The sequence below is a fragment of the Sander lucioperca genome, chromosome 11, assembly GCF_008315115.2.
Source record: "Sander lucioperca isolate FBNREF2018 chromosome 11, SLUC_FBN_1.2, whole genome shotgun sequence".
NCBI lineage: Eukaryota > Metazoa > Chordata > Actinopteri > Perciformes > Percidae > Sander > Sander lucioperca.
Window position 1 is genome coordinate 11,992,662 of NC_050183.1, and position 71,409 is coordinate 12,064,070.

The 71,409-nt window shown below is 39.0% G+C and overlaps 5 protein-coding genes across 11 annotated transcripts in view; 1 reads left to right on the plus strand and 4 right to left on the minus strand.

Moving 5' to 3' along the window:
• Positions 1-9,633, plus strand: part of acsbg2 (acyl-CoA synthetase bubblegum family member 2) — a 27,256-nt gene extending 17,623 nt beyond the window's left edge. For all 3 annotated transcript variants that reach the window (XM_031308460.2, XM_031308459.2, XM_036007648.1), the window contains 9 exons: positions 493-573; positions 662-811; positions 2,335-2,511; positions 3,443-3,624; positions 4,127-4,369; positions 4,481-4,698; positions 4,924-5,063; positions 6,233-6,479; positions 8,015-9,633. In XM_031308460.2, the coding sequence (XP_031164320.1) occupies positions 493-573; positions 662-811; positions 2,335-2,511; positions 3,443-3,624; positions 4,127-4,369; positions 4,481-4,698; positions 4,924-5,063; positions 6,233-6,479; positions 8,015-8,133 (1,557 nt within the window). In that variant the 3' untranslated portion in view covers positions 8,134-9,633. The remainder of the gene's footprint in view (positions 1-492; positions 574-661; positions 812-2,334; positions 2,512-3,442; positions 3,625-4,126; positions 4,370-4,480; positions 4,699-4,923; positions 5,064-6,232; positions 6,480-8,014) is intronic.
• A 2,437-nt stretch (positions 9,634-12,070) lies between these two features.
• Positions 12,071-43,876, minus strand: LOC116056269 (protein ENL-like). 3 transcript variants are annotated; one of them, XR_004898781.1, is made up of 13 exons: positions 43,707-43,875; positions 38,261-38,441; positions 35,730-35,812; positions 33,340-33,483; positions 31,618-31,743; positions 29,123-29,770; positions 28,374-28,464; positions 28,136-28,247; positions 23,021-23,120; positions 22,305-22,382; positions 19,535-19,606; positions 18,048-18,726; positions 12,071-17,581 (listed from the first exon to the last, which is right to left on the minus strand). XR_004898781.1 is itself a non-coding variant. In XM_031308440.2 (12 exons), exons 1-12 carry the CDS (start codon positions 43,716-43,718, stop codon positions 18,598-18,600), a joined length of 1,767 nt encoding a protein of 588 aa, XP_031164300.1. In that variant the 5' UTR covers positions 43,719-43,876; the 3' UTR covers positions 12,071-18,597. The 3 variants fall into 3 exon arrangements, 2 of the variants coding, with proteins under 2 accessions (XP_031164300.1, XP_031164299.1); XM_031308440.2 differs by having other exon boundaries at positions 12,071-18,726; positions 22,314-22,382; positions 43,707-43,876; XM_031308439.2 differs by having other exon boundaries at positions 12,071-18,726.
• A 1,340-nt stretch (positions 43,877-45,216) lies between these two features.
• Positions 45,217-55,773, minus strand: LOC116056270 (protein ENL-like). 2 transcript variants are annotated; one of them, XR_004106535.2, is made up of 7 exons: positions 55,665-55,773; positions 51,921-51,974; positions 50,954-51,080; positions 47,183-47,307; positions 46,860-46,958; positions 46,205-46,309; positions 45,217-45,971 (listed from the first exon to the last, which is right to left on the minus strand). XR_004106535.2 is itself a non-coding variant. In XM_031308442.2 (6 exons), exons 3-6 carry the CDS (start codon positions 51,048-51,050, stop codon positions 46,292-46,294), a joined length of 339 nt encoding a protein of 112 aa, XP_031164302.1. In that variant the 5' UTR covers positions 51,051-51,080; positions 51,921-51,974; positions 55,665-55,772; the 3' UTR covers positions 45,217-46,291. The 2 variants fall into 2 exon arrangements, 1 of the variants encoding a protein (XP_031164302.1); XM_031308442.2 differs by having other exon boundaries at positions 45,217-46,309; positions 55,665-55,772.
• Positions 55,774-64,570: 8,797 nt separating this feature from the next.
• Positions 64,571-69,897, minus strand: acer1 (alkaline ceramidase 1). 2 transcript variants are annotated; one of them, XM_031308480.2, is made up of 7 exons: positions 69,531-69,897; positions 67,757-67,869; positions 67,470-67,584; positions 66,462-66,600; positions 65,356-65,493; positions 65,130-65,267; positions 64,571-64,899 (listed from the first exon to the last, which is right to left on the minus strand). In XM_031308480.2, the coding sequence occupies exons 1-7, from the start codon at positions 69,763-69,765 to the stop codon at positions 64,722-64,724; spliced, it is 1,056 nt and encodes a 351-aa protein (XP_031164340.2). In that variant the 5' UTR covers positions 69,766-69,897; the 3' UTR covers positions 64,571-64,721. The 2 variants fall into 2 exon arrangements, with proteins under 2 accessions (XP_031164340.2, XP_031164341.1); XM_031308481.2 differs by lacking the exon at positions 69,531-69,897 and adding an exon at positions 69,113-69,137.
• A 691-nt stretch (positions 69,898-70,588) lies between these two features.
• Positions 70,589-71,409, minus strand: part of myo1f (myosin IF) — a 23,047-nt gene continuing 22,226 nt past the window's right edge. Inside the window, exon 28 of the mRNA XM_031308467.2 lies at positions 70,589-71,409. This exon is cut by the window's right edge and continues 24 nt beyond it. Coding sequence (XP_031164327.1) covers positions 71,357-71,409 — 53 coding nt within the window. The 3' untranslated portion in view covers positions 70,589-71,356.

Below are 71,409 nucleotides of genomic sequence, written 5' to 3' on the forward strand. Positions count from 1 at the left end.
CACAACTGTTAGAGGCAGGTGTACATACCACGTCTGTGGTATCTGTCTTCTGTGACATAAAGAGACAGCTAGATGTTTTTCCAAACATGCAGTAGTTATTTATTTTTATTTTTTTTAAGTTTTCCTAGCAATTCTTTTCCAGCTGTGAGCAACTCCTCCATTTCCTCTGTGCATTCCTTTGTGTGCTTCTATAGCACAATCAAAAAAATGTAGTCTGCATACTGAGTTTTATTTTGTTTTCAGTGTCAACACTCTACATACAAAAAACCTGCTTAGAATTGGTATGCAGGATTGGATTAGAAACAACAAGCCACTTTTGTATCCTTATTTAACGTTTTAGACTGATGTAGCAATCGCTTGATCAATACAGTATTTGTCCTGTGTTTTGTCATAAAATTACAAATATGTATAGCCAGTAGTGTAGAACTTAACCACATGTTGACAATCGCCTGCAGTTATGTACTCATTTAATTGTATTCTATTTGTTTACAGGTTGAAGACAAGTTGCCACACTTGAAAGCCATTATCCAGTACAAAGATGCACTAAAAGAGAAGAGACCAAATCTGTACACAGTAAGCACACAATATGTTCATGGCAAACATAAAAAGATGTATTTAGTTAAAGAAGCATCATCTAAGTGATTTTGTTTGTGGCCTGCAGTGGGCAGAGTTCATGGAGCTCGGACGCGATGAGCCTGATGCACCCCTCGATGCCATCATCTCCAGCCAGAAGCCCACCCAGTGCTGCACGCTCATTTACACCTCAGGGACCACAGGCCAGCCCAAAGGAGTCATGCTCAGCCATGATAATGTAAGTTACATGAGCCAAGTGTGTTTTTACTTGTTGAGAATAGTAAGGTGTCACATGTTTGGCTCCTGACACTGACAGCAGAAACACACTTAAGCTTAATTTATCGTTAAAATGACGTCACCACGGCTGTCGTTTCCAGCGCAAAGGCTCCGCAATCTGTCGCGGCGCGTGGTCGCACACCTCTGAGTTTTTGTAACTATACGCGCTCTTGCACTTTGAATACAACGCGGTCGGCTGGGAAGAGCAGATTCCTCTGTACAAACATCTGTATGATTCTTCACGTACAGACCACAGGGAGTCAAACAACCTTAAATATGTGTAAGCGAGAGACAGCACACTGGGAAAAGAGTGTGGAAAAACACGAGAGATCGTTTTGTCAAAGCTAAAAAAAAAAAACAGCTTAATGGAAAGAGTGTTCTTAACAGTGTTACAGGCAGACAGTCATTTTGATTTGGAGATAAACAACAGTCATGTTAATGATTAGAGTAGATAAATGTAATGTTTCGCAGCACGTCAGTATTTAACATGGATGTGTTTACTACTGTTGCCAGGCAGCCTGCTTCCCTTTACTTCCGGTCTCCTCTTCTCTACTACTTCTTGCTTATTTACAGATTGTTTTGTCTGTATGCCCTCTGGTGTTTCAGACAATACTGCAACGAACAATGCGTTGAGCATAAACAACTCTGTGCATGTAATACCATGCGCACCATCTACAGCGGCCCGCGCACGGTGTCACGCTCTAGTATACCCAGCGCTTTACACTGCTTGTTAGGCAGGTTTCTATTCAGACATGGATCAGCAAAATACCTCACGGAATTAAAATGACTTCATCTTTTAGTACTGTGTATTCAAGCCAATCCACGTGGACAGATGATGTGCTGTAGTCAGTGGTGGAATATAACCAAGAACATTTACTCATAAGTACTGTACTTGACTACAATTTTGAGGCACTTATTAAGTATTTCCATTTTATGCCAGTTTATACTTACTACTCCACTACTTCTCAGAGGGAAATATTGCACTTTTTATACCACTACATGTATTTGATAACTTCAGTTACTTTACAGATTCCGGTTATTAATACAAAATATAAATCAAATAAATGATGGTATATTGTTATGGATTAAACTACCCAGCAGTATATACAGTAGTTAAAATCAGCCCCACCTTTACCAGCTGCAACACACGCACATTATTTTGAAATGAAAATCTCTCTTCGGACAGGGACAGAGCTACTGCCGCTTTTACTTAAGTAAAAGATTGGAGTGCTTCTTCCCCCACTGGCTGTAGTCCTGTTAAACCATAGACTCATTAACTTGGCACCTGGCTCTCTCAAACAATTAAAACTTGTTTTCATTCATGCGTTTTATTCTTGTCAAAGTTCACTTATAGAGGTATAAAACACTGGTCATAAACATTCACTGTTTTTGTTTATCTTGTACAAAAATACATGTCTCTATGTGGCCTCCCATACATAAAACAATTAAGATACCTCAACTGTATTCTTCTCTCCTTCTGCTCAGATAACGTGGACCGCGCTCTCCACCAGCCGTCATGTGCGTCTGACAGACGCCACTCGCGCTCAGGAAGTGGTGGTCAGCTACCTGCCGCTCAGCCACATCGCTGCGCAGATGGTCGACATCTGGGTCACCATGAAGGTCGGGGGGGCCACCTACTTCGCTCAGCCAGATGCACTGAAGGTGAGAGACATCAGTTGTGTTTATATGTGGTGAAAGGTACACACAAACAAATGAACACCTAAAATTGTAAAATAAACCTACTATGCTACTTGCACACTGGTCACTTCATATTTAATATCTAATATTATAATTTTTTTTATTTTGTGACATATGTATGTAAGTTGTAAATTGTATTCTACACTTGTATATACATGTACATTCTTGTTCATTCATCCAAGTATATTTTTCAGTAGTTCTGGCATTTTTTATCTTTGCTATCTTATTATTTTTTATCTTATTTCTAGTATATTTCTTGTGTTTTTGGTTTGTGTGTGAATGAGTATGTGTGTATGTCCTTTCCCAATTTGAGATTAATAAATTCTATCTATCTATCTTAAATATATGGCCGATTATTAACTGCAGAGATTTACACATTATTCAGAATATTGAACATATGAACATTGAACATTTTCATATAAGGAAAAACAGGCCATTTGAATTCAGCAGCTGACACAACATTCATTAATGCAGTATATCTTTGATATATTTAGATAATCAATATATCTTTGATATACAGTATTGTTTTTGTTTAATAGAAGTAGAGGACAAACTGCAAATAACATTTTCACAACAACCCTTAAACATTAACAATAACAGTTTACAGGAATAACTAAATAGAAAAAGTTCTAAGAAATGATTATTCCAAATAAAATGCAGAGTAAAGGGATAGGTCTTAAATTTTATTAAAAATACTAATCTAGTTCACCGCTCTAACATTCAATTTATTCATTTTGCAATTACTGTACACCTGTCTAACCCAGATTTATGATTGCTACACATCCAATAATATAAATATCCCGAGGGATATTCCAAGAACGTTGTTGCGGAAGGTTTAATTTCCTAAAACAACATGTGATATTTGTGTTGAAACTTTGCTTTCTTTTTTCATCAGGGCTCTCTGGTAAACACCTTGAAGGAAGTGCGTCCCACAGCCTTCATGGGCGTTCCACGTGTCTGGGAGAAGATGCAGGAGAAGATGAAGTCTGTCGGAGCAAAGTCTTCGACTGTGCGCAGGAAACTGGCTGCCTGGGCCAAAGATGTTGGCCTGCAGACTAATCTGACCAAGATGAATCAGTACGTACACGTTATGAAATTACAGCTTTATTCAGAAAAAGCTATTTAGAAATCACTCCTGGTTCCTGTTTCCATGCTTTGGTTTTGTCTTTTTACTGAAATGTTATTTTGAAATGTTAGTACTTCCCTCTTACTGTATGAGACCACTGTGATTATGGGAATATTGGGAAAGCATGTATGTCTTTTGACATTTGTTAATTAGCACTAAAGACAAAGTACAGCTGAGGCTGATGGGAATTATGTCAGTTTTGCAGGAATTCGGTCACACACAAAGTATTGAATAATTGGATTTTCGACCTGATGGTGGCCCTAGATGGAAAGTGAAAGAATCAAATTTATTACAATTCATCCTGAGGTGAACATGTATGTCTACCAAATTGTATGGCAATCCATCTAATAGTTCCAAAATTCCAACAGACTGGCTGCCATCCCTAGAGCCAATGCTGCTAGCATGGCTCAAAACACTCACACTTGCTGTTTTTTTTTTTTTGTCTTTCCTCAGAAATGGAGCAGCTGGCCGCACACCGCTCAGCTATCAGTTAGCCAAAAAGATTGTGTTCAAAAAGGTGCGTAAGGCTCTGGGCCTGGACCGCTGCAACAAGTGCTACACCGGCGCCGCTCCCATCACCAAAGACACCCTGGAGTTCTTCCTCAGTCTGGATATTCCTCTGTACGAGCTGTACGGCATGAGTGAGAGCACTGGTCCTCACACCATCTCCGCCTCTGATGCCTTCAGGCTCACCAGGTACATTTTTCTTTTTGCTTTAATTTGATTTGATTCTTTTGCATTGACAAATCAGAGCCAACTCAACACATGTGCTTGCTGGTGAATTTTAAAAGATGTTTTGTCCTGCAGTTGTGGTAAAGAAATCCCAGGGTGCAAGACAAAGCTGCACAACCCAGACGAGGAGGGAAACGGTGAGATCTGCTTCTGGGGCCGTCACGTCTTCATGGGTTACCTCAACATGGTCGACAAGACGGAGGAGGCTCTCGATGCAGAGGGTTGGCTGCACTCAGGTGACCTGGGCAAACACGACCAGAATGGGTTCCTCTTCATCACCGGAAGAATTAAAGGTACTTATTCTATATTCCTTGTAGAGCTTGACAACACTCAAACAGATTAATCTGTACTAGATCTAGAGAGAGAGATAGACTTAGTCTCCTTTACAGCCTCCAAAAAATATGGATTCCGTGTAAAAGTCCGTCTGTAAATTAATTTTTTTTTTTATATATATATATCCGTGACCAATTAAACCAGTCGTTACGTAACCTGTGTGTGTTTTTGTGTTTGATTTTTAGAGCTGATCATCACAGCAGGAGGAGAGAACATCCCTCCTGTTCCTATCGAGGATGCGGTGAAGGAGGCCGTGCCGCTGATTAGCAACGCCATGCTGATCGGAGACAAGAGGAAGTTTCTGTCTATGCTGCTCACCATTAAGGTAAACTGAGACCTGACGCAATATGCATAAAACTCTTTGTACGCGCAAATACCGCGATATGCATTGTTTTCGTCAGATTTATGAAGACGCACATACGCCTGGTTCAGTTTTATGAATCTCAATCATTTGTGGAACTAGGTGCACATGCACAAGCCTCATTTCCACTCCCACAGTTAGCCATTAATAGATGTAGATGTATCACTCATTTACATCGATGACTTACTGACAGCTCTAGAGATCTGTCAATAAGGACTGCAGTGTCACAGACTGTGCTGCATCAGCGAGGTTCTGTCACCCGTACTACTAATCTATGACATGTACCTGTAAACTATCATTGCTGTGATATCTCAATCTTCATTATTTAACGTTAGGATGATCAATGATTAATACAAGAGCTCATATTAAAACAGACTTTACAAAGTGCTTAACAATTAAGGATACAATTAAAAGATCATTGACAGGGAAATGACAGCTCAAATGTAAATAAAAATGATCAATGTTTCACTCATAAATCATTTAAAAATAAGTTTATAAATGCATCTTTGCCCAGAGCGCTGTGTGTACTGCTATTTTCACTGATTATTCTTTCATGTCCACCTTATTTCAATCTCAACTGTCTTTAGAAAATTGTGTACACCTGGTCTAAAGCAGGTTTGAGGTGCACACATACCTCTTAATAATACCAGTTTGTGTGGAAATGGTATATGCAGGTTACATCTGGCCCCTGGTGTAGACTTTACAGCATGCATGGTTCTGTTTGTGCACTTTAATCACAGTTGAAGTAGAGGACAGCACGGCACTGTAATGAGAAAGGGAAACTGCACTTGTGTAGATAACACAGGATGTAACAGGCTGTTGAACAGAGTGAAGGCTATCAGATGGAGACCGCAGCTGTAACTTGTCAGCAACACTCTATCTGAGCCTAGTAAACATCCAATCTGTATACAATATCTCAGAAAGAGTAATAGCCTCTTAACTGATGAAAAAGAAGCAACAGTAACAGTGAAGCTCCGGCTTCTTAGACACTTATTGTCAGATGCTGCCATCTAGTGGGCTTTAGGGAAAACCGACCCCAATTCCAAATTTGAAGTGCATTAATGCTTAAAGTTGCATTCACAAATGTAAAGATATGCTTATTTAGGCAGTAACATTTAAAATGTTTGCTCCAGTGCCAGGTAAATGCAGAGTCAGGAGATCCAGAGGACGAGCTAACACCGGAAGCTGTCGAGCTGTGCAGGAAGCTGGGCAGCAACGCCACACGAGTCTCTGAGATCACAGGCAGCCGAGACCGGGCGATCCACGCCGCCATTCAGGAGGGAATCAACCGAGTCAACGAGAAGGCAGTCTCCAACGCTCAGCGCATTCAGAAGTGGATCATTCTGGATCGGGATTTCTCCCTTACAGGAGGAGAGCTGGGTGAGTGGGATGGGGGGGACCGGGTGTGCTGATTAGGGGGTCTTTAGTCTGGGGAGCTTTATTTTGCAGGATGAAGAGTGCAATATATCTCATGCATGTGTGGAATTCACAATGGAGAGTCTAATGCTTGAAATATCCTTCCTGAGTCACTTATGTGATGGAAGGGTATCGTCTAACTCAGTGGTTCCCAACCTCTTTTAGATTAATACGTCTCTATGGGTTGTTGGATCAAAGAGCAATTTTTCCTTCTCAGCTGTTTCCTTTTGAAAAATGTATCGAGACCTAGAGTAGTAAAACATAGAAACGATTAGTTGATTAACAATCAATTATTAAATTCAATAGTTGACTAATAGTTCGTCATTTCTCAAGCCAAAACGCCTTTCTAACTTTCTCTAATTCCAGCCTCTCCGATGTGAAGACTTGTTGCTTTTCTTTGTCATATGTGATGATATACTGAAATCTTTGGTTTAGGACAAAACAAGCTTTTCTTACCCCAATAATCACCAGGCTGGCAATATACTGGGGGAAAGCCTGACCTCTTGTGGAGTTTAGGGGACCTCCACAGGACAAAGCAACTAAATCTCAGGTGCAGTTTAAACCAGGGGTCTTCAACGTTTTTTAAGCCAAGGAGGGACCCCCTGCTACATATATTGTATAGAATAAATTGGCATATTAAACTGGGCCTACAACAACTTGTAGAATGGCCTAAAACCTTTATACATACCTTCTTTTTTTTAGTGCATAGAATACTAAGCCAATAAAATAGCCTAATAATTGTTTACATTATTTTATAAATCAGGTTTTAATGTTAAACATACATGTAGCATAGTGAATCCTTAGGATTAACTGTATCTGTGGGTGGCTACCATAGTGATTACCTTACATATAGGCCAGTAAGCAGCGGGGATTTATATTTGCTAATATTATGTTGGATTCATGTTAAAGGACAATTCCGGCGCAAAATGAACCTAGGGGTTAATAACATAGTTGAATGTTTGCTGGGATCTGTTTTCATGCTAATCGAATGAGTCTCTAGCTTTAAACAAGCTACCGCAAACCGGTGGTTAGCTGCTAACGCTAGCTTTTGGGGCAGAGGGTAAATCGCTATTTCTACACCACTAACAAGGCTCAAAATAGCACCACACTTCCACGATAGCATAATGAGGGTCCCTACATGTAAACCAAAGCATTGAGAACTTTGTAAGTGTACAGACAGTTTATTACAAAGACAGATTATAAAAGACAGTAGCCTTCATGTTTACATGCAGGCACCATCTTGGAAAACAGTCATGAGTATAAAATAGCGATTTACCCTCTCCGGAATTGTCCTTTTTTAAGACTTTTTAATTTTGGAAAAAACTTTAAAAAATTAACAATAATTTGGAGATCCCCCCTGCATTGACTCTGAGGACCCCCTAGGGGCCCCGGACCCCATGTTGAAGATCACTGGTTTAAACTACGACTTCTGGAGGTCAAAGCAATGGAGTTTAAGAGTGCCCATGTTTAACAATATGAATTCCTTACTTGTTCAACAGGCCCGACCATGAAGCTGAAGCGGCCGGTGGTGATGAAGATGTACAGGGAGCAGATAGAGAACTTTTATAAGGAGCTGGCGACTCCAACGACCCCCGACAACCCGCTGCCTGCCAAATAGAGCTGCTCCTCCACCTTCGGGTAGATCCAGACTGTCTGAGTTAGCATGCAGACACACCCCACCTCATTTATCAAACCATTCTTCTCTTGTAAAAAAATGTTTTGATTGCCTTAAGTTTTACTCGTTTTGTCTTGTGGGCGCTGTACAAAAAGGAAAGCAGGAATAAGACGCCATTGTAAAATAGCTTTATGATTTTTGAAGACATTCTCAATAACCTGAAATAAACTATTTATTTGGATTACTGGGATGAACTGTAATATCATATAGGTGAAGTAGCAGCAGCAGCTGTAAGTAAGAAAAGTTTATTGCACTGCATTACTTGCCAGAGACAGAATCCAAAACAAATTCATAGGATGTTTTTAAAGAAGTACGGTAGTGTTTTTTTTTTCTTAATTTATTTTCGGTTTGCCAAAGATTACACGGCCCAAAGGAGCTTCAAATGAAGGAAAGATTGCTAGAAAAGACTCCATTTGTAATTTAGCGATCATATCCAAATGTTTACTGGCCTTTTACGTGTATTTGGTGGTTTTCTTTTGTCTTTGTCAGTTTTGTCAGGGTGTCGAACCAATAATTTATTTTGTACGTTTTCAAAATGCCAAACATTCGCTGCAAAGCTAGTTGCAGTTTTCAAAGGTGTATTGAAATTTATCTCATAACTAAGCATCCAAATTTTGTTTTTCATACTGTAAAACACGTCATTGAAGCCATATCTATTGCCTTTTGTAATTGTAAAGTCAGACTCTGTTCTGTATGCTGACTTGATGCAGACCATTACACACCTGCCTGGTCCTGTTGAACTGTTTTCAACAGTCCTTCTGTGTGTCCACCTGCTGTGATTTCTGTGGAATATTGTAAATATGTTTTGCCTACATCATTTGTTTTTACTTTACAGTACCCTTGATTTTTTTCAGCAGCCCAGAAATATTGTGCATATTTCTTTTGCACTAAAAACATGGGGAGTGTACATAAATTAGATTTATGGCAAATACATCAACTGGCCCATTGCAATCCCTTATGCATCATACATAAATGTTCAAATGCTCGAGGTTTTGATCCGGAGAATACACGTTTTTAGCTTCCTTGAAGACATTGCATACATCTTCAAAGAAAAGGAAGATTTAAAAAGGAAGCAAAAGAGCTTGTTGCACTCCAAATGGCTGATCTAGTATATGAAGTAATTGTATATAATAAGCATATCGTAGGTATTTGTAGTACTTGATAGTTCAAAGTGAAGGTGGGTTTGGCAGTTATGGTTTGCTCAAAGTAACTGAAGTTCAGGGTAACAAAACAGTTGAGGCGTGTATAAAATTAAATAAGGAAATGACGGTGATTCAGTGTGTCTGGATTTACCTGACCTGAAAGAGCTGATGCTGTTAATATCAGGGTTGAAAGATGGAAATATGCATGAAGCTGCAGGAGGAAAAGGAAGCAGGCCTGTTTCCATCTACAGACGTGAATGTTTGTTTGATCAGTTATGGAATAAAAGTTGATAAAGCTGAAGTGCTGAACTTGTTCTTCTGTCTGTCTGTCTTTGGAGTGTATGTGGCCAATTTAATTATTTTACTTAAGTAAAAATAGCAATACCACAAATTAGAAATACTGTTGCGTGTAAAAAGTCCTGCATTTAAAATTTTACTTTAGTAAAATATTAGTGTCAAATTTACTTAAAGTACCAAAAGTAAAAAGACATGCAGAATGAGTTCCATTTAGAATGTGTATATTATTGATGCATTAATGTGTGCATCACTTAAATGATTTGAATTGAATTGATTGAATTACTTTTACCGCCGTGTAGCTTTTGTGTCTTCATTTTGTATCTTATCTTACCCAATAATATATAATACATTTGTTGATTATATTTTGTATTATTAATCTAATTCTGCAAAATAACTAGTAACAAACATACAGTGGAGTAAAAATTACAATATCTCAAATTTACTGGAGTAGAAGTACAAAAGGGGCATGAAATGGGAGTAGTAAAGTACAAGTACATAAGTGGGTATCATTAGTTGCTATCATCACTGCATCTGTACACTGTAAAGGAAATTAATAGCCTACTGTCTGACTTCAACTGTTTGTGTGTTGCCTTGATTCTCAAGCCTCAGAATGGTAGAATTATTACAGGACTGTTGTAGCATATTTGATTACGTAGAAATGAGGGCTTACGTGCAGTTTAGTGTCACAAATTATTTTCCAAAAACGATGAGGGTCTTATTTGAGACAGGTTAAGGTTAGGGGTAGGGTTAGGGTAGCACAGGTGGTTTAGCAGGTTCATAATTAATTAAGGACATTGAATGGGGAATTTGGGACACTAAACTGCATGTATACCAAAATAAGAAAATAAAAGTGGTTATTAGTCCAATACAACACTACCACTAGCCTGAAATCATATCAAAGAATTGAGTCAACATACAAACAACTTGAATAGTTTCAACAAGCCTTTTTCGATTAGTAGTAATAGAGTCATAGACGGATTACAGCATGGGCAAAGTGGGCACGTGCCCAGGGCCCTGACGCTCCAGGGGGGGCCCCTAATGATCTGATGAATTGAAATTTGACTATCATTGTGCGACGCCAAGAATTAATTCATGGTAGAGTAATAAGTTACTTACTTCCCATCACGGCTGCTGACGCTGAGGAGCTTTGACTTTTTCACCAACAAGCTAAAAGTATCAACAGATTTACAGATCTTTTTCACAGAAGACATTTTGGCTGTACTTCATGGACTGGAGTCATCATTAATGGAATTAGTAACACCTGTGCTTCTCCTGCTACAAGTCAAATGTCTGCTGTTAATGCTTCATTAGAGGCAGGTGTGTTCGGCCTGTTGAGCCTACAGTAACTAAGTAAGTATATATTGTCTGCTGCAGTCACTAGGTAATTAACAACAAAGTGAGAATTCAGAAACATTTCTCAGTTGATTTGTACCCATTTGTTATTTGTTCTAATTTCAGGGTAATCACTCAAGATTTCACCAAAATGGTTAAAAAAAAAAAAAAAGATGTCAGAAATGTAAGGATATGCTGCCATGAAACTAGAAGTGGGTCAAATGGATAACATCCTTTATCACTGTGAATGTAAAGCTGTATTGCAATTAAAGAATTATTTTCATGATCAATTCATCTGGTGATTCATTTTAATCAATTGATTATATTGCCTATAAAATGTCAGAAAATTGAGACAAGCTACTTTAGGATTACTTTGGGTTGTGGAAAAATATGAGCATTTTCCCACAACCCAAAGAAAAACTTAAATTGCTTGTTTTGTCTGAACAGCAATCCAAACCAAAGTAAAACCAGCAAATATTCACATTTGAGGAGCTGTAACCAGTGCATTTATGGCATTTTTTCTTTTCTTTGAAACAATAACTTTATCAAAATTGTAGTGGATTATGTTCCGATCATTAATTGATTAGTCAATCAAGTAAATGTTTTAGCTTCAACTGCAATATCGTACATCTTCTGGAAAGTCAATTGAGAAACTGTTTATAGAAAAAATAACAAGGCAGGAATGTGCGTTTGGTTTATCCTGCAATTTAAATACCTAAGAAAACTTCATTACGACATAAAAGAAAGATCATATAAATACCCAGTACTGCCATACATAAGTCTTGATAATTAATTTGTGACACTGCCCACAAGGGTCCATTCCACCCAGAGACAGATAACTCAGTAAAAATTTGCACTAGTTTTTCTCAATGCAGAGCTGTGTCACAGAGTACAATTTATTGATCAGCCTTTGCCAATAAACGTCCCCCCCTATAATGGTATTTCCTCGATAGATGGTCAATGCATCATGAGCATTATTGCCCAGCCCGCTGCGTGTCCTTTTAACCCCGCACACTGCATTGACCATCGCATGAACTTTACATGAACCCTGCACACACAGACATGACCGGGTCACCCAGCGGTCAATGATGATTGGACACACGAAGGGACAACAGTATTTATTGACTTTATTAATAATATGATTTCAAAATAAAAAATAACATTAAAATAACATGTTTTGTCCTTGTTAACAACTTGCATCATATGGCCACATGGTGGCATTGTAATGCCAAGTTTTTATTTTCAAAAAAATACCAAATTGTTCAGCACATCCAGTTCATTTGTTCTGCTTGGACCACATATATGGAACATGTTTCGGACTCCACCCTTCCCCCCACTTTTACCCCCGTAAAAAAAAAAAAAAAAATCAAACCTTTATAAATACAGGCAACCCTGTCCCCTTGTCACAGACACAATATAACGACCACTGACACAGGAAACATCCCGTCTGCACATGCCCACTCCCACCCCCCCTCCACATATTTGCAACCATTTGCTTTATATTTTTGCCTTTTCCTCATCCTCTAAAGATCCACACAGTAGATAGTCTACCTTTGCTGTATTATACAAGTAATATATATAATATAGTCTCAGCTGAAATGCTCCACTCCCACAGACCTGCAGAGTTGTAAAGCGAGAGGGACCGGAAGTGTTTCTCTCCATTCTTTTATTCCCAAATTTACTTTTTTCTTTCATTAATATTCACAGACTCTTCTGGATAATGTAACGATTTTACTTTCTGTTTACTTTCAGATCACAAATTGCAATTATTTCAACGTATTTGTCGTTTTGGCTTGGCGTGCGGCTCTCAATACTACAATACCCATGAGACTCAGCGGTCGTTGCCATGAAGAAATAGCCAGTTACCGGCACATATCAGTGAATTTTAAACGGTGTATCGGTGCAGTTGTTAACAAAATTCGGTGCCGTATTGGCAGAATTCATCCAAAAGTGGCACAACATTTTTAAAAGGGGAACCGATTTAAGGTGCAGATTGTAAAATCAGTTTAGCATCCATAAAATGTAAGCTCTGTGATTGAATGTTTTTTGCAGCAAAGCTCCTTGGGAGTCGTAAACTAACCACAGTTATTCAATCATTTGGACTTAATGATTGAACCAGGAGTTTCATGTTGATCAAAGCCGCAGAAGTGCTCCAACTGGGAGTAACACAGCACTGTCTGTTGGGGAAAAAAAGAATGGCACTTTTACTTCCGGTACCAAGGGCGCTCAAAACAGCTCCAACCCACTTCACAACTCGATTGTTTCCTATGATGCGTTTCTTCAGGCTCAAGTTATCATAACATAATGAAATTAGGTGAGCGTTTTTGTTTTAAGTAAAGACTTCTATGAATGAGTAGAAATAAACACTCAAATCACAACTGGACATGACACAGAAAATAAACATTCATAGCTCAACAGTTTAGTTCCCTGAACCAAAGTGTTGGACTACCCTTGTCCTCCTTCTGGTCCAGTTATTCCTACTGGAAGCAGAGGGCGATAAAGTTTAGCTCATTCAGCAAACATTTTCCAACACCTGCTTCTTGGTGTTCAGCTGTCATCAGAATCATAACACACAAAAACATCCAGGGAACATCCCCCATAACTGTTTACGCCTAAAATAGATTCAACAGGCATTTTGTATGTGAATAATAGTGACAAATCATGCCAAAATAGAGACAATTAAATAAGAAACAAACAAAAAGAAAATGGCTGGCAAAGAAAAAAAAAAAATCAATTCATATCGTATTGCATGTAAATATTGTATAAAATCCTTAAAAATACAGTTCAGGTAACTACTTAAGTACTGAAGTCATCACAGCCAAAAGTGCAGAGGTCCATAAATAAAACATTGACTGTGGGTAGACAGTGGGGCTTCTCTCGAGTCCCTATGTAACCTCCCCTTCTCAACCACTACAAGGGACTGAATGAGTGCCTGGTCAAAGGTCAGAGTTCATGAACTAGGACTTAAAAGTTCCCACATCGATGCACAGAGAACAGGAAGGTTGGTTTTTAAAATCTCTCCTATCGCTGACAAACACACTCGCAGATGCACAAACGTCACTCACACAAGTTGCAAAGTTCATTCTCAGTAATCACGGCCTGAAGTTCTGTTGACAGAGGCACACCTAGAGAAAATGCGTGTGGGACGGGGGAAGAAGTGAGGGCAGGAGGGGGGGTTACTGCAGGGCACATAAGGCGGCAGGAATCCAGGGTTTTTTCTCTTTTTGAGACACATTTTCCGTGCTAAGACGGCGTTTACAGCAAGGGCAGAGGGAGTGTGTACATGTCGCTGAGCCGAGCAGGCAACAGAAAGAGAGAGAGAAGTATTAAAGCTATCAAAAGCGTCAGAATAAAAACACAGAAAGAAAACAGAGGAGGAGGGGAGGGAGGGAATTACTCATTGAAGGTCTGCACCACAGTGGGCTGGTGTATGTGTGTGTGTGTGTGTGTGTGTGTGTGTGAAGCCTAGAGGGGCCACAGGAACTAACACACCAGGGGCCTGAATCAAGAAGCAAGTTCACCTCATTCTGACTTTCTTTGGGGTTTTCTGGCTTCACAACACCTAACACTAGTGATCCTGGAAACCGGTCCCACAAAGCTAGCTCCTGGCTCTGTTAACCCACAATTTACCAAAGTGGGTAGGAGTTTCTTTACATTGAAGAGGTGTAACAAGAAATTATTTTTTAATTAATTAATTATTAATTATTATTATAAAACTGTGGATCTCTCTGGGGAAATTATGTCAGAGCAGCAGCAAAAAGTAATGAGTTAAAAAGATCAAGGTAGGCAACAGAGTGAATGTAACAATATTTACATATATAACATAAAAAGTAAACAATAATGCTCAAATGCAATAATCAAATACCAAAAGTAATAGGCTATAGGGATTCACCGGTCCAATCAAACTCTCAAATAGCTGGATCTGATATCAGTGACAATAGGGCCGATCTATTCTATTCAATTCTGTTTATACTATATCCATACCTGTTTAAGTTCTTTAAGTTCTGTGTTTAAAAGGTTTACACTTGAACTGTAATTCCGGTTTATTTTTAAGATTGTATTACCAAGTTGCCGTTGCACAATTTATTATTTTAATAATAAATACAAATTTAGTAAATTTATATTTATTTGTTACATTTTGTTTTACAAAGTTAGGAGGGCAATGTTTGAGTCAAGCCTGATGTTTTGCCTTACACATAAAAGAATGATCCCAGTCACTTCCACACAGTGAGGCATATACAGCATACTAATTAAACACTGGTATGGGATCGGTACTCCCAGGTATCGGGACTGAAAAAGTCGGATCAGTGCATAGACTATAGCTAATAGTGGGCTTTGTGATATGGGCTTCATTAAATTGTACAGTGACTCCATTATCAACATGTTTTGGAGTGAGAGAGAATTGATTGACATTTCTGCTTCTATGTTTCTCGATCATCAAACGAATGAAAAAGTAGCACCGTTCCAGCTGCAAAAAGCTGGAGAGTAAATGTGTACATAAAAAGGTTTGCTCATTATTCCATGGCCACAGAAAATAAGAGAGACCTCTAAATGGCTGGCAGGTGTCTGTTTGAACAAGGTCATACTTCTAGACACCGGAAACGTAGTTCCTGTCACTTTAATTTTAGTTAAATTGTTTTAAATTAGTGCACAATGTTAATTAAACTGCATGTAACAATAGCAACCATACTGCTTCACACTGGCTTGCTCTTAAAGATAACATAACCATGGGTTTAAACAGTCTACCTTTATTTCCTTTGGAAAGTGGCTACAACATAAGTCTGATCATGCACTCCAAAGTATCCCGATCTTAAAAATGATAAACTCAACGTGTATAAAATGTACTATTGGCCAATTATCAGTGTGTGTGAATATTATTTAAATGTTTAATGAAGATGATATTAGTAGTTATTTCTTTTTATTTATGATCATCGTCACTGTGTGTCTACTCCCTGCATGTTCTTCTGAGCTGCAGCAATAGATCATTAATGCAAAATAGACAACTCTGTGCCAATTAAAGAATTTCAGTTCAATTAAATGTGACTGTAAGTGTCATTCAAAATTGAGAACTATGGCCAACTTGCTTTGTGCAACATGCTAGAAGCACTGTGGGAAACTGCTGGGCTTAAGACGCTGACGATGAACCGCAACGTTGGCGGTTTGAGTCTGATGGGGGACCTTTGTTGCATGTCATGCCTCCTCTCTTCTTTCCCCCGATTTCCTGTCACCACTAATAAAGGCTCAAACATAAAAAGAGTGAGTTGTGCTACAAACGTATCTTAAATGTCTGATATAGTTAGCATGTAAAGCCGGCGTGTGAACATGTTGCTTTGTGCTCATTATTACCAATCGTTGACAGGTTTTGATGTAATCCTCTAAAGTGAAACTTCTCTTAAGCTGCACCAGTTCAGTGATCTAAACTAGTTAAAGTGAGCCAGCTTTGTTGAGACTGGTCTGCCTGGGTTTAAGGTATCAGTCTAACCCACTGATCTTGCTTCATAATGCAGACCCCTGAGAGTTACATTTAAATATTATGCGATTATTTAGGGAAAGAAAACACAAGGAAGGGTTTCTTTAGCTTATTTTCTGCCTACATGCCCTTTTTGTTGACGCTCTTCAAGTGCCTGGTAACTTGGTATTAAACGCTCCTTCTTTAGTTCAAATACTTCAAATCGCTTGAAGAGGGAACCCCGACCCTATTCAACGACAACCGTCTCACAAAACACGTCACAGCTGAAGCAACTGTTACTAGAGCTAATTACTGTGAGTAACTACCACATAGTTACACAACGCTTCCTCTTTAAAACACTGAACCTGAACTCAGAAAGCAAGAACATAAAAACATGACCACCATCAGGGAGAAATAGTGGTCTTAAAATTTCTAGAGGGCTTAACAGAAATGTCACTGTTAAAATGACAGCCTACAAAGACACTGGAAAAGGAGAAGCAGATATGGAAGCCATTAAGACAATACTGGATATTCAGGCATCCCTATTAACACTTGTTTCTCCAAGGGGGGTATTTGGGGGGGTTCAATCTGTGTGACCATGGCTAACAGAGCGCACACCCCCCCCTCACACTGCGGTCGCAGAAAAAGGCACTAGAGTGGGTCGCTAGCCGTAGAAAAGTAAAAGCGATATACATTCATAGCTCACAGGTTATCTTAACCGCAGTCTGGGAATAAATACACAAAATGCACTTGTAGAAAAATAAAATGTAAAAAAGCGTGGCCCCTATTATTTTTTTCTTCTTATTTTTGGATTCTGGGAGACAAGTATGGCTACTTTTTCACGGCTTTTTTAACCCCCCCCCCTCCCAACTGTACCCTACCCAGCACTTAGAAGGCAATTCAAGAGTGATCCTCCACTGCTCTGGCCGCGACCAGTCGAGCCCTTTCATGCACGCCAATATGAGAATACAGAGGAGAGGAAGGATGGAGTGAGGGGGCTTTAGTGGGAAAAAAGGGGGGTGGGGCTGTTGGTAGGAGGTCAAGGCTCAGCTTTCAGTGCGAGGAAGTAGAGGGGAAACTCAACAGAACATGTTTTTAAATGTTCAGATGACAAAGAAATCTCATCCACACACACACACACACACACACACACACACACACACACACACACCTCAGTGTCTTCATATACAGTGTTAAGTGTAAGGACCTGGGAGACAAACGTGTGCATGAATCTGGGTACCACTTTACTTTAACCCTCATCCCTATGTAGCATTTATAAGTCTTGTAAAGATGTATAACACACTGTAATGGGGATATAAGTACATTTATTGACATTTTTAAAGTGTTTATAAAGGTACAGTAATTGTCATGTTTGTATTTTACTATGTCATTCATTATCAGTTTATACGCCAACTTCCACGTAGGATTAGTTATAGTACACTTACTTAGATTAGTTTACGACTACATTATAGTGTGTTATAAACCATTGATTCAACATTTATATTCTGCTTAAAAATGCTGAATAGGGGAGGTTAAAGTCAATTATTACCTGAATCTGTATTTGTTTACTGTGTGTATGAAGGAGGAAAACCGGCTGTTTGTGCTAGAGCTTCAAGAACAAAGAGAAGTCGGCGCACACACACACACACACACACACACACACACCTCAAAGAGTATGTTTGGAGAGAAATGAGCTCCAGCTGACAGCAGGGGGAAGGGGACTGAAGTGTTCTGCCGAGTAAGGAGTGTGCGTGTGAAGGGGGAGGAAGAGGAGGGGAAGTATTGGGTTTGCAAAGGCGGGAGTGCAGGAGGATGAAGGAGGGGGTGTGGGGTGCATACCACAGCTCTGCACGGACTCAAAAAAAGAGATGTGTAGTGAAAATTCTGACTGTAGACAAAGTTCAGCCACTCTGCTCCTCCTCCACCCTCCCTTCCACAACTCCTCCACCACCTCCTTCAGTTTCCTCCCAGAGTCACGTGAGCGTGGTGTGTCTTCATGTGTGCTTGTGTTTGTTCGTGTGTTTCTGTTTGTGTGGTAGTTGTTCGATGGTTCAGTCGGGCCTGTGAAACGGCAGTGACATGATGTGGCTGATTGTCCCCTCCTTAAAAAGAGGAGACATGGTGGCGAGTCTACCTCCGCCGCCGCCATCCACAGGCCGGTTTCCCCACGCCGGTTTCCACTTCCTGTCACGTGGCCGTCGCCTCCAAGTAGCTCTGTAGTTTGCGGACGGTGGACTCGTCCAATGAAAAGAGGTCAAAGTCAAAGGTGGTGTTGGTCACGTTGAAGTGGCCCGTCTCCTCGATCAGGTTCACAATCTGACAGAGGAGTGATCAAGTATCATCACATACCATCATCATTTTTGTTCTTCAGATTACATTATTCCTGAAAATAACTCAATATACAAAAAAGATGTTTACATCGCTCACCAAGTTACAGTTTTCAACTTTTTCAGTACTTCCCAGTAGTATATAACAATATTTCCTAATGATATAATCTAGTTAATGTAATCTATTGAATCCAACCTATTTAATACGACCTGGACATAGATAAGTGACATAAAATGTATAGATGGAATAACCAATTAAAAATGATAGATTGATTTAAGTTCATGCTAAAATCGACACTTGCCCATTGTGAGAGGATGAGCCTCCTAGCTACTGTAGCTATCAGTAATGACAGTGTTTGCTACAGGTCTGATGGTGCTGACTGAAACAAAAAGACGAACTGAACAGCACAATCCACTGTCGCAACCATTCCACTTTTGGTTTATCAAAGTATGACGCCTCCCAGCATCCTGCAATTGGACATTACTGCCTAATATTACTAACATTATTACTTAACGGTAGGCAAGAGAAAATATGTTAAATAAAATATATTTATTTCAGATCACATTATTCATGGAGAAACTCAATATGTAAAACGACCTTTTGGGTTCACCGCTTTGCAAAAATGCAAGTCATGGGTTTTTCCATGTATGCATCAAGTTCTCCAGGTTGCTTTAGTTTATATTATTCATATCACATTGATTAAATGGTACCAATACATTTTCCCGTACTATACTTATTCATTTTGATAAACATCATGCCATATTTCATTGTTAGACAGTATCAAGTGAACACACACCTGCTGTAAGACGTTACGCTCCCTTAAAGCCATCAGTCTGCGATGGAGGTCCACCAGTTCTTCTGTGTAGGCCTGCAGTTTACAGAGGAAAGTAAATCTGATCAGTATTAGGGCTGTTATATTTTATTTGTATTATTTTAAACTTCTGTATGAACGTGGAAAAAATGATCCGTCTGATCCATTGCATGCCTCTAATTAGAGCATTGTTCTCTTTGTTATTGCAAAATGGAGGAAACTAGCGAGGCTTTGCTGACCAGAGAATCAGGATATGAAGGTAAATATGGTGCAAAAAGGGAGAGCTTGTAGAATACAATGTGAGAACTTGCAGAACAAAAATAAAATTTGCACTTGTAAAAATTTAATTTGCACTTGTAAAAATAAAATTTGCACTTGTAAAAATAAAATATTCACACACGTGTTCTGAATTTGAAGTCATACAAAGAAAAAAAACATGAGAGCTTGTAAAAAAAATCTGAACTTGTAAGTTGAAATTTGCACTTGTAGAAAATGTTCACACACCTGTATTCTGAATGTGAAGTTACAGAAGAAATATTCACAAATGTGTAGATTGATATTTACATGAACACAATGACAGCTGCAACCTTATAATGCAACATTTACTCTTATACTTTTTTTTTTTACTCTGGTTCATTTTCCATCACAACCACAACTCAGTGATTACAACCTCTCGAATCTGTCACTGCAACTTCACATATGTGCTCTCTCGCATCACAAAGTGGCGAATTTGCGCACCTCGACTTTCACAACACTCTTGACGATACATTTGGTGCAAAACTAATTTGTACCTGTGGACTTAGGCTGTGGAGCTCTGAGCTAACAGAACGGGAAAAGTCTTCTTATATACAGTCTATGGGAAAATCAGGGTTTCTATCGCCAGATGAGGGACAACTCTGTCCGGCTTATTTATGTAGCATGGAAACTTGGTGGAATAGCATGCTAGCGTTAGCTAACTAGCAGCCAGCCCGCTTCTAAATAAATACCTTTTAATTGTCTAAACATTTTTAACAGTCAAACTAAAACACTGGCGGTGAGCTCCACGGCCTGCAGCCGCAGACGGACTGTCATCAGTGGGTAACAGGTGCCAAGTTTCGCATCCCTGCCGAGAATTGCATCCACTAGGGAAAATAATGATTTTATAAGGCAAAGTACTGTTTAAAAACTAGGCAACAGTAAATCTCTTTGTCATGTTCATCAATAATGATTAGGATTTTAGAAGGTTTAGAGACATCAATGTTTTATCAGACTCTGTAGTAGCATTTCCTTGCTACCTAGATGCAATTTTCGGCAGCAATGAATTCTGCAGAAATTATTGTTTCCGACTGCAGGTTGAGGTCGGCAGCGAAGCTTTCTGGCAAAAGCAGTGTTGCTACGCTGGTCGATCCCCACTGATGACAGTCCGTCTGCGGCTGCAGGCCGTGGAGCTCATCGCCAGTGTTTTAGTTTGACTGTTAAAAGTGTTTAGATAATTAAAAGGTATTTATTTAGAAGCGGGCTGGCTGCTAGTTAGCTAGCTAACGCTAGCATGCTATTCCACCAAGTTTCCATGCTACATAAATAAGCCAGACAGAGTTGTCCCTCATCTGGCGATAGAAACCCTGATTTTCCCATAGACTGTATATAAGAAGACTTTTCCCGTTCTGTTAGCTCAGAGCTCCACAGCCTAAGTCCACAGGTACAAATTAGTTTTGCACCAAATGTATCGTCAAGAGTGTTGTGAAAGTCGAGGTGCGCAGATTGGCCACTTTGTGATGCGAGAGAGCACATATGTGAAGTTGCAGTGACAGATTCGAGAGGTTGTAATCACTGAGTTGTGGTTGTGATGGAAAATGAACCAGAGTAAAAAAAAAAGTATACGAGTAAATGTTGCATTATAAGTTTGCAGCTGTCATTGTGTTCATGTAAATATCAATCTACACATTTGTGAATATTTTTTCTGTAACTTCACATTCAGAATACAGGTGTGAGAACATTTTCTACAAGTGCAAATTTCAACTTACAAGTTCAGATTTTTTTTACAAGCTCTCATGTTTTTTTTCTTTGTATGACTTCAAATTCAGATCACGTGTGTGAATAATTTTTACAAGTGCAAATTAAATTTTTACAAGTGCAAATTTTAACATACAAGTTCAGATTTTTTGTTCTGCAAGTTCTCACATTGTATTCTACAAGCTCTCCCTTTTTGCACCATATTTACCTTCATATCAGGACACCAAACCATCTGAGAAGTCAAGTTTGGAAGCATGTTGGTTCTGACACCACAGGTAAAAGAAATGAGGATCTTGCTTCCGTCTTTATGGTTTTTGCATTTTTCTGCAAAGTAGTGAATCTAGAAATAACTACGGTTACAAACAAGGGGTGTTAATGGTGTATTTATTCAATGTTGTAGGGTGGTGTTTGACACCAAAACATATGGTTTCTTTTTGCTCACTTAAAGTGTCCTTTGAATTTAAGCAGTGTGGGATTCAACCTTTTTCCTAACGTCTCAACAAAATCCATTAATTTGAGCACATCTTCTAATGTGAAGGAGTAAGATCAGTTTACCAGTTTCATTTCACCACTTCATGAATCAACTTGTTACAAAGAAGAAAAAAAGATTTATTTTTAAGGTTCATAGGCCAGTCTGTCTGCACATCTTGATCAATAAACGGTCCATTACTCCATCTTCAATTCATTAATGCACTTATTAAATGTGGACAAAATATTGCATGTGTATATTTGTGTGTTAAAGCATAAAAAAAGTTTGATTTACCCTTCCTACCTTGTCGTATCCCTTCTTCAACACCTTCTCTGAGCGAAATGAGGAATCTGGACTCTTTCTGCCTGAAACCTGCAGAAAAGGAGAGCAAGACAGAGGGAAAGGAGGAGAGAAATTAGAGAAAGAGAGAGGATACAAAGAAGAGAGACAGAGGCAGTGATATGAGACCATAAAACTATCTGGGACACTGAAGACAGTGGAAGTGGAAGCCTGGCGCAGTCCTCAAACCCTGTGGTTCCCATGTCTTTGTGGAATGTCTTTAGGCTATTTTATGTTGGGTAGGAACCAAGACATTAAAAATACAGCATGTACTGAATTTCAAAATAAGTTGTCTCTGTCTAAACGAATGCCTTTTTAATATTGGTTTGATAGTTTTACTCATACATGGGATTTATCAAAACACACTAAATACATTTCTTAAGTCTATTTTAATTACAAAACCACAAACATACACAATGTAATGCTTTAGGAAAATTCCTGTTGGCCAAGGATAATGTTGACAGCTAAACACTGAAGAATACTGGATGGAGAAAAAAAACTAAGTAACGCATTAATATTGTTATGCACAAATAAGACCAGAATCAGTAAACAGTAGTCTACAACCATAAAAATCCATGTTTGGTTTTAGTGTTTATTTTCTAGTCAACTATTTCCGTCCCTTTCAATACATCAATGAAAGCAGGCAGTAAAATGAGGTTTGTGTGACTCACTTTGTTATTGGAGGAGCTGTGTTTCTGCGGGGGCGGGGCGGGGTCTCGACTGGGGCTGTGCGAGCCGTCACTGCTGTCACTCTCGCTTTCCAGGCTTAGTCTGACATGGGGGACAGGGCAAGGTCAGAGGTCAATCTCACACACACACACACACACACTAACACACTAACAGACAGAACACATTGTCACGCTGCTTAGCATTGTAATTGGGTGCGCGTGTATTAAAATGATTTGCTGCTAATATGGAGCTGGTTATCATTTGGTGAAGGAGACAACAAGAGTAAACAATATTAAGAAGAGACAAAAAACTGGTGAGGTGGGTAAAGTTAAAGGCACCTTATCACCTTAGAAGTTTACTGCACGTCACCCTGTGCGAGATCCGTCTAATAAAATCTGTTTCAGTCTGTACGATACCAATTTTGAGGCATGTCAGGTTGTGATAAAAAAAACTGTTGAATTGTAGTTCGACGATTTACTGTAAACAGAAAAAAAATACAGATGCAAGCAGAAAGTTCCATCTACCTGTATTTATGTACAATTTGCACGTATAGAAAACCTGAATGGAAATGCAGAAAATTGGATGAAAATTCAAAACATCGCAAAAAAGTTGGTGGAAAAGTGGGTCAATAGTGACTCAAAAGCTAATGCAATAAAGTGCAGTGGAAACAGACTTCGAATAAATGATGGTGTTGTGAAGCTACTGTGACTAAGGCCGGTTACACACTGGATGCGTCGCGCGAGCGTGTCAGCCGCGTGGCGTGTCCGTTTATATTTCAGCTCCCATGTTAACAGGTTAGAGCTTACATGCGTCTCACGCGCGGTTCGAGCCGTGCCCGAGACGCGTGCCTGCTAGAAATAGAACCGACGCCTATTTTTCACGCGAGACGCGAGCGCGTTGGAAGCATTTCCAGGCAAAATAGAATAGGAAAATATGTTTATATGTCATTTAGACACAAATGCATATTAATAAATGACATCTTGATGTTTGAAAGTCTCTAGGTTTTGACATCAATGTAGATATAAATGTAACAAAAAATTTCAGAGAAAAGATTTTCAAATATTCCACCTGTCATACAGAACAAAATATTCTGTAACACATTTTGCAGCGCTGCGTCAGACACACTTCTGGTGTGTAGGACACAGAAAAATCCACGCAGCCGCCACGCTTCTGAGACGCAACAGAAACGCCACGCTCGCGCAACGCATCCAGTGTGTAACCGGCCATAAACGTCCACTGAAGTGACGAAAAATGGCAGCAGACAAAAACATCAGATGTGTGGAGCGATGAGACTGTAACCCTTCTCAAAGAACAGTGATGGGAGTAACGCGTTACAAAAGTAACACAATTACAGTAATGTATTCCTTTTTGCTGTAACGCATTACTAATCAATTTTAATATATCACTATATTTAATATATGTAGTAATATTGATGCAGTTACAGTCTCGGTAACACGAGTCACAACGCATTTTAACCCGACATTTAGTTGCGTTTTGTTTTTTTAAGAATTCACCAACACCGCGAAACATTTTAGCACAGAAAAAAAAAAAAAAAAAGTCTGAGCGTCATTTCCTGTTGCTGGAGTTGATGCCTGAGATGACCACAGAGACGGATACATTTGCAACATGACAATTATTTTTTTGGGAGTTATTTCGCTGAGTTGAAGTGAGCTGTCCCGTCACTGTTCCCGTGGTCAAAGCCAGAACTAGAGACGGTACGGACAACATCTGTGTCCCAACATGTAACGGTACGTCAGCGCTGACAGCCGTGTGTCCGAGCAGCTGACAGATATAAACATGTCTGGAATTAATGTTTAGTCTTGCTACACGTAATATCATTACATTGTATCAGCGGTGGAAAGTAACTATGGCGTACTTCAATACAATTGTAAGGTACTTTTAAGTACTTAGGGTATTTTGATTAATAATTTATCTCAGGTATCTTCCCACAGGCCCTGAAAACTGCAGTCATTAAGCCACTCTTAAAAAAGAACAATCTAGACACGTCACTAATGAGCAACTATAGGCCGATATCAAACCTTCCATTTTTAAGTAAAATCATTGAAAAAACGGTTTCTCAACAACTGAACCTTTTCTTGTCACTAAACAACAGTTTTGATGCCTTCCAGTCGGGTTTTCGACCACACCACAGCACTGAGACAGCTCTTGTTAAAGTCTTTAAAGTGCCCATATTGTGAAAAAAAATCACTTTTTCTGGGATTTGGGGTGTTATGTTGTGTCTCTGGTGCTTCCACACACATACAAACTTTGAAAAAAATCCATCCATGCTGTTTAGAGTGAGATACGGTTTCTGAATGTGTCCTGCTTTCAGTCTCTGGGTGAGCTGTTCAAAATCGGCACGGCTTGTGACGTCACAAGCCAAAACGAGCAGGCTAACCGCAACCATTAGCTTGTAGCGTTAGCATGCTAATGCTAACGCTAGCATGCTACGCTAGCATGCTACCTCGTTCTCAGTAGCAAAGCACTGCTACAACACACACAAGTTCACCATAATCTACAAAAGAACTACTTACATGTGCGCCCTCATTTAGAAGTCTCCCAGCTAATCCTGCCTTGTAACTGACTGAAGTTGTAGAAACAGCCTTTCTTTTACTATCTATGGAGCTAGCTAGCTGACATGATCTACATCTGAGCTACTGGGCATGTGCAGTGCAATCAAAGATAGTACAGAAGAAGAAGAAGAAAAATTAAACCATGTAAACCTATTCTGGTACAACCTTAAAATACAATTATGAACCTGAAAATGAGCATAATATGGCTGCTTTAATGACATCCACTTAAACACAGATAGTGGCAAAATTTCAGTCTTGGTATTACTTGATCTCAGTGCTACATTTGATACGGTCGACCATGACATATTACTAGACCGATTGGAAAACTGGGTTGGCATTTCTGGCTCAGTACTAAAGTGGTTTGAGTCTTATTTAAAGAATAGGGACTACTTTGTGTCTATAGGGAATTATACATCTGAGCATACAAATATGACGTGCGGAGTTCCCCAAGGCTCAGTTCTGGGGCCTCTCCTGTTTAACATCTACATGCTTCCACTGGCTCAAATTATGGAAAACAACAAAATAAGTTACCATAGTTGCGGATGACACACAAATTTATATAACCTTATCGCCAGGGGACTATAGTCCAATACAACAACTGACTAAGTGCATTGAACAAATTAACGACTGGATGTGCCAGTACTTTCTTAAATTAAATGAAGAAAAAACTGAGGTGGTTGTTTTTGGAGCAAAAGAGGAACGATTAAAAGTCAGCACTCAGCTTCAAACGATAATGTTAACAACAACAGACAAAGCCAGAAATCTTGGTGTAGTCATGGACTCAGACCTGAATTTTAACAGCCACATTAAGACAATTACAAAGTCAGCCTATTACCACCTTAAAAATATATCAAGGGTTAAAGGACTTATGTCTCAGCAAGACTTGGAAAAACTTGTCCATGCTTTTATCTTCAGTAGACTAGACTACTGTAACGGAGTCTTTACAGGTCTCAATCAGACAGCTGCAGCTGGTTCAGAACGCTGCTGCTCGAGTCCTCACTAAGACCAAGAAAGTGGATCACATCACTCCAGTACTGAAGTCTCTACACTGGCTTCCAGTGCCTCAAAGAATTGATTTCAAAATACTTTTGCTGGTTTATAAATCACTAAACGGTTTAGGGCCAAAATACATTTCTGATCTGCTAGTACACTATGAACCACCCAGACCTCTCAGGTCGTCTGGGACAGGTCTGATTGTTGTCCCCAGAGTCAGAACTAAACGGTGGGGAGCAGCATTTAGTTTTTATGCTCCACATATCTGGAACAAACTCCCAGAAAACTGCAGGTCTGCTGCAACTCTCAGTTCTTTTAAATCAAGGCTGAAGACCTATCTATTTGATGTTGCCTTTCTTTAAATAACTTCATTTCTTATACTGAAGTTGCATTGTTGACACTGTATGACAATCTATATAAGCATATAAAAGAGAAATTCCTATTTTATCTGCTTTTATATATTTAACTGTTTTAATTGCTCTTTAATGTTTCATTTCTTATACTGCACTGTAACTTTTATTCTTGTATTTTATCTGTTTTAAATTTTTTAATCTGTTTTCATGTAAAGCACTTTGAATTGCCCTGTTGCTGAAATGTGCTATACAAATAAAGCTGCCTTGCCTTGCCTTAATTTTATACTTCTACTCCACCACAATTCAAAGTCAACTAGGCCTATTGTACATTTTACTTCACTATTTATTTTATAGCTTTCGTTACTTTGCAGATTCAGATTAATAATACAAAATATTATGAATAAACTATGATGTATTAAAGTGGATAAAGATGAGACTTTAGTGATTCCGTGGGGAAATTCACAAGCTACCTGCCATGTCAAAGCCTACTTCCGCTGTTATTTTGGTGAAAGTGACTCAAAAGTAACGCAAAAGTAGAGTAAAGACAGTAATATTGTAATATAACTAATTACTTTCAAATGACAGTAACTAGTAATCTATAATGCATTACATTTTGGAAGTAACTTGCCCAACACTGTCAAAGAAATACATGAAAGATACATAAATGTCATATTTTCATAATGTTTTTACCATTGTTTTCATTTGTTCAAGGTTTAAGCTGCGCTTTTTCAAATACATCATCTTGTTGCGCCCTCTTCTTCTGCAATAGTTTAATGGCAAGCGACTGGATAATATGTGCCACCAGTTGTTTATCTCGATGCTCTCAACTCCTAATATTTGCATAACAGTGGTGGATGGAAAAGCGCAATAATTTGCATATTTTCTTGAAATTAGGTTAAAATTTGCACTAAATTTGAATGAAAGCTTTGCAAGAGATACGTCGCAAACTTGTTTGCCACACTCATGCAGCAAAACAATAAACAAGATTTGACCATACCACTGGCACTTCTATTCATCAAAAAAACTCAAAAGAGTAGAAGAGGAGAGTGTGGACCCTGTCGCGGGCAGGGAAAAGAGTGCAACATGCTTAATGAGTTTGAGGTAAATGTGTGTTTTAGCAGGAGCAAGTTTGAATTTGTGTTACAGTGCAATCTAGGACCAATCTGTTTCTGACTGATGACCAAATAGGGAGACTGACCGAGAGTCACGGTTGGGGGGGTTGGTCTTGATGGGCGTCTCCTCCTCTGAGCTGCTGTCGTCATCATCTGACTCTTCTGACTGGATCTCCTCCACCATGGATCGTAGAGGGCCTGGGAGAGGAGGACAGAGTCCCACAAACGATTATACAACTCACCTCAACCCTTTACCTCCAGAAAACCTGAAACACTAATTAATGAATCATCTCTGTGATGAAACAAGGTGAATGGACTCTCTACCTTGCCCTTGTTTCTGTCCCGGCTCAAAGTCGGAATCTGAACTGGAGTCAGAGCTCGAACTGGAATTGGAAGGACTGGAAGGGGCAGACTGCTGTAAGAGGAGAAGGAGATAATGACGAGGAGGAAAGAAACGGACAGAAAGTTGATGGGACAAAAAAAGAGAAATGGGCTGATAAGTCTTGAGTTCAGGATCAATGCAGGAGGTGATTATTGTGCTGTTATTTCCTGACTTGATTTTTGGGAAACATGGATATTCAAAATCAAAGCTTTGAAGTTAAAAGGACCAATCTAAAAGTACGTTCATGTCCATCTACAAATTAAGTTGTGTAACAAATGGATAAAAATACAAATTAGCAAGTACAGCATGTAATTAGAGCTGAAATGATAAATTGATTAACTGATTAATAATCAATAGATGGAGACTTTAATTTAATTTTTGATAATCGCAGCCAAAATATATTGCATTGTTTAAGTTTCTTATTTGTAAGGGTTTGTTGCTTTTCGTAGTTTTATGTGATGTCACGTTACACTGGGCTTAAAGAAATGTTAGGTATTTTCCCTATTTTCTGACAAATAATCGATTAAATGAGAAAATAATCGGCATATAAAGTCATAATTGTCTTTAGTTGCAGCCCTTAATATGAAATATAATTAATGATCATAATTATGACATTTGCTGAAAAGCATGACATAAAATCCTTTTATTAATTTTCACCTTAAAAAATGTGGCTCCTGTGAAGCTGACATACCTCTGACTTCGACGATGCTTCATCCTCTGAATTCGACTCTTCCGACTCTGGAGGTTTTTTGGGCTCCTTCAGCTCCTGCGTGTCATTTTTGCCTTTGGCCCAGCGACCTTTTTCTTTGGGAGGTTTCTTCTCTGCGTACGGCTGGCTGGCTGCAGAGGAGGAGGAGACACGAGGAGAAGTTCCTGTGAAGGCAACGGCGGTCGGCCCCTTCGGCCCCTCTGAGCTGGCCTTCTTCTGCTTCTTTGCGCTGGGTTTGGGAGACTCGACAGTAGAGGGCCGTTTCCCCGGGGCTTTGGGCTCTGCGGGCCCTCCCCCGCCTCCTCCCCCACCACCCCCGCCGCTACCAGCCCCCCCTCCTTTAGGGGACATGCCCTCCATCTTTGACTCCTTCAGGGTGAGTTTAGGCTCCTTGAAGGCAGCCTTGGGTAGAACTTTAACTTCATCTTTCACTTTGATCTCTGACGGCTTTTTTGAAGATGAGGAAGAGGAAGGATCGCGGCCACTCTTGCTGCTTCCGTCTCGGTCGTTGTCTCCTTTCGACGTGGCTTTGCTCTCAGAGTCTTTTCGGGGCCGTTCACGGTGCTCCTTGGTCAGTTTGTGCGGTTTGGGTCCTTTGCTGCTGCCACCACTTCCCTCTTTGCTGGGCTCCTGGAAAAAGAAAACAAAAGCACTGTCACCCACAATCTACTCTTAGAGCACTCAGCCGAAAGCCTTATTAAAGGAAACAGAAGCACAAAGACCTTGTTAAGGTCTGGCCAGTCTAGTCTGTAACGATCACATTATTTACTGTGAAGGAGATGTCAAACTAAGCACTTTGGTCAGTGTGAACTTCCGGCAAAATATTAATTCTCTCAGTAATTAGTCTAAAAAACAACTTCTCTCTATGCAATAACAAGACTAAAAGTCTACAGCCACGCTAGCGGCTATGTGAGACTGGACTTGGGCACAGCGGTGATTTGAGCTAAATGCTAAAATAAGCATGCTAACATGCTGATGTTTAGAGGGTATAATGTTTATTATGTTCACCATCATAGCTTAGCGGGTTAGCATGCTAACATTAGCTAATTAGCACTAAACACAAAGTAAGCTGAGGCTGATTAGAACATCTTCAGTTTTGCTGGTATTTGGTCATAAACCAGCTAAATGTCAACCTCATGGTGGCACTAGAGGCAAAGTCAGGGGATCACCAAAGTCAGTAGGATTAATCCTCTGGGGATCGTGAATGTTTGTACCAAATGTCATGGGAATCCATCCAATAGTTGTTAAGATATTTCAGTCTGGATCCAAAGTGGTGGACCGACTTACAGACTTTGCCATCCCTGAAGCCGTGCTACTTGCGTGGCCACAAACGGTAGACAAATAGTTAGTTCGCCAAATACCACTTCACACAAGTTAAATAAAGATACTATACTTCTCTCTGCACTACTGTGCGAGAGTATTTACACACTGCTGCTGCTGTCAGCTGCCAATCTAAACTGACAATCCTGAGCAAACAGGCCATCTCAATGGTTGTATTGCTTGAGTTACATTATATTACACTATTACTTTGAAGGGCAGTAAATGAGAACATTTTAATTTAGAATACTTTGAGTGCAGCAGACAAAGTAAGCATTTACTGAAAGTTGTATCCACAGAAGTGGATTTCATCAGAACTCTCTGGCACAGTGATACAAGTGGAGGATGCTATTTACACACTGCTCATCCACTTATCAGCAAACATTTTTGCAGGTTTTAAAACTTGATATGTACATAAGAGCCTTTATTATGATAGACTCAATACAGACTGGAGCATTGGAGAGAGTGGTTATGTGTGAGTCTTCAGAGGTGGCTCTCATTGACTCTTTTAATAATCAGCAGATGGGCACAGCTGGATGAAACCAAGTCCAAGCCGGTTCTCAGCACACAGCCACAGTAATATTGCTCAGAAAATGTATTTCTACAAAATGAGGAGGAAATTTAGTTTACAGGATATATAGGTGTTTGACATCAGCCTGTTTAAGTAGGTCACCGATTGTGTCAAGAAAAACATTAGGAGGAACGTGCAGAACAACACACTTAAAGAGAAGACCTATGCAAAGCTATAAATGAGAAACCAATGCCATTTTATTTAGTCAAACATGAAGGCCTTACCACTGTACTGGTCTGTGAAAGGTTGAAACCAAAACAATGGCAACAATGGAAAATGTAACAGGATCAGTTTTGTGTTTTCTCCCGATATGTCCTGTCTACTGGCAGATAAGCTGGCTGAGTAATTCTGCATACAGATGCTCAAAAACAGATGGCTATGATTAAAAGCCTGGGTCAGACTGTTCTCAAGACCGATTCAATGATTTTGCACTATGTTTATTTCATTTGTCCCCATATCCTTCAAAAAAACTGACTGGAATGATCAATAGTTGTGACACTTTCTGGTTAAATACTCCAAATGAATGAGCAAGCTGACAGTGCTAGTGAGATAACTAAAATGGCATTTTCTAGTTGGCAATTTAACCAACCTTTGACAGATGAGAGGTCTTGGTCTTCTTGGGATCTGAGAAGGCAGAGAGAGGGATGGTGGGGAGCATCGGGTAGTCTGGACTGGGCCTCGACACAGCTTCAGCCCCCTCTGGAACTACCAATACCTGAAATTAAAGAGACAAGAGTTATGGAGCTTTTGTGTAGATCTTATGCGTTGTATAAACCATACCTGCAAACTCAGAAGAGCTGAAAACTGTGACACATCATTTTTTCGGAGCATCAGAGAGAAGCGTAGGCATTTAAGTGGCACCTAAATAAGGCACCGAAATCCGCGTTGCTATTCGGTCCGGTAGAGAACGGTCGTTAAGGCACCAGTGCTGTATTAAGGGTAAACACCCCAAAAATAAAAACTCTTCGGATATACACGATTCACGTGGATGACATTTTCCCATTCAAAACGGCAATTTTCGCCGAAAAGCGACTAGTTTGCAGGTATGATATACACTGTAAATTCTCAAATAGTGTCCAGGGTCTATCTATATTTACTTTGACTGAAGACAGAACCAGGCTTTGTATAGAGTTATTTTTTCCCCAAAGACAAATGTTATGTGACTCACAGTTGGAGCATGTCTAAGGCTTGAATCATCAGTACAAAAGATGAACAACTACACCCGTCACTAAGACTTTCTGATGTGCAAGAACTTTTAAGTGTGTTAAGAAAACTGACTGCAGCTTACATCTTTACCATCAGATTCTGGGAAATTTTTGGATGAATTCAGTTGTGGCAATGACTTTTGTCCACAAATTCAACAACAAAGTGTTTTAATTTGCTACCGCTCTGACTGTATTCTTCTCACATAGTAACGGGGGCTCAGGCTCATGGGTATTGTAGTATTTAGGCCATCCGCCATGCCAAACTTATGGGAAAAAAAAACGATTTCTTTGAAACAAAGTCAAAATAATTCAAACTGGTGGCCATAACATAAACCTATATGATTGTTACATTATGTAGTCCCTTGTTTCTATGTGAAGTAACACTGACAGGATTTCTGCACGATTCACTAAGTAAAATTCAAGACTAACGTATGAAAGTATGATTAATAACCAGTAGGGACAATATGGTCTAGATTTATTATCATATCAAATTGTTTAGCACTTCCCAGCAGCATATAACAGTAATTTCTAATGATATAATTAATTTAATTAACGTGAACACAAATAAGTAACATAGAATGGCGTGATGGCATAACCAATTAAAAATGATGAATTAATTTGGGTTCATTTCGGTTTTTGCTAAAATTGACAGTTGCTACTGTAGCTCACAGCAGTGACCGTGTTTGCTTCAGGTCTGATGACGCTGACTAAAACTCCACAAGGAAGGATTGAACAGCCTCCTACATGCACAATCGAGTGTTGCAACAATCCAACTTTTAGTTGTTAAGTTATAGGTGTACAGCATCTCTTAACAATCTGCAATCAAATACAAAAATGTTGTATAACTAACATAATCTATGGCAGGCAAGAGAAAATATTTAAGACATTTAAGGCCTTTTTGGGGGAAAGTTAGATGATTTAAAAAAAAAAAAAAATGTCAAGACCTGCAGATACCCTGCATTGAGGAAAAAAACATCTCCAGAAAACAGCAGTTCCTCCCACTTCAAAACTAATAATGCAATATGTCATGTAGTAGTTGCTATTGATTTTAGTCACTCATTTAGCCATGAGTCCAGTGAACCACCCAGTGTGTCAGGCAGCCTCACCCCTCCAGCTTTGATCAGCTTTCTCCTGAATTCTTTGGTGGGGTTGTTGAACGTGAGTTTCTCACAGCGCAGGTGGTTGACTGGTGGGTTGCCCTCCAAGTTGAGGAATAGGTCATAGTTGAAACACACCTTTTTTGGCTCCTCCTGAAGGATGACAACAGGATAAAACACTGATTTAAACCTCCTCTAACAGCATGTGTGAGACCATTTAATTTGTGTTTGCCTTTCTGCATTACACCTCTCAATATCGACATATTACACAACAAAAAGATAAAAGCTGAATGAAGGAACTATCATTCGGGAAGTCCAGAAAACAGACACACAGCCGGAGCCGACACACTGATAAGAATCAACTTACATTCCTGAGAGAAGCTGTGGAGAAGTGGACAATTAAAGCTGAGGAAAAGGCAGACGTAAATGCAGATGGATTAATGGTTGCTGATATTTACACTCTGCTTGCTCACTTTTTAAGTATTTACTTGATCTTCTTGACAGATTTGACCATTGTGTACAAGTGTATACAAGGGTAATTAACAGATGTGTACCCACTCTGTCGCTCTCTGGGACATGTTTTCATGCTAATTGATTGTGTTTGTAGCTTGAAAGACGCTAGCGCAGACCGCTGATTAGCTTACAACGCTGGTATTCGGGGCACAGGGAAAGTAAAAACAAATCGCTATTTATACCACTAAAAATGCTCAAAATATCACCAAACGTCAACGGTAACATAATGAAGGTCCCTAAATGTTAACAGAAGCATTGAGAACTTTGTAAGTGTACAGACTGTTTATTGAAAAGATAGATTATAAAAGACACTTGCGTTCATGTTTACATGCCGCCGCCGTCTTGAAAACCAGTCATGACTTACAGCTGGCGATGCAAACTAAAATCAAAAGCAATTTGCTCAATATATCTGAAATAATCGCACTCTGCATAACTTCTCTAGTGTACTTACTCAGTGGATAACTATCTATCTGGTCCCTCCGGTCTGGGTCACTGTCTCCAATTTATTTTCGGGACATGGAAAAAAAGTTTCATCATGTTTATCAGAGAGGGGAAATCTTCAGACTGTACAAAACACTGCGTCTCTTGGGCGTCGCGACGCAACAGGTCCCACTCCGTGCAACACAGACACTCCTGTTCAGTGTCCATAGCTTCTCAATGTCCGCAGGTACACCACCAGTTCCCCGAAGTACGAGGCTGTGTTGCGGCATTGACTACCAGCAGCTCTCTCTCTCTCGTAGCCCTTTCACGGAGCTCCCGCAGCTCTTCGTTCAATAAACTGTCTGTACTTACAATGTTCTTAATGCTTCGGTTAACATTTAGGAATGCTCATTATGCTACCGTTGAAGTTTGGTGATATTTTGTGCATTTTTAGTGGTATAAATAGCGATTTGTTTTTATTTTCCCTGTGCCCTGAATACTAGCGTTGTAAGCTAATCAGCGGTCCGCGATGGCTTCATTCAAGCTACAAACACATTCAATTAGCATGAAAACATGTCCCAGAGAGCGACAGAGTGGGTACACATCTGTTAATAACCCCTAGGTTCGTTTTGCGCCGGAATTGTCCTTTAATTGCACATAAGAGGAGGATGTAACATTTTGGGTGCAGTCCAGAGGTTTAATATTATAAAGAGCTGCAGGAGACAATGGTGTGCACATACCTCTTAAGCATCGTCCTTATCTTGTAATGCGAGTAAAGTGGGTCTTTTTCTTTCATCACTCATGTCAATGGCTCATGGGTACTTAAAAAGGTGCCAGTATAATAGTGTGTGCTCATTTAATTTCTCTCACTTAAAGAGAGAAATGTCCCTCTCATAAAAGTTGAACTAACGCAATCGTGCTTTCTGATTGGCTAAGCGCATGTATAACTCCTTCTGGAGTGTGTTAGTACAACTGTCCAAAGTGAAGCCATTCACAAAAACAAATGGTCAAACGAGGATTTTAAACCATCACTGTGTTGCACTTAAACAATCTACATGCACTTAATGTAATTTGATTATTCTTGGACTCGGACAATAACCCAATTTCTGAAACATTATGCAAAAAGAAACAGCCGATTTTGATTATCAAGTTAAGGAATTAACCTGGTCAACACGGCTAGCTTTCTGTTTTACCTCCCAGTAACCCAGATTTTTGTGTGCATGTAATGTTTGCAGTCTATGCTTAGCTTCCTTCAGTCTGTTAATATTTCAGTGCAGTTCACAAGTACTACAGCCACATTAATTGTAGAAGATTCCATAATACAACACCTGCAACATGTAAAAATCAATTTACAAATTTCAAACTATATTGAATTTTATTTCCTAAAACTTTCTAATCCCCCCCGCCTACATTTCTTTTCTATACAGCAACTACACAGCTTACTATCCGTGTCCAGTTGATCTCACCTTGTTCTTGAAGTAGACCTCAATAGGCATGAGGAAGCCTGCGTAGCCCGACTCCTCCACTTTGTACGGAGGCTCCTTGCATACTGCAGACAGACAAAGACATGTCAATGGCAGTAATTAGATTAACTATTAACTCATTACTCTTATCTATAGAATGACTTAATGGGGGTAGACAAATCTTTTAACTAAATCAATTCCAAGAAAAATACTTCTTAAAGTCTCTCACAAAATGAGATTTTTAAAAAATTACATTATTTGAGAACGACAGTCTCAAACTATATACTACCATGAATTAAACGTCATGAACAACAGCATTTTGCTTAAGGGCATTTGAACACAAAACAGCGACACATAATAATTAATCATCAAATGAGTTCCAACTTGGCTGATAGTTTGATTGTCTCATACTGTATTTATTACTTAGGCCGTTTTCGAAACTGCATACTATACTAGCAGTGTGTACTGATTTGGCAAAAATGTAGCCTTAGTATGCAAACAAAAGCAAACTCTGCAGTATGCCAAAAATACCCGGATGTCGTACTGATTTGGAGAAAATCGCCAGTATGCCTCGGACCAGTCTATTTGGCCGACTCTATCCCACAAAGCACCGGAACAATCACAACAACCGTGGTTTGCTGTTGTGGCAAACAACTGGAATCGTTTACAATTTCCGTCTGCTATTTTATCACTAACTTCCCTTCTGAGACTTTTTTATGCCAGAAATCAACTGTGTAGAGTTTGAATATGGGCAGTTTTACAAAAATGTATGGCGAATTGCAAATTTTCTCCGACGTAGTTGAGAAGCTCCGACGTAGTTGAGAAGCTCCACAAGCTGATGCGACAGCCAGCTAGTGCTTGCCGGGGTCGCTGGCTAGCCGCCCGGCCTGTCCTCCTCCAGAGACCCCGCTGTCAGCTGACTGGAGCTCTCTCAAGACACTCGAGGACAAGAGGTAGAGCTGGGCAATATATCGATATTATATCGATATCGTGATATGAGACTAGATATCGTCTTAGATTTTGGATATCGTAATATCGTAATATGGCATAAGGTTGTCTTTTACTGGTTTTAAAGGCTGCATTACAGTAAAGTGATGTCATTTTCTGAACTTATCAGACTGTTGTAACTGTTCTATTAATTGCCTTTACCCACAAAGTCATTATATCCACATTACTGATGATTACTTATCAAAAATCTCATTGTGTAAATATTTTGTGAAAGCACCAATAGTCAACACTACAATATCGTTGCGGTATCGATATCAAGGTATTTGGTCAAAAATATCGTTGTATTTGATTTTCTCCATACCGCCCAGCCCTAACAAGAGGTGTTTCTTTTCCCAATCGTTTGTTTAAATAACACAACACAAATAAATAACCATAATAAGATTAACGGGAACATGTGGTTATCTGCCTTTTCGGAGTTATAAAGCTCTACAAGCGAATGCGGGAGTGACGTTAACAAGCTCGCTAGCCGGGCTGTCACTCGCACACACCGGCCATGGAGCAGATACAGGCGGGGGAGAGCAGCGTCTGATAGGGCTGAGAGATACTTCTCTCTTTGACAGATTTGTAAATACATTATATATATTCAATTAAATATTTCATTTCATAATCATTGTTTGTTGTATTTGCTTGTTTCACATAAATAAAGATTAAAGAAATTAAGTTTCAGTTTCTATGGTAGATAAATAAACAGTTGTAGCAACATAAAGTGGTAACATGCTATGGCATATATTATGTAGACTTAAGGGGACACACCAAAGCATATAATTTTCATTCATTTTTGGAGAGGCATTATCAGACCATAATGACAACATGACTTTTTTTTTTAAATTCGTATTAAACTGACTAAAACTAGCGGTTTTATTTACCGGAACGGAAAAAGTTTGTGTTGTCGAGCAATGCTTTACATAACCTCCCCTTGTTGAATATCTTGTTTGTCTTATGTCACTGTGAGCGGTTAGAATAAATAGTTTAAGGGGTGGGGGAGCTAAACCATGCAGCGTCTTATAAAGTAAACAAACATTGGTCATAAATAGGATTGGGTACCGAACTAGGTACTTTTTTGGATACCGGCCGAATTACGTCAAATCTAATTCACGTTAAATCAAGCGATGCCAATTTTCGGTACCCGAGAGCGCATAAGTGCGAGGATATCTGCCCTCTGTGCACATGCACACACACATGGACAAAAAAAGTGAACGGTACCCAAAACCTAGTCATAAACAAAAAAAATGTAAAGCTCAATAAGTAATATTTTTCATTTGCAATAGTGGTGGAAGTTCATTTTTTTGTCTTCTGCTTTAAGAGCTTGTTCAAAAGGCTCTCCCTGGCCTAGCATAGTGCAGAATAAATTGATTTAACGGCATACTACCGACGATAGATGCTACATACTGCATTTGTATGTAGTAGGCGATTTCTAAAACGGCTTTAGTGTCTTTTATGCAGCATCTAAAACACTTAATTAGCTATGTTTATGACATACGCTATGAGAATAAACATGTTCAAATATTGTTATCCGTTTGTCTCACCTCTCTTGGGTTTGGGGAAGCTCTCATGCAGGCGGAAGACAACCTTCTCTACAAAGTGCTGGATGTCGCCGGTTTCTGGCCCTCGGACAAACACCATCCAGTCGTGGGTGAAGCCTTCTGATGTCACCTTTTTCCTTAGCTGGGCTCTGTGGCCCAACTCCAGCTTCACCTGCACTGTGCACTGAAACAGGGACAGATAGAAAGAAAAGGGTCAAATACTGATTATTACTATACTATACTAGGCCTGTAGACATAGGAGAATATACACAAGCCAGAAATTGTCAAATGTGAACTACAAGTGCAGAATTATTCAGATAAAAAAACTGATGAAGATGTAGAGTGAGCAGAGAAAGGTCAAATAAATGCCTAAATGAGAGATTGTTTTCTTCTTGCGTTGAGTCTTTTAGACTTTAAACCTCAAGTAGGTTCCTTGTTTCCTCACGACAGAAATATTTACATGTAAATGTCATACTTTCCTTTTCTATACTATTCGTTATAAATGAGTTTGCAACTAACAATTATTGTAAGTCAAGTATATTTCACTTATATAGCCCAAAATCACAAATCTGGCTCTAGGGGCTTTACAATCAACCTACAACACCCTCAATCATTGATTTTAATAAGAAAAAAAACTCCATTAACATAATTATCTATTAATCTGCAGATGAACTTCTCTATAAATAAGTTTTTTTTTTCTGACATTTCATAGGCCAATTAAATTGTTTTTGCAATCCCAATTTCCTTAACATCTTCAAATCACTTATTTTGTCCAGCCATTGGTGCAAAACCCAAAGATATTCAGTGTACTATCACATATGATAAAGAAATTTGATTTATATAGCATCTTTCAAAACGAGAGTTACAAGTTACTTCACGGGTGAACACAAAAATATAGTACCATTGACCTATGGAAAAGCGCAGCAGCACAAATATCAGACCTAATGACCTCAGCGCCACAAGAACTAGAGGAGAGTGACTAGGCAAGGTGTGATTTCCGTTTGTTTATTAGTTTTGTTTTCCTCGAGACCCGCAGAGGGTGTTTCTGTTTTGTATGTAAAAAAAAAAAAGAAAGAAAAAATTGATATATATATATATATATATATATATATATATATATATATATATATATATATATATATATCTATATATATATATATATACACACACACATACATACAACAAGAATTTCAGGAAGTTTAAGACAAGAGCAAATATGCCCAAAATGGAATGGCTAGAGCTCCATCCTGGTTCTAAATTTGAATATTTTCTGTTTTTCTTAGCTTTCTATAATAATAAACTTAATACCTCAAGGTTTTGGACAGTTGGGTGGACAAAACAAGACATCATCACTTTCACCAAGTGATGACCAACTTAGACCAATCGATTAATCAAGAAAATAATCAGCTGATTAATGCATCGTTATTTAGAGCCCATGCTACAGACTTCAAAGTTCTACTGTAGCGTATACAGTAGTGGCTGAGAAGCCTTGCAAACTGAGGTTGATTAAGACATAAACTAAAGCAAAGCTGGTAGTGAGATTAAACCAAGGGGCCATTATTCATTGGTTTCTGATTCCACCTTAAACAAAAACCTCTGAATCACTATTTTGGAGTGTGTGGACTTAATACTCAAGAGGAGAGGCTAAACACTTGGTCTGGACAAACACAAAGCTGAAATCGGTGTTGGGACGCTCCCTGAGGAATGGGAGTGATTAGCTGCCCGAGCCAACAGATCTCAAAAGGTTTGTCCAGAAGAGGGGCACATTTTTGGGCTACCTCTCTCAGCCAATAACAATGACAGCGACAGGACAAGCAAATGACACTGTGCTGGTGGTGAGTGGCATAGCAAGTGAAGAGGCTATGGAGATGGGAGTGCAGAAGGGAACAAGGAGGTGTGTGGGGGGCGGGGGGGGGGGGGGCAGAAAGGCACTTTATGTCCAGGGGAGGACTGAAGAATGTGGGGATTTGGCCCTGGCACAGAGCAGCTCGTGAGCTGGGACTGAGTAGGGGGATTAGAGGGGACAGGATTGGTCTGGCACTCCCTGACTAACTCTCTCTCTCTATTCCCTCTCTCTCACACACACACACACACACACACACCTCCCCTGCCTGGCACACTGCCCAGCCATTCTATGGCAGTAATGCCCTTAAACTCCAGACTCCACCACACCCACAGTGAGCAGCCGTGGAGTCCCTCCAATCATCAACAACCCCCCCCCCAATCCCCCCCAACGACTCCGCAAAATCTAGACTGTGATAAGGACAACATAGAAATCAGAATGATAATGAGCCAAAGACGAAGACGGTGACTCTCTGTTTGAAATGAAAGGGAACAATACACTGAAAGCATGGAAATAACAAAGAAATGTCTCCCAATAATCTGAAAATTAAGAGCACAGAAAGGAAATATGAGGCTGAGAAAATTAAAGCCGAGTAAGCTGGTTACCAGACTAATTAATCAGGAACTATTTTCATAATTAATTAATTGTCAAACATTCATTAGTTTCAGCTTCTTCTTTGTGAGTATATTTTCTTTGATTTATGAGATAGTAAACTTATTTACACAATATTTGTGTTTTGGACAAAAAAGATTTGATGACCAGCTGGGCTCTAGATTATACTCTAGATCATACTGAATTTTTCACATTTTTTTGACATCTTACAGAGCAAATGACTGATCAATTAAGTAAAAAGTGGCATTAATTAAAATAAGTGTTTGTTGCAGCTACAGAGAAAATTCTAGGGTTGCAAGATTGTTTAGATTGCCTATAAGATAGTAGAAGAGTATAAGAAAATAGTCAAACATGCCAATTACAATTTCCCAGAGTCCAAGGTGATGTCTTTAAATCATTTGTTTGGTGAGACCAACAGTCCAAAACCACAAAAAATATTGAATTTACAGTTATAGAAAACAAAAAAAAAACATTTTAAAAGCTGGAGAGAGCAAATGTTTGGCATTTTATGATTTAAACGATTAATTTAACAATTCATTTTCTACTGATCGTCTACTAAAATAAGTGACTAAGCTCTGCAAAATACAAATGGGAAAATAATACTATGTTGATAGACATGCACATAATTTGAACTGTCAAATTGTCTGAAAATATGAAGAACATGCATCTAAAAATCAGACTACTGACTATAATTTCTAGTATCAGAAGGACAAAATGACTTGTGGCAACACATGTATTAAGCTTTCGTCAATAACCGTCAACAAACCAGACAACACAAAGCCACTATCATCGACATGATGCATGCATGCTCTCTCTTTTTCTCCTACACAGTGCTCCAGTTGAGCTGAAATACAAATTTTGGCAGACACACTGGCTCCCATGAAAACAATGAACTCCCAGCTGACATGTAAATAACACCCCTCGTGACCATGTTAATCTCTTCCAGCTAATAAATGATTACATTCAAAAAGTCCGAAAGTTTCCCTCGGAGGGGACACACACAAACAAATAATCATGACAGCAGCTGTGTTTTGATGAAGCTGCATGTTCCAGCTCAATCCTTCATCATCACACCAAACCTAACATCTAAAATAGATAAAAGCATTACTTGTATTGGAAAATGGTCAGCCCCAGAGAGCCACAGGAGAGTCACAAATAGCCTATCTGCAGCACCCAATGAAAACAAGTGAGTATTGGAATAAATAGGGTGTGAATGAGTCTGTGGGGATGACAAAAAGCAGCATGATCCCAACTGCAGAGTTCTTAAATGCAGATCTCATCACTAGAAATAGCAAAGATCTCAGTATTTGCACACAAAGTCAAGACCCTGCTTCACTGTGGACGCATGAAGCACTATGGCTGTGTCATGATGTTGTAATGTGCAATAAATACCTTCAATCACAACACTTACAGACTGAACTTGACTCACCTCTGGATCCGGCAGACTTATTAGGTCCATCTATCTAAAACTAATTCAGTATAGCCTAATACAACAACTCTGCAACATATCTTAATTTCATTAAGTTATAATGTTAATGTATATCAGTGAGGATTAAATATTAGAAACACCTTCTAGTACAAAGTAATACAATTCAATAGGACCACAAATGACATCCTCTAAAATGGCCATAAAGTTGAATCGACACCTTCCTAAAACAGATTAACAACTAAACATTATAACCTTCATTGAGGTAGGTTTCATTGCGAGGCTGCTGTATTAGACTGTATTATTCTTATCTATGTGTACCAATAGACTGGCAACTGTGCATTTGAGTAATACGAATTAAACATCTAATGCACATCTTTCACATTCATCACAGAAGTATAACTACATAAGTCTTATAACTTGTAGCAGAAGACTTCCTCTGGATGAACACTCACAGATCTAGTTAAAACTTCAAAAGCTCCAATGCTGAATGGAGACTAGCTCCTAGAAAGTGGCTCCATGGGTGTGTGTGTGTGTGTGTGTGTGTGTGTGTGTGTGTGTGTGTGTGGCCTAACCATCTGAAATATAGTCCTGAATAACCTCAGGCATTTAAAGAGTAACCCATTTTGAAGAAATATCTCTCTCACAGTTGGCAGATATGTAATTTGGTTCACCCACTGTTCTGTTTTCTGCTAAATAAATGAAGCTTTTTAGGATGACATAAATCTTAACTGTGCTAATTGATACATGCAATGGCATTACATTTGAAGAAGCAAAGGTTTACCATACCAGTTCTTTAAAATTATGTTTTATTTATATTATAGGGTCGTTGCTTTGTAATGATTAGACAATGCATGTGTGGTCATCATAACTGGATTCAAGTTAAACGTCTGCACACAGAGAATTTGTCATCTTTTCCACCACGCTGTATGCATCATAGTCTAAAATCAAGAATACGGTAAGCCTTAAACATTAACCAACTGTTGGCAAATAATGCAAAGATATTTCTGAAGTTGTATGGCCGACGCTGGCTTTATTAGCCTTGCATGTGAGGTTTCAGGCCGCTGGCAGTGGAGACACCACCCCACCTCTCCAGCCCAACCTGGTGAGGACAAATCTTTTCCCCCGGCGCCTTGTAGCGGCTCCTTAGCTTTTAGCCAACGGCCGACACTCTCCTGATAGGTAGATTAGCTTAGCTTAGCTGCAACAAAACCTCGACTCAAATTGGTATGCATAGTTTTTAACAATGTGCATGTGCGTTTTAAACACGACAGAGCTGAATAAACACCAGATGTAAACCTCTTTGTGTGCCTGGTTGTGGCTACAGCTATGCAGCGGTGCTGAATGGTGTGGTAGACTGAAGCTAGCTAGCGGTAAATACCGATGTATGAGTGCCCAGCTAGCATAGCTCCAGAGCCAAACAACTACGAGTTCATTAGCAGCAGGAGCATTTTTTTCTTCTGGCTAGCAGAACAGAGGATTCATTCCTGCCCTGCCAGCGCACAGCCTGCTGGCATTTTCTCCTTGAAAAGTTCAGATTCTACAAGGAGACACAAAAGCCACTGTACCTGGTTCTCCATGTTTCTCTGGCCTCAGTGATTGTTGTATTTATTTACAGCGGCGTTTGTGGAGCGTCTCCCCAGCCTCTGCTCCTCATTGTGTGTCAATCCAGCCCAGAAGCGGAAGGCAGACGGCTCCCCTCCCCTTCCAGACGGCTGCTGGCAGGCAACCAAAACAGAAAGCTCTCTCAGCCTATCAGGGAGCGGTAAATTTAAGCACTCTTGAAAGGAACCAATCAGAACACTCAAGAGGCGGGGCAGTCGCTGAGCTGCAAATACAATTAAAGCATTTTCTGGTGGTTTTCTCGAGTGACAGTGAGCTTGTCCCAATGGCTACAGCTCTGTTTTAATTGTAAAATGCACATGATGCTAATTGATTAATCGGGGTTCGATTACATTGCTTACACATTTCAGCTTTTCCTATTAGTCTGGAAAATGCAATATCAATAGCATTAACAATGGGGGTTACATCATACTCAAAGGGCCTAATTTACATTTGTGAATTAATTGGCATTGTGAATACTTTGGATTTGCATCTTATTGATATTTTATATGCACTCAGGGTAAGTACTATCTTATCATTTTTGAATATGTCTCACAACCATTCCATGTTTACTAAATAAGAATTATTATTATTGTCAGTATGATGACTTTTCTGAGAAGTTACCAATTTCCCATTTTTTTATGAACAGTCTGTTACATGAGCACAGAGTCCAACATGTAAATGTGCCAGATTTAGCCATGCAGATTATTTTCATCTGCAGTCTCTGATCATTGATCTCCAGCTAATGATGTTATCTTATGAAGTCATGATAAACTCACTATTACTTGAGTACAGTATTTAAGTACAATTTTGAGGTACTTTACAGGAGTATTTCTACATTATGCAACTTTGTACTTCTACTCAACTACATTTCAGAGGGAAATATGCTTTTTACTCTACAATCACTTAGACACTTGTTACAAATTAACTACCCAACACTATATGAACCAGTTCAAATTAGTAAATTAGTTATTGCACAATGCATTTTCTGCATCATCGAGATGGTTTTCTAAACTGGGTTATATCTGAATGATTATAACCTCTAACACCACATGTTGTTACACTGATCTTATTCAGCTTCTGTTTAAAATGTCTGATGTTTCATCTGAACAGAAAGCTGTACGTCGTCTGATTGAAGACGTCTCTTTTATACAGAGCCAGGGAGTGAGGGCCCATTGCAGTCAGGTCTCTGTGGGTGCTCAGACTATCACTACTATTACTATTATTACTACTTATACTAGATTATCGGGCCTCAACTATGTGATAGAAGGTCAGCACTCTCTCACTGGCTTGGTGCCTCCCCTTCTCGCCCTGCCGCTCAAACTGATCTAGTCTGCCTCTCAGTCAAATCGGAGTAAAAGAAATCCCACCTGGCTGTCAGACACGAGGGTGCCCCGCTGGTATTGAGAAATCAACCTTTATATACTCCTTTTCAATATGTAGGAAGAGGGAGAAATACAAATAAAGCCATGCCCCACGGGTTACACAAAACAGTTTTATTGTAATAAAAAGCAAACTTAAACCTATCAACGAATGCAACTGATTTAAAAAGAATGCTCAGTAGATATTACAGTAAATAATAATCATCATGTTTACATTAAAAAAAATATACAGTAGTTGTGTCCTAACTTGGAGGGCTTAAATTTAAAAAAATAAAACCTGAACAAATAAATACATTAAATAAACGCAGGGCAGAAAATCTGTCATTGGCAAAAAAAAATTGCAACTAATCCCCTTTTACGCCACAAGTACAAAACATACATACAAAATTATACAATTCAAGGACAGGTGCTTTGACTTTGACAATCTGACATGGTTTTCAGAAAAATCACAAAACAAAAAAATGATGATTTTGTTTTGTCCACTGCAAATAACGGAAAATGGAGGTGAGAACAGTTTTACCTCCTCTTTGAAGCCCCATTTCTTCATCATAATTTTACCTAAACACATAATTGAAAAATGAAGACCTTGAATTTCATAATTTGGAAAAATCACAGCTTTACAATCTGCAGACATGACTGGTTTACGTCAGTCCAGGACAGGCTACAGTCAAATAGTCAGAATACACATCTGTAGTCTCCACCCTGCTACACAACTGTGTCTGAGGTGACTCAAACAAATTGGATGTTTGTGACAAATTATAGATGATGGATCTTGCCTGCAAGACGGATCGCAGCGGAAAACAAGAGAGCACTCTCTTTGGGCACATGGAGAGCAGTGGGTGGCAGCCTGCAGGCACACACAAAGTTTCTTCAGACATTTGAGATCTTCTAGTTCTATTATAATTTGTGGTTCCCCACAAGTAATATTGAATTATCTCCTCAGCAGACAGGAGGTCACTGTTGAACAGTCACATGTAGAGAATGCCTTAGCACTGTATATGCACATGATCATTGATTGTAAAATGTTGCGGCTCGGCCTGCATGTGCACCTTATACAATAAAACATTTCTTGCTGCTTCCACCTGTCGTCTGCTTTGCTCTCAGAGTCTTTTCAGGGCCAATCACGATGCTCCTTGGTCGGCTTGTGCGGACTGACTGCTGCCATTACTTCATTCTTTGCTGGGTTCCTGAAGAGAGAAAACATTTGGATGCACAAAAGCACCGTCATCATCTAGAGACGCAAACCTCCCCAGATCCAAAATCTGGCTTTTTGATTTTAATTTGAGCTGTAGTTAAATTATTTACTGCTTTCATCAGGGTGAACTTTACCCAAAATAACAAACAAACTACATTTTTGTATGTAATAAAAACAGAAGAATAATATACACAAAGAAAAGGCAATTCAACCGATACAAAACAATTTTAACAGAGATACTACACTACTATGACTTATTATACAATATTTAAACACTACTCCTGCTATCAGCTGCCAGTGTGAACTGACAAACTGCAGTTTGCAAAATATGCAATACCTGTTTATAACAAAATATAAATTAAATTGATTGGAATAATCAATAAAGTTGTGAGATGGGTTTTTTTGTTAAATGTTTCAGGTTAAATAATCTAACAAAAATAAAGAGCCGATTGAGAGTGCTACTGAGATGACCTAGGGTTATTACATCATATTTTCTGCATGCGAGTATCATAACAAGTGTTTTTGTTGGCATGCTGACCAACCTCTGACACATGGGAGGTCTTGATCTTCTTAGTTGGGGGTATAGCGGAGTCTGGACTGGACCTTGTTGCTGCCTCAGAGCCCTTTGGAACTACCATTACCTAAAATGAAGAGACAACAGTCATGTGTTCCGTTTGGATTTTTTAAGCCACTGTATATTGTACATACACAGTAAATACTGAAATATTGGCCGGGCGCTTTATTTACCTTGACTGAACCAGGCAAATTTGAGAATATACAGTACATTACATGATTGCTGCTATTGTTGACTATAGTCAGTCATTTAGCTATCAGTCAAGTCAAGCAGTCTGTCAGTCAGCCTCACCTCTCCAGCTTTGATCAGCTTTCTCCTGAAGTCTTTGGTGGGGTTGTTGAAGGTGAGCGTCTCACAGCGCAGGTGGTCACTCTTTAGGTTAAGCTGGTACTTAAACACATCTTTTTCGGCAGCTCCTGAAGAAAACAATGAAGTAGTTTCTTAAATGATCTGTGTCCTATTCAACTTCTTGCCTGACACAAAGTAATTTGTGTTTGTCTTTCTGCATTACTGCCCTGCATAAAGTCAGCTCTCAATACTGACATATTAAACAACAAAAGATAAAAGCTCAATAAAGGAACTATCACCCTAAAAGTCAATAAAACAGACAGACATACTGTATGTTTGGCCTCCTTCAGTCTGTAAATACTTCAGCACAGTTCACAAGTATCACATACACATTAATTGTAAAAGATTTGTTAATATAACACCCACATGTCAAAATCAATTTACAAAACTCAAACCATATTGAAGCCTACATCATTTTTAATTTCTAAAACCTCCACTTTCTAACACCCCCCCCTCACAATCTAAATTTATTTGCCATAAATATAGCAACTACACAGATTACTATCTGTGTCCAGTGTCCATGGTAGTAATTAGATTACTTATTACTTTTATCAATACAATTAGTTAATGGGGGTAGATAAACCAAGAAAACAAAAATACTCCTTAAAGTCTCTCACAAAATGAAAACCAATAATGTTACATTATTTGAGGAGAACAGTCTTAGCAAACTCTTTACTATCACAAATTCAATGTGATGAACAGCAAAATGATGATTATAACCAGCAACATCTGTCATGAGTGTCATTGATAATAATTTGGTCCACACCCCTCAGTTTAAGATTTTTATTTAAAGGGGAATTTCGGTATTTTTCAAGTTGAACTCCAGTATTGAGCAAAAACACTGTAACCAGCAGTTGTGAACGGGGCTGCAATGTAACCCTAAAGAGCAAATGCGCACCTTAAATATACATCCACTAAAAGTGGTAATTTTTGCCACTCACATGCTCAGATTTTTATTATAAGTGTCTGATTACATTATGGGAAGTGCAGGTTTAAAAGCAAATTTCTAAATTGCCCAAGAGGCACAATTGAGTTGATTTTCAGAAAGTATTGTTATTTGTTCCAGGAGTCGGGTGCACTAAAACTAAAAGCAGTTTTCCAAGTTAAGACCGAGCTTGTGGAACATGAAGTAAAAGCCAGTCAGCAGAGCAAGTCTGATATTGTCCCTCTGAGTGACAGAGAAGATGGCAGTTTTCCAACGAGAGCCTAATAAATAAAGAGATACCAGTGAGTATCATGTCTTTCTTGGAGAGAGGACCACCTAATACTTTCATATAAAATACAATGTGTACGTATGCATGAGATGATGGTTATGAATTTCAAGGTGGAGTGATAGACTGAGTCCAGAGATTTAAGGGTTGACGATAATGCATGTCTATAAATCGCATCACCATAGTCCAAGACAGACATGAAAACTGCCTCAACAACCCTTTTCCTACAGAACATGGGAAAGACCATTTTGTTTATGTAGAAATAGCCAGTCGGCAAACAAGATTATCAATGTGAAATTTGAAGGAGAGCTTTTCATCAATCCAGATGCCAAGATATTTATATTCTGCGACTCTCTCAATCGGAGGTCTGTTCATAGTGAAAATATTAAGGTTAGAGTAATCTATAGCTCTGGAAAAAAGCATAAACATTGTTTTATCAGCGTTTAGTACAAGTCTTAGGTCTTTAAAAGCTTCTTGCAGAATATTAAAGGAACGCCGTACGTTTTGAGTTATTTGTACTTGTAATATAGGTTGAGAGCCTGAGAAAAAAGGGGTCCAAATTGTCCTCTCCAGTACATTTCCTAGGATCGATGGTAAGGAGAGCATCTGTAACTACACTTGTGGAGACAGGATCAAGGGTAAATGTATGCATGTGAGGAGCAGTGAATACATTGTCATTAGTCAGAGGTGGATCTAGTCTCCCATTCTCAAAAAGGTGACCAGCAGCTACAAAATGTTTATTGAAGGCTAAACTAATCTCTTTATGGTCAGACAATAGACAGTCATTGACCTTGATCTGTGTAGGAATTGAGGAGACACATGGGAATTTCTTATTTGAATTACTTATAATAATTTTGGGAGATTGTGCTGAGAAGTACATGTCCTTATTTATCTGTCATTTTAATTTTATTTATTTATTTATATATATTATTTTTTTTTTTTACATGTTCAAAATAAACTACTACTATACTAAACTAAACTTTAAAGAGAAGTGGTTATTTTTATTTGAATTTACAGCCTTCCAAATATTTGCAGGGGTTGAATATGAGCTAGAGACTAAGTCCAGAAAGTACTCAGATTTGGCTTTCCTCACCATAGATGTGCATCTATTTCTGAGTTTTCTAAAAACAGTCCAATCGGAATTTCTTCCAGAGCTTCCAGCAAGGGAACAGGCTTTGTTACTTTCCGTGAACAAATCAGATAGGTCAGTGGTAAACCGGGGGTTTGATCTATTTTTACTTTGTGCTCTTTAAAGGGAGCATGTTTGTTTATGACTGAGAGGAAGGTCTTGATGTAATAGTCCAAAGCCAACTCAGTATCTGGAATTTCACATGTGCGAGGAATATCACTATGATGTAGATCATTTAAAAAGGCTTGTTGATTAAAAAGTGACGCTTAACATTAATTTGGGATGGTGATGTCTTTAGGCGAGTGCTCCTGTTACAGGCCACCGGGCAGTGATCACTAATTCCAAGGTCAAATACACCGGCAGAAACTATTTTATTACTTTTATTGGATAGAATTAAATCAATTAGCGTTGAGTTCAGAGGTTTTTTTTATAGGTTTGGTCTAGTAGTCTCTGTGATTAGCTGTAATAGGTTAAGACTTGAACAGATTTCTTTTAAGGCAGCTACACACCGGGCCGATAATCGGCTGTTGGACAGTCTGGCGAGGTCAGTGTCGTCCGTTGGAGGAGCTGTCGGCCTTCATTTTCGCTGACCTGACATGCTCAGTCGGAGACAGGGCAGTCGGGACTCACCCGGAAATGGCAAGCGGGACGAGCGGGACTAAGCCTCTCAAAATCTGACGAAAATCTTTTAAAATGACCTTTGTCGATCTGAAATGATGACAGATTCAGCAACTGCATGGCCTATTTCTCGCTTAAAATGTTTTCAGAAACACGTTTCGGTGAACTATTTTAGTACAATATGAGATTGTATTCTGAATGAGTTGCCAGTAATGGCCGGTTGAAAAATCGAAAATCCGGAAGCAGCAGCCAGACCCACGTGATGCGTTCAAGCTGCCGGTTTTCATTTTTTGGGCGACAATACAGATTAGCGCCGCCTGCTGTTATGGAGACGTATTACGTCTCGTCGCTTTGGTGTGTTCCGAGGCACTTTTTTCTGCCAACGGTCGGCCGTCTGGTTGGTCTATAATGGCCTTTAGGTGATCAGAGGGGTCAGAAAGCCAACTAATGTTAAAATCACCCATGACAATTACCTCCCTAGTAATCCATGGACATAAAAACTCCATGGATTAAAAAATCAGAATAGAAAGAGTCGTAACCGACCATGTCTCTTTTACAATGGTGGTCTATGGTTAAAATCCTTTCTAGGTCGCAGAGGGATTTTTCGTTGCAATACCGCCAGTGGCCACTGGACAAAATCAGTGAAGGGGCTGAGTGCTGTATGTGGGGGCCTGATGGTGACTCGAACATAGATAAATAACAGCATCAGTCCAAGCAAGTCACTGTGTGGGTGTGTGGGAGATCTGTCTGTCTCACCTCTCTTGGGTATGGGGAAGCTCTCATGCAGGCAGAAGACAACCTTCTCTACAAAGTGCTGGATGTCGCCGGTTTCTGGCCCTTGGACAAACACCATCCAGTCGTGGGTGAAGCCTTCTGATGTCACCTTCTTCTAGGGGTGGTACGGTTCATGAAAAAACATCTGTACCGCTCGGTTCGCTTGTCTCGGTTCGGAGCGTGTGTGTGTCGCATGGTTCGTCAGTACACTGTTAATGTGCACTAACCACTTACTGCCGTAATGCCCACTTTCGACACCTATGTTAAAACACTTACTGGAAACGACAAGGGGGATGAGCGTGACGAACGCAACACATGGCAGCTGATTGGACGAACGTGTCACGTGGTTCTTGCTGCTCCCGAATTTCAAAACAGACTCTAATGGCGTCTCGTTCCGAATACGATCTCGTATTTTACGAAAATAGTTCACCGAAAAGTGTTTCTGAAAACATTTTAAGCGAGAAATAGGCCATGCAGTTGCTGAATCTGTCTGTTTTTTGATCGACAAAGGTCAGTTTAAAAGACATCTGAAAGTTTTCGTCAGATTTTGAGAGGCGCCGAGCCAACCGCTCCTCAGGTGGAGTGCTGCTGCTGCAGGTCACGTCACATGACGAAATGTCAAGTGGGAGAGATGAGGAAGGCTGCCCGGAGTTGGAGGATGCGCTAGCGTCGTATATAGTCTGGTGTGTGGGAACATTTTGGATTTCATGTTACCTATGATGACAGTAGAAATAGAACAATAGATAGAACTGCCACTGTGTGCAGTGCATATTGAATGCAAGATGCATTCAATATGCTAATTTTAGCTATATATCATATGCTGAAGTATATTTCTGGAGTGTTAAAGATTAAAAGAAAAATTAACAAGAACCGTACAGAACTGAAAACCGTGACCCTAAAACCGTGATACGAACCGAACCGTGGATTTTGTGAACCGTGCCACCCCTACCTTCTTCCTTAGCTGGGCTTTGTGGCCCAACTCCAGCTTCACCTGCACTGTGCACTGAAAAATGAAAGATAGAAAGAAAAGGGTCAAATACTGGTTATTACTATTACATAACCCTAACCTAAAAATAGGTAGGTATATATATATATATGCGCAGCTTATTGGCAGCTGCTACAAACAGCTATTCTCCAAATGAGCTACACTACTCCTACAACACAAGGCTACAGCCTAGAAAATGGAACATAACCAAGGTTACGGTGTAGACAGAATACAAGAGGTTACTTCAGGACAGATTTTGGGTGGGCTGACAAGATATTTTGGATAGCTTTTTCTGACATTTTATAGATCAAACAATTAGAGAAAAATATTTATTTTGCAATCACCCATTTCCTTAAGCCAGAGGGAACATCTTCAAGTCACTTATTTTGTCCAGCCACTGGTCCAAAAACAAAACACATTCAGGGTACTATCACATATAATAGCATATCCTGAAAATTTAGAAGCAGAAACCAGTAAAATTATTAATTGTTTAAGTCCAAATAGTTGCAGATTAATTGCTTACTTTTATCAATTGTTTCAGGTCTGTTCTTGCACAGGAAACATTTACATGTAATACTTGATGCTTTTCTATGTTCACAACTTGCATCGGATATTACGTATTATAGCATTTTCTAAGAATTAATATATCAAATAAATGTGTCAGACAGACTGTACGAAAAGAAAAAACTTAAAATATCTCTCAAAATAAAAAGATGGTGAACCAGAAGTTAAGTAGGTTTACCCTACATGACTTCTTTGTCTGTAACATAACTAGGGCTGGGTACCGAACTGCCTCCTTAGTATCAAGTACCGAAAAAATGCCTCGTCATTCAATACCAAAGTTCAATACCTAAGAAGTAAATCTCATACGCGTCAGTGAGCCAATAAGCATGCAGCATGCTTCTACCAAGATCTAATAATGTTTGTGATTGGCTGTCTAACGTTACAAGTCATAGAAACATGCAGGAAAAACTCTACATTATGCACAGAGAAGGAGCTCACGTAGTAGGAGCTGAAAAATAAATAAAAATATGTGTGCCATAATGTGTAATGTTGTAATTTATTTTTGTTAAAATGGATTTTATAAAATTAGTATCAAAAAAAGTATCGCTCAGGAACCGGTATCGGAGCAGGCGCGTAGACAGTACTTTCCTCATTGGCGCGTTCGGCCAAGTTTGATCAAAATACGTTTTGTTGTGAAAAATATTCAAATGTATGTTAAAAAAAAAGAAAAAGAAAAAAGAAATAGTAACAGAACTAGCTGTGTGTGTTTAATGTGTCTTCTCTTCTGATTAAAACAAAACTGTTCAAACCACAGAATAAGGATCAAACAATTAGGAAGCCTTCAGAACGTAGTTGGTTGCTATGGTAACAACAGGCAGACTCTCCGGGCTGCCTTCAGCAGCTAGCTAGCTGGCTTTTTAGACAATGTAACGTTACCATGGATGTGTTAAGCAATGTACTGTTAAAAGTAACCGCAACAACTATGGCTTCTCTTTAAAGTGGTATTGGCAGTTTTCTTGGATAATACAGTGTAAATAAGGACAAGCTTTTCTGCAGCATGTGCAGACATTTCCCCAGCGGAGCTGACAGCCCACCAGCGAGAGAGGAGTTTGTTTGAGTGCTGGTTCTCACCATAGACAGTAAAAGAAATGGACCAACAGATCCCGTTGCTCTGGACGGAGACCAGTGAAGGATATTAGAAGCACTTTTCCGGTGAGGGCTGAGCGTTACTGCGCAGCCTCCAACTGAGCTTGAAGACGCAGATGTGACGTGAGCAACCTGTCTGAAAGTTGTAAGTCTTCTGGTAGCTGTGCCAAGAGAAATCTCAATCATTCCCAATCTTGCAGAGACGGAGAGTGTAGGTATATGTAAGGAGATAACATGGACACAGGCTAATTATTGCTAACTAAAATGCTAGTTAACATTAGTAATTAAACTTAAACAGCTAATGTAAGTCTAAACTGCCTGCGAGCTTCTCCTGTACTATACGGTAATTCCTGTACTATGCGACAGTAAGTCGCGTGGTTATGACACAATCGTTAGCCTATTTTTACAAAAACGCCTGCTACGGAGCCATAACGTGAGGTACAAGGTAATGGAGCCTTTTATACATTGTCGTGTTTCTTTAGAAATAAACAATGGACAGATAGAGTCTTTAAACACTTCAGATGTAAAGTTATTCTCTGTCAAAGTGACGTCAAAATGAATGGCAGTCCATGGGATGCTAACGGCGGTGATGGCTTGTTAGCATCAAAATGGCGCCATAGGAGGTACGGGTTGTGGAGAGAGGCTTATCCCCTTGGTCCTCACAGAGGTAAACATTAAGTAAAACGTGTTTCATGCTTCTTGCTTTATTATTTAAGTAACCTAGTAACCCTCCTATTTAGTAAGAAATCTTAAACACTGATGATGGCTTCTAGCTGAAAGCGTTTGCCCAGTTTAGTTGTCTTTAATTCTGTCACTGCCGTGGACTCGATACTCTGTCTAACATTTGGTGCTTTGCTTCAGGCAAAACCTGCCTGAAGAAGACCCAGTAGGGTCGAAACGTTGCATCTATATTAAATACGGGAGTTTAAAGCAGTGTTGCGGACATTACACATTTTTTCTTTTTAGTTGCCACTTTGTGCAATAAAATGGTTAATTTTTAACAGTGCTGTGCAGAGCCAATCCTGCTGGTTCTGCCAGTGCAAATATATTTTTGCCTGAATAGGTTAAAATCGACATTTTTTTGTCTATACTGTTGTGTACAAGCTTTTAAGACTGAGCTTTGTTGGTTGAGCATGTTATAGACAGTACTGCTATTGCATTGTAATGTAGTGTGTTGAAATTGTTGCTGTTTTTTTCAGTTTGTCCTTTTTGCTACTTCTACGTCTTTTTGAAAATGGCCCACTCACTTTTGTACTGGCCCGCCCAAAACACTATTTCTGCCTACGCCACTGTACCGGAGTGACGATGATAGTATGGGTCTTTTTTAACGATACCCAGGCCTAAACATAACACTAAAATAATAACAGTCTTTATGCAATATTATTTGAAGTATTAAATTGAAGTGTTTCCTTACAAGATCTTAAAATTCCGATTTTATCCTGGGTTCTTTGCTTGGTAATGATTGGTCAATGAATGGGTGGTCATCTTAACTGGATTCAAGTTAAACGTCTGCACACATAATTTGTCATCTTTTCCACCCCGCTGCATGCATTTCAGTCTACAATCAAGAAAGTGGTAAACATTAACCAAATGGCAAATAATGCAAATATATTCCAGAAGTTGTATGGTCGTAGCTGTAGCTTGGAGCTTTGAATGTGCAGTGGAGACACCACCCCGCCTTTCCAGCCCAACCTGGTGAGGACAAATCTTTTTCCCCGGCGACACTCTCCTGATAGGTAGACTAGCTTAGCTTAGCTGCAACAAAACCTCGACTCAAAGTATAACGTTAAACGTCCTTGTGTGCCTGGTGGTGGCTACAGCTTTGCAGTGGTGCTGAATGGTGCGATAAACTTAAAGCTAGCTAGCGGTAAAATACCGATGTATGAGTGCCCAGCTAGCATAGCTCCAGAGCCAAACAACTACGAGTTAATTAGCAGCAAGAGCATTTTTTTTTCTTCTGGCTAGCAGAACAAATAATTCATTCCTGCACTGCCAGCGCACAGCCTGCTGGCATTATCTCCCTGAAAAATTCACAAGGAGACACAAAAGCCACTGTACCTGGTTCTCCACGTAACTCTGGCCTCAGTGATTTTTGTATTTATTTACAGCGGAAGACAGAGACAACGCCCGACCCTCCGCCACGTAACTTCTAGGCCCGCCCTACGAAGCGATTGGTTGTGGTCAGAGCCATAGAGATAGTAAGAGTTGCGACACTCTTTGATCTCGCTAGCGGGGTGGTCACGTGGACGCAGCGCTGTCATGTTCTTCCATGGGACTGACAGCAGCGATTGCGATATTGAATGGTAAATATAAAAAAAACACATACCCATGTACTTTTTTGATTGTTATTGCATTATTGTATATTTGTAAATGTCAGTTTTACATTTACACGTCTTTCTCTATCACTCTGGTTGGGGTTAGGCATTGACCTGGAGTGGTGAAGCCGATTGGTCAGGGGATAGGACCTGAACAAATCGGGTTACGTTACCTTGTGTAAGTATGGACGCCTGGCCAATAGTAGTGTGTGGATGCTATTGAAGGGCGGGTCTTGCCTAGAAGTTGCGTGGGATCCAGACGCCTCCCCTCCCCTTCCAGACGGCTGCTGGCAAGCAACCAAAACGGAAGGCTCTCTCAGGCAATCAGGGAGCGGTAAATTTAAAGGGGTGATTGAGTGATTATATAGGGTATTTTACACTGTTCCTTAAGGTCTCCTAATATGGTATGTAACATTGGTTGGGCTGAAAATTGCTCGAATGCTATTTTATTAGGCCCTTAACTACCCTGTGAATATGGCTCTATTTGGAACAAGAGCTTTTCTTCCAAATATGGTATGCTCATGAATATTTAGATGAGCTGCGCGCTGATTGGTTTGAGCGAACCCCATAGAAACACATTGGAGACGAGACAGCAGGTCTCATATTTCAGACACTGCAAAGTTATACATTGTTTGTCGGGCTATTTCGTTAATTAATTTCATTCATTTTCATTAAATTCACTTCTGAGACTTTTTTAAGCGAGAAATCAACTATATAAAGCTCAAATATGGGCCGTTTTACGAAAATTGATGGCTAATTGCAAATTTGCTAAGACGTGTCGGACTTTAGCTAGGAGCTTCACACAGTCTGACGAGAAAGCGGCAACCTCCATACCCAGTTAAAGTCACCGTTTCCCTGGGTACTGGACTACTGGAATACTCGGGGCTACACGGAGCTCCGTGGAGCTGGCTGGCTGCCAGCTGCCGGCATAACTAGAGTAGCTATATTTACAGTTTGAATTTCGTCACGCCACTTATATAACATCTACTCCAAGGTCTTATTAAGCTAACAATGCTGTCCGATTTCAATTTAATGAATTTTTGTGAACATTAGGGGTTTCGTTAGCTGCGACTGTCCCTCCAATCCTATGTGTAGCTACAGATTGCAGCTAGTTAGCATAATTTTCGGCGTAATTCCAGTATATTTACAGTTTGAATTTCGTCACGCCACTTATATAACATCAACCCCAAGGTCTTATAAAGTTAACAATGGTGTCCGATTTCAATTTAATGAATTTTTGTGAACATTAGGGGTTTCGTTAGCTGCGACTGTCCCTCCAATCCTATGTGTACAGATCGCGGCTAGTTAGCATCATTTTCAGCGTAATTCCAGTATATTTACAGTTAGAATTTCGTCACGCCACTTATATAACATCTACCCCAAGGTCTTATAAAGCTAACAATATCCGATTTCAATTTAATGCATTTTTGTGAATTCCAGTGGAATTCTAAGAGGAGGCTAGCTAGATCTCATTGATAGAGTTCCATCCAGCCACAGGCTCTATCAATGAGACTCGCGGACAAGAGGCGTTTATTTCCCCGATCGTTTGTTTAAATAACTCAACACATTATAATTACACACATTATAAGATTAACTGGAACCTGCGATAAGAGATTGCTGGCGTAACAAGCTCTCTGACCGCTTTTCACACACACCGGCCATTTAGCAGGAAGAGGGGTGCTGCAGGCCCTGGAGCTCTGTTAGGGCAGCGGCGTTTGGTAGTCCATTAACCCAAATAACGGTGACTTTGCGCGGGTATGGAGTGCCGTGGGCTGCCAGCCGTGACGGAGCTCCATCTACCTCACAGCAGGCCGGGGTCTGCGAAGGAAGGCAGGCCGGGCGGCGAGGCAGCAACACAGGCAGCACCGGCCGCTGAACTCCGACACACAGTCGGACAAAATTTGCAATTAGACATCAATTTTCGTAAAACGGCCCATATTTGACCTCTACACAGTTGATTTCTCGCATAAAAAAGTCTCAGAAGTGAATTTAGTGGTAAAATATCAGATTAACAATGCATACAATTTCTGAGATCTACGCGACCTATTCAGAAGACTAAGCTGACCTCAGATCAGTGGTGTAGCCTATGTAAATGTTTGGGCGTGACAAAGATAGAGACTAGAGCCAAGTGAGGAGGAGCCGGCGAGTTGACGTCAACTAGGCGGCTCGTTGAGATTTGCCCGTTTTCAGAGGCAGTTTCAAATTGTGAGATTTGCAGAGGAAAGAGGTGTCAATGGGATTTTGAGGTTCTGTGTATGTCCTAGTTACCCACTAAACTGTCATTATTCAACTATGACAAGGTAAAATCGGTTTTGCATTCAATCACCCCTTTAAGCAGTCTTGAAAAGAACCAATCAGAACACTCAAAAGGCGGGACATTTTCTGGTGTTTTTTTCTCGAGTGACAGCGAGCTTGTTCCAATGGCTACAGCTCTGGTTTTTTTTGTTTGTTTTTTTTGTAAAATGCACATGATGCTAATCGGGGTTCGATTGCATTGCTTTCACGTTCAATCCATAACATTAACAATGGGGCTCACATCATACTCATACAACTTATTTTAAAATTTTGGGGGGGCATTTGTGTATACTTTGGATTTGCACCGTACTGATATTTTATATTTGCACTATTACCTAGTTTGCACTGCAATTTCCCTCAAAATAAGTACAATTCTATCTTATCTTTTCTAAATATGTCTCACAATCATATGTTTACAAAAAATATGATTGTCAGTATGATGACTTTTCTGAAAAGTTACCAAATTCCTATTTTCTATGAGCACAGTCTGTTACAATCCCAGAATATGTGTGAGCTTTCTTAGTTGGAGGTGGACCATAGTGATAATAAACACACTATTACTCAAATACAGTGATTAAGTACAATTCTGAGGTACTTTACTGCAGTATTTTCATTTTATGCAACTTTTTACTTTTACTTAACTACATGTCCGAGGGAAATATAATGCTTTTAACTAACACTTACATTTTGTAAATAGTTACATTGTTACAAATGAACTACCCAACACTATGTTAAGCAGTTAAAATTATGAATACTTCTTTCATCATGGCTGAAAACCAAACATTTGAATGTCAGTACAATTAGTAAAAGCCTGCAAAAAGGCAGTTTCTCTTCTCTTTTCCAGCAATACATGGCAGCCTGTATGATAAGCTAATTTCTTTGTAACCTAATGTGGATTTTTGTAGCAAAAATTAAAAGAAGAATCTAAAGTGATTCAAAAGAAGTGTTAGTTATTGTGCCATGCATTTTCTGCATCATCGAGATGGTTTTCTAAACTGGGTTATATCTGAATGATTATAACCTCTAACACCACATGTTGTTACACTGATCTTATTCAGCTCTTGTTTAAAATGTCTGATGTTTCATCTGAACAGAAAGCTGTACGTCGTCTGATTGAAGACGTCTCTTTTATACAGAGCCAGGGAGTGAGGGCCCATTGTTTTTGTGGTGCTCAGACTTTGATGGGAGATTATCGGGCCTCAGCTATGTGACACAAGGTTAGCATTTTTGCCTCCCGCTCAAACTGATCTAGTCTGCCTCTCAGTCAAATCGGAGTAAAAGAAATCCCACCTGGCTGTCAGACACGAGGGTGTCCCGCTGGCATTGAGAAATCAACCTTTAAATCCTCCTTTTTCAATATGTACAGTAGGTAGAGGGAGAACTACAAAAAGAAGCCATGCCCCACGGGTTTCCCACACAGTTTTATTGTAATTAATAATCAGTGTTGGGCAAGTTACTTCCAAAATGTAATACATTATAGATTACTAGTTACTGTCATTTGAGAGTAATTAGTTATATTACAATATTACTGTCTCTGAATTGTAATGCGTTACATTACTTTTGCATTACTTTTGAGTTACTTTTACCAAAATAACAGGGGAAGTTTGATTTGGCAGCTAGCTTGTGAATCCACTTTAATACATCATAGATTATTCATATTTTGTATAATTAATATAAATATGCAAAGTAACTAAAGCTATAAAAAATAGATAAGTAAAACGTATAATAGGCAATTAGGAGAAAATGAAAATACTCAATTAAAAGTACGGCATTGTTGTAAAATGTTTGTTTATAGCACTTGAATAAGAAATTCATGTTGTTTAGTTTAAAACACTCTAAAGGAAATGTTCAATTATAGTGTGATTAAAACTCACTATTTACATTATTTACAGTACTTGATTTACAGCTGATTTGTGAAAAGGTAGCCTACACAACCTTATTTAACAGTAATTTAGTTTTACTGCGAACCGTCACAGGAAGTGCTTTTATTTTGAAGTAGGCTACACGGACGTTGTCTGTTGTGTAGCCTACTCTTGCTAGCTTACTGAGATGCAACATGTCCGTCAGGCTCAAGTTGTTCACTTTCTTGTTTGTAAAACTGCAACATATTGAACAGTAAATGGTCACAGTAAAAGACAAGCGTTTTTGGTCGTCATTCGAAGCCATTCCACTACAGGCATAGTTACTCTCCACGGCTGATAAAATGCAATGATATTTACGTGTAGCAAGCCTCAACATTAATTCCCGACATGTTTATATCTGTCAGCCGCTGACGTACCGTCACCTGTTGGGACATACATGCTGTCCGTACTGTCTCTGGTTCTGGCTCTGACCACGGGAACAGAAACAGGACAGCTCACTTCAACGAGACTGTAACGAGTATAATATTACCGAAATTTAATTAGTAATGCGTTATATTACTGCGTTACAGCAAAAAGGAATACATTACTGTAATTGCGTTACTTTTGTAACGCGTTACTCCCAACACTGTTAATAATAAATGTTTTTTAAAGGTTATCAACAAGTCCAATTTATAAAAAGAAGAATGTATATCCATGCAAATAATCATCAACCAAAAATATAGTTGTCTTAACTTCCTCCTCTGTCTTGCATTGTCAGACCTCTCCACAGCCCTGGAACATATCTGTATCTATGAATGACTAAATCTAGAGCAGTGGTTCCCAGAAAGGGAAAAAGAGAAGAAAGAGCCCAGGGTTTCATAAAAAAAGAAAATGAGAGAAAAGTCAGAACTAACACTTAAAAGAGTGCAGTTATGCTAGCATCTCTGTGGAGCTGCAATGCACAGCTGTGCCCTGAGTTAAATGTTTATGTCAACATGCTCACAATGACAATATTAACAGATGTTAAGCAGGTACAACCATTTTAATTATCTTAGCTTAGCATGTTAGCATGCTAACATTTGCTACTACTAAGCATGAGTTTAAGCTAATGGGAATGTCATTAGTTTGTCAGATATTTAGTCACAAACTATAGTACTGGACAATTTCTGACCTGATGATGGCGTCAGAGGATCACCAAGAGAATTTAAATGCATCCCCAAGAGGAACATGAATGTCTGTATCAGATTTATAATGGCGATCAATACAATCGTTGTTTAGATATTTCACTCAAGACCACAAATGTCGACCTTCTTGTAGTGGTAGATGAAAAGTCAGGGATTCACCAAAGTCATTTAGATTTATTGTCTGTGGGCCGTGAATGTTGGTACAAAATTTTGTGCCAGTCCATCTAGTAGATGTTGATGTTTTTTCACAGGATAAGTGAAAACTTTGACAGGCATGGGGGCACTAGATTTAAAAAGTCAGAGGATTCATCCTCTGGCAACCATGAATGTACAACATTTCATGGCAATTCATCCAATAGTTGTTGAGATATTTCAGTCTGGACCAAAGTGCTAGACATGGGCGTCAGTTTGGTTTGAAATGTGCTGGGGACAGAGACGCATTCGTAAGTACATTTCCAGAAGTGCTGGGTACAATGACGCATTCATTTTTTTTTCTCTTTCGCACAGGTCATGTTTTGAAAGACGCTGTCCTGTAGCTTACTAATGAATAAAAACGTGGTTTAATGTACGTAAACAATGATCAATGATTACCAAATTTCTCTCTCATATTGCTCCTCATAACCACTGAAAACTGTCAAAAAATCGAACCCAAAGTCCAATTATTATGGAAGTTATCTGACATTAAGCGTTTCTGCTTCACATTTTCAGCAGGGCAGCAGAGCGGCTTGACTCCCCACGGTTCTCATGGGGTTTATAAGTCCTAACGTGGTTTAATGTACCTAAACAACGATCAATCATCACCACATTTCTGGTTAGATTTTTTGACAGTTTTCAGTGGTTATGAGGAGCAATATGAGAGAGAAATTTGGTAATCATTGATCATTGTTTATAGGTACAAGCTTTTTCCTCGCCATAGGCGCCAATGAAGAAGACAACGCTTATATAATAACTTATATAATCGTTGGATTTCGGTTTAGTTCTTTTGACAGGCTTAAGTGTTCATTACAAGATATGGCTATGAGAAATTTGGTGATCATTGATCGTTGTTTAGGTAGGCCTACATTAAACCACGTTAAGCTTTTTTTCACGTTAAGCAGAATGTCCCGACAGGCAGTATTGTGAACAGAGAAGCGTGCAGCCAGCGCAGCAGCAGAGCGGCTGTGTCTGTGCCTGCCCTGTGGAGATAGAGATTGTTGTGGATTTTTTGGCATCTGTCGCTCAAGAATTATATGTGTTATGGACTTTTTTTTAAACTAAATTGAGCTTGAGGTTTTCAAAAAAGTGGTGGGTACAAAATGACTCATGACGAAATCTGGTAGGTACGCGTACCCACCGTCCCCACCGAAATCGACACCTATGGTGCTAGTTCAACATCGTCTTTAATCAGAAGACGTACGGCTTTCTGTTCAGATGAAACATCTGACATTTTAAACAGAAGCTGAATAAGATCAGTGTAACAACATTGCCATCCCTAGAGGCATGCCGCTAGCATCGCTGAAATTATCTGGTAACTCCTCAGATTTATAGATTCCCAACCCCCAAGTTGAGAAGCATTGATCTAGACACGCAGACCTGTCAGACCAGCAGTTTTCTGTAAAACTATTACTTCGACATATCCAGACAGGGTACTAAAAAGTTAAAGACAATTCTTTCTTGCCATTTGAAATTCTGTTTTATTTGTTACCTGTTCTCTATTATATCATCCGACTGTCACAATATTCAAAGATTACTTTTGTAAAAAGTACTTCTTTCTTTTGAGTTTCTCATCACCCACAGGAGGTCACTATTGAACATTAAAGTCCAAAGAAAGCCTGTGTGCATTTCTTTTGGTAAAATGTCTATTGTTGTATCTATTGTATCTTTCAGGAAGGATCATGTGAATGGACACACAATGTACCTGAATATTCTCAAAACATCACCAAAATCAAGAGCTTTTTGAACAAAATGACCTTTAACAGTTCAGTGATGAATCAGTCATACAAAAGAAATAGATTTGCATGTGATTGTTGTGGTCAGTCATACAAATACACTTTAGAGGAATATTTCAGAGGTCCTGAATGAGACTAAACTAGTTTTCTTGAGAAATAGACCAGAGAATTATCTTATATTGATGTGTTACTGACATGTTGGAAATGTTTAATTCACTTTTATTTAACTGGTATTTGTACAAAATTAGACAAAACTTGTCTGTGTCTGTGAAACCACCACATGTTGAGGTATTTTAAACATTTCACCATATACAGAATACAATGTGCATTCATATCTTGAAAATAATGATTAGGAATTGATTTTTATATACAAAAAACATGATCAAAGACAAACTTTTCAAAAATACACAATTTCTCAAAATTTCTTTGTCATTCTCTAGTTTTGACTGAGCCCTAGCTGTCATTACATTTGAAGGCTCTGACCTACATACTCCATCAAAACTTTGGGGTTTGGGGGGCCTGTGTCTGACTGACAAATTATGTAACTTTCAAGAGAAACAATCCAACATTTACTCCCACTTAACACCATGATTGGCCAGCTATGCTGAGCCAGGAGCCTGTATCTGAACTGACACAAATATTCTGTCCCTTTTCATGTGTGCAACACTTCCTGTCTGAAAATGTGCGCTGTTATCATATTTAAATTTCACATCTCTCTATGACGGCCGGCTCTTCAGTGTGAATGTTTGGAACAACTATAAATACTTTTTTTCTCGATTCTTGATGTTATACCTATACTAAGCTTTGCCAGACCCTCTTCCAAAGCACGCTGAAGGAGGGTCTGGCTACTCCACATAGCATTCGGGGATGGAAGGAAAATGTGCTTAAATGGCATTTCTTTAAACCAATCAGAATCGTCATGGGCGTTGCTAAACGCTGCACAGAGCCAACAATTCCAACACAAAGAAAGCGGAAGTAAATAGAAAATACATGCATCCGGCGGAATTTCCTGCACGAACTAGCTTTGTTATAACCCATATACAGTAACCCAACCCGGGGCATCCTGACCACGGCCTGTGCCCAGCAGGCCCATTCAGTAATTCATCCATTGTTTATCCTTGATTAAAAAAATCCTTTTATAGGATCAGAAAACAATTATTTTTTAAAGATTATTTTGTTGGCGTTTATTTATAGGTCAGATTAAGACAGGAAAGTGGGAGAGAGAGGGTGAATGACATTAAGCAAAGGGCTGCAGGTCAGAACCGAACCTGCGGTTGCTGCGACAAGCACTGAGCCTCATGGGGTGCACGCTCAACCAGGTGAGCTAACCAGGCGGCCCATCAAAAAACAATCTTAACTTAATTAAGTTGTTGTCTAGTGTTAGTCTGTGTAATAAAAGAAAAAACAGATTGTGTCCTTAAGAAGGTAGTGCTGAATAAAGGTCACTACAGTAGATCAAATCATTTTGATGGCTTCCCATTTATGAACACCTGTACTAATGGAGCTTACTAAAACAAATGTTTGACCAATGTTACAAATTACTTTAACTTTGTTAGCACCGTTTCTGTGTTTTGGTAGTGCCCTTGAGGACAATGTGAGGTAATCCAACAGCCCATTTATCACAGGGCCAGTACTGCAGTCCAGGCAGAGAGTAGGGTATCTCATAGTTGGCATCCAGGTAAGCTATCAGGGTGCTGCCGTAGGCCACAGCTGTCACAATCAGAATATGCCTGGAGTAAAAAGATAATGGAGATAGATACACATGTACATGTCATTGAAAGAAACAACGACTAATTTGTTCTACATTGAAGATCATTTTCTGAATGGATTATGCTCATAGTGAACACTTTTCTTTTTCCAGTGAATGAATAGCTGAGTTCTTACAGAATTTGTAGGGAGGTGTTTGAATGATGGGCGTAGGAAACAGGGTTGGAAAGGAAACAAGTAACCCAGGACTTACCAGATACCGTGCAGGTAGCAGAAGTTTAGCCTTTGCCAGAAACTGCAGCCAAAACGGTCACTAATCCAGCAGGAGATGGCAAGCACCCACAGAGCCACAGACACCTTGGCCAGTCGCAGAGCCTTTCGGTCGGTGCAGCTGAGAAAGAGAGAAAACTGGTTATCATAAAGGATCAAAACTGCACCAAAAACAGTTACAGATGACTGAAACATCAGAATTTTCATACCATCTCATCTCGACAGCCAGAACGTAAAGCATATGGAGGCCAAAGCAGTTTAAAACGTAGGCGTTGGCTGTAGGTTTTACAAATGATGACACTGTTGTGATGACAGTAACCACTAGGACGAGGCTCGAAAATGTGGACCTATGGATGAACAGAAAAATATAAGCTGTGAGGCAAAGGTTTGAAAGTTTGAAGCCATTTTGCGTCTCTTCCAGTGATATTCTGCAGGTAAACCAGAACTCTCAGGTGCTGCTGTTGATAAAAACTGCACCTGAATTTCAGTATTTAGTTAACGCTTGAGATGAAGACTTCCTATCACAGCAGATCAATGACACTCCTCTGCACAGATATTATTCAAAATACTACAGCACATTACGCAAAACCTGAGATGTGGGTTTTCTTAAACCTGCAATAAGTTATTTTTCTGGCTACTTGGGGGGAAGCAAGTTGTGAACACAACATTGACATATCATCACTTTCTAAGTTGACATGGCTTTACCTTGTTAGCAAACAGTTGCTACATATCCAGCAGTTATGGAGCAACATTAGCATTAGTTTTAAGTGGTGTTTCTGGCCACCTGACAAGTCCAAAGATTGCTTTGTTTTTAGCTCTGATTTTGGTCTCCCCCCACTCTTGAGGGAAATAAGTAATCCATCATTCAGGAGGACCAACCCATGACTTTGAAAAACCAGAAACTTAACGTGAGGTTCTTGAGTCAAGGCTTTGGGATTATTTTCAGGTGCTCATCAAGTTTGTATTCATTCTTCCCCACCTTGTGGTGAAATATTTATACAGTGGAGTGGGTGGAGCGTCATTCTTTCACAATAGTGAGAGTCCCTTTCTGTCACATTCAGGTGAAGACAGCAGCACCACATTGTGTTTTAATGACTCCAGTTGGGGCTGTCAAACAGGCTCCACAACCAGCACAGGTTGGGTTTCAGAGTGGCATGCCTCAGAAACACTCTGTCATTGTTTGTCTTTTTCAGTTTTATTAAAGGATTATCAAGCTGTGTTTGAGTCCTTAGTAACACATAGAGATGAATAAAGACAGAAACAAACACCTTGGACTAATTGATCTGTTGTTGGGTTAATGCTGAGGTGGCTTTACCTTTCTTTTATAAAAGAAGGGAAAAGTCTGCGGGGGAACCAGACAGCATATCCCAACGCCAACACCCACAGGATGGACAGCTCATCCAACATCTGGCCAACGAAACTAAGGGTCATGTGGAAGTATGCTGAGAAGAGCCCTATAAAAAGAGAGTCTTTTTTAATGTAAAACAATTCATGTTTAGAAGACAAAGCACAGAGGGACCAAAGAAAAAGGACATAGGGGGAGAGGAAGACATATAAGGAATGTAAAGTCTAAAGTTTTAGACCTATCCTCTGATTCTGTAAACCAGTGGTTCATAATCTGGTGACCACAAGTGATTGAAAGATACATCTGATGACTAACGAGAGGAAAGAAGCAAAAACATTATTTTGGTTACACAAATCTATGCTTATTCTCACAAACCCTCTAAATATTGCTTTTTTCCTCATAAATTACGGGAAAATTTTACTTTTCATTTATTCACATAAAGCACGGGTAAATCCTCTTTGATGAAAATAGTTATAACTGAGTAATCGATTATCAAAACGGGTTGCTCATTATTACAGATCTAGTTGGAAGTTGCTGGACATTGTTTTGATTTAATTGGTCAAAAACTAAAAAGTTAGGGAACCGCTGCTTGTGAAGCATTATAAAAGTCAGCTTAGTTTGTTTCATAACATATTTTAGTCAAAATGAATGTCTTGGAGACTTATGTAGGTTTATCTCTAGTTTATAGCACAATGCTGGTGTTCCTCAGGGGTCGATTTTGGGTCCACTTGTGCTCTGCAGGTATAATGTTCAATCTGTGTATGCAGGATGTACGCTGACAACACAGGGATTCAGGCTCATGTTAAATCATAACTGAACCAACAACTCACAAGAATAATGATTCAAAAGACTCATGCTAATGTAAAGAAAAACAGACTTTTCTTGAGATTTAAATGAGATACTGTATATTAAATGATGAGAGACACATAGAGATAAACATGGAATTTATAAATAAAGAAGAAAAAAAGGGTGACTGACCTACAAATATCATCATGGTCCAGACCATGTGAATCGCCAGGTTCCTCTCTTTGGCATAAGGGTGCAAAAGGTAAAGCATGATGGGAGATATAATGAAGAAAAAAAAGCTGCTCATCTGCAAGGAAAACATCAATCAACCAATAAAACTGTGAGATCACGAAAATTAGACATGTATTTCTTATTCAAAAAGCTAAACAAAAATTGAGTTTAACTAGCTTGATTATAGATATTATTTTGCTAGATAAATGAAGATAAAGATGTATTGACATAAAGGCTGCAGTACTTACAGTGTTGAAGTACTCCACTACATGTTCAGAGTATTTGTAGTTGTCTTCACACCAGTCGATTTCTGAACTCTCATAGGAGAAAACTCCTGCCATCTTTTCACTGGAGTAGACACCTGTCAGACAGAGCCACTGATTTATTAAAGCACACCTGCAGCCTTTCAGTCTTTTGTGTCAGTTGTTCTTGATGAACTGGGTGTCAATCCAGGAGGCTTGTCAAAGTGTTTGTATAGGTGGTTTATGGAAATCAGTTTCAAAAGCTGTATTTATATTTGTATTCAAATGTGGCTTTGCACCCTTTCTCAGAATGTTCACGATAGTCATTTAAATAGTCGTTTAAATGTACTGTGAGAAAGGGAAAAATAACAATAAACCACAAGACTTTCTGACTATGTGTCTTTTGTATTGTAGTGTATTTTTGCTGAGAATAAAACAAAAAAAATAAGTAAACTAACAAGGGACAAACTGATCCTTTGCTTAAAGGGTCATTGCAGTGATTTAGCATTGTACTTTTATAACGTTATTGGGCTTGTCAGAGACAGATTAAAGTACCAAAAGTATAAGTACTCATTATGCAGAATGGCCCATTTCATAATAATGTGATATATTATTGTAGGTATTGATGAAACGGAAGACTTTGCACAACTGTTTTCACAGGCTGAATAAGTCAACTGATCTTAATGTATAACATTGATGGACTGCCCCTTTATTGCTTTTACAGCCCTGATATCAATTTGACATGTAGTCACTAGTATACACCACATGATTACACATTTTACATAAAGTGTTTCCTTCATGAAATAGTACAATTTGATATTTTATTATATGATGTGATGAAAAATACTGTAGTTAATTGAGATTCAGATATTCATGACAACTAAACTAAAAATATGTTTGACTATACAGACAGTAGAGCTTCTAATATTCTGTCCCCTTCATGTATGTAAATAGGGAGGATATCTTTTATGACTATGACTGATTCATTATACTTGTGGAACAGATGGGTATTTATGGGATGCATTGTTGTCAAGTACTATGCAACTATGTTTCAGTTTTTTACTATGTCTAAAATAATTGATAGATACATACAAATTGTGTATTTTATATTGCCGTAATTATTTCCTGTAACATGCTGCCTGAAGAATGTCACTTTTCAAGCCCCTGGAGGGTTTTAGGCAATTGTCTTTCAGACTCCCTTGCAAAATACATATTGTATTTTCAAATATATAGGCTATATAGTGTATATAGTCTATGAAGAAAGAAAGTAAGAAACAAACAAACAACAAACACCTATCAAAATAATACAGTCCAGTACAACACCACATTTACCTATTACCATAATATTAAACAATTATTTACCCCTTTCCGACAATGTCATACACTTTACACTGTAAAGTAAAGGTAGATGTTATTGCAGAGCTGTACCTAATAAAGTGGCACTGAGTGTAAACAGTATAGAGCATACAGTGGATATGACTTGATTGAATATTGGATTGTGGTTATGTCATAGTAAATCAAATATGCATTATTATAAGATTATTATGTTAATTCATGACACAAGGACACAATAAACTCACTATTGATCACCACATGCATTCTCAGTCACTACAGGAACAACAACAGCAATATTCTAGTGATTTCTGTGTGACAGTTTCACACCTTTTCTTGTCAAAAAGAGCTATGCTAGTCTAATTCTTCCTAGTCTAATAATAATAATAATAATAATAAATAACGTGTTAATTTATGGTCTAATTTATCAGAAATTATTGGATCTTACCTCCAGTGCTGCAGTTGTCCAGTCTGTCAGTGTTGCTCTGCTCCAGGTGGTACAACAGGTGCATCGAAACGCTCCCAATCCTCTTGCACGAGATTGTGACGTAACTCATAAGCGTGCTGAACGGTTTAACATCTCTGGGCCGACATGTCAACTGAAGGAATGTCTGGAATGGACTCACTTTTTTTTTTAACTTTTGTTCACTTACGATAATCAGAGTCTTTGAGTATTTTAGCATAATTATCCCGCATTTTTACGAATTGATTATTTACATGATCATAAGCCGACAAAAAGGACATGGAACGGACTGATTACAGCAATAGGTGTTACAATGAGCTGCTGGATTCAGGTCTTCTCTAGAAAGGAGGTTCAACCGGTCCACCTGCTTCCGCAGGCCAACGCCAGCGATGCACTTTTCAAAATAAAAGCATGAACGTTATGCGTGAGCGAAAGAACAGGTAGGCTATGGTGTGTGTGTGTGTGTGTGTGTGTGTGTGTGTGTGTGTGTGTGTGTGTAAAAGCTACATATTTGCGTTAGAAATTCAGTGGTGGTAGAAGTAGGCTATTCATATCTTTCACTTACTGTAAGTAAAGGTAGCAATGTATTCAAATTTTTTGTCAATTAGCCAAAATACATATGCATTAGCATATTAACTAAATTTACTTAGAATAGCCTACTAAAAGGCTAAACTTATGCAAACTGGCACTGTTTTACTGTCATATTAATAATATGTATACTATTAGAGAGTGTGAATTAAGTACAAATCAGCAATACCAATGTTCTGACTTTCTGACCTTTTCAAGAAATATTTTTATTCACACAGTCATTAATTAAACTTTGCTTTACATACAGTAGGCTATATAAATTATATTATTACTTGTAATTGCCAAAGTTTCTGAAGTGCTACATTGAAGCACAAGAACAAGAAGAAAACATATATACATAGTTACAAACTGCACTTTTCCTTTTTATTATTTATTTCTTCTTCTTGACTTTACCATGTGAACATTTCAATAAAAAAAATGTTTAAAAAAAAAAAACAAACAAGAAAGAAAATCAATTAAGTGTTACAACTCTTTATTTTTCCATACAAAAACAGATATTGATTAATGTAAGTGAATTACATTATTTTACAAAATCAACAATTTAAAAAAAGAAAAATGCAAAATTGGCAAAGTTAATAAGTCACCTCTTTCTTACTGATGATACCACCAAAACCAGTGCAAACGTCCTTGAGGTAAAAATATGAAAATATATTTCTTTTCTTTTATTGAGGTGAAAAAATATATGAGAAAATACCAACAATATTAGTAATAATCAATGATCAAAAGTATTGTCCCTGTCATGTCTTTGCTTGATCTGAAGCAGGTTTGTTATGGTGCAAACATCAAGTTCAATATAATAAAAATAAAAAAAATATTTATTATTATTTGATTTTATGCTGTTGTCTTAATCACGAATACTGAGCAGTATTGGACGTTGCTCTGGAGAAAAGCTTCTGGAAATTTAAACACTGTAGACACCACAAAGTAATGTTCTCAACTTTAGCTTTGAGTCATTTTCAGTGAAGTAACAGCTCAAAGAAAGGTGTTGTGGGAGTGCAGGTAAGGTCAAAGATCTTGTTTCTATCATTCAGAACCAGAACAGATGAAACCTGAGCAGCTCTTTGCTGTGAAAAGGTCCACCCTTAAGTTTCCATTATGGACTAAAAGATCTACCACGAACAATTCACAGGCAGTTTTAGCGAACAGTGTTCACTGCTTTCAACAAAATACACATATTTCTCTACAAACATCGAAAAAGTCCACCAAGACAGATCAAGTCCTGTTCAAATCTTTTCCACATAGTTACCAGGGAAGAGACCTTCCCTTCCTCGAATCC

Coding starts and splice junctions, on each gene's coding strand:
- LOC116056269 (XM_031308439.2), bottom strand. Junction 22,383..23,020: donor ACAGCTCCTCCAATAACAAA/GTGAGTCACACA, acceptor CCTTTTCTGCAG/GTTTCAGGCAGAAAGAGTCC. Junction 18,727..19,534: donor AGCGTAACGTCTTACAGCAG/GTGTGTGTTCAC, acceptor CTCCTCTGTCAG/ATTGTGAACCTGATCGAGGA.
- acer1 (XM_031308480.2), bottom strand. CDS start 69,765: ATGCTAAAATACTCAAAGACTCTGATTATCGTAAGTGAACAAAAGTTA. Junction 67,585..67,756: donor TAGTGGAGTACTTCAACACT/GTAAGTACTGCA, acceptor TTTTCCTTGCAG/ATGAGCAGCTTTTTTTTCTT. Junction 65,268..65,355: donor CTGGCTGTCGAGATGAGATG/GTATGAAAATTC, acceptor TCTCTTTCTCAG/CTGCACCGACCGAAAGGCTC.
- LOC116056270 (XM_031308442.2), bottom strand. CDS start 51,050: ATGGTGTTTGTCCAAGGGCCAGAAACCGGCGACATCCAGCACTTTGTA. Junction 47,308..50,953: donor CTTCCCCATACCCAAGAGAG/GTGAGACAGACA, acceptor TGTTTTCTTCAG/GAGCTGCCGAAAAAGATGTG. Junction 46,959..47,182: donor AGCTGATCAAAGCTGGAGAG/GTGAGGCTGACT, acceptor TCTTCATTTTAG/GTAATGGTAGTTCCAAAGGG.